At 35.0% G+C, this 72089-nt stretch overlaps 1 protein-coding gene across 1 annotated transcript; it reads right to left on the reverse strand.

Annotated features, from left to right (window-relative positions):
- Positions 1–25222: 25222 nt before the first annotated feature.
- On the reverse strand, positions 25223–44155 carry LOC145661835 (uncharacterized). Its single transcript, XM_081727173.1, has 2 exons — positions 43725–44155; positions 25223–25718 (listed from the first exon to the last, which is right to left on the reverse strand). Exons 1-2 carry the CDS (start codon positions 44153–44155, stop codon positions 25526–25528), a joined length of 624 nt encoding a protein of 207 aa, XP_081583299.1. The 3' UTR covers positions 25223–25525.
- Between the last annotated feature and the right edge of the window lie 27934 nt (positions 44156–72089).

Genomic DNA, 72089 nt, shown 5'->3' on the forward strand with positions numbered 1-72089 from the left:
ATATAAAGTAATCTTCATTTTTGCCAGGTGTCGTTTTTTCCTCTAGACGGTGTTCTAGAGACTTTTCGACTAATGACAGCTCAATGATTATAAAAACTCTATAACGTCTACTGAGCTAGGTTACAAGATCAACCGGTGGCACCACTGTAGAGATGTAACTACTGTCAGACAGTTCAGAGATTTACAAATTTATTTTCGTGACCGATTACAGCAGAATATGTTGCGCTATTTGTTACTTGACAAACATATCAAAGACACTACCTAAAGCCTTGCTCGTTGCAAGTAATAAACTCCAAAAGTAAAATTCTCACTGACAATTATGAGCTAAATGTGATATATTTTGAAGGTGATGTCTTCCGTGTTAGAGATGGTGTTACTGCATAGGCCACCAATTATATAAACTATTTTTGTTGCATCTCAAATTCGCTTTTGCGTCACTTCTACAGTATGAGGAAATCACCTGTGTCCTACATGTTAGTCATCTGAGTACTGCGTGTCAATCATCTCTTTCCTACATGTAAATCACCTGAGTATTGCGTGTAAATCACCTACGTGCTACGTGTAAATCCCTTTTTTCCTACATTTAAACCATTTGGGTATTGCGTGTAAATCACTTGTGTGTTACATGTAAATCTTCTCTGTCCTACATGTAAATCACCTGTGTGTTACGTGTAAGTCACACCTGTTGTACATGTAAATCATCTGGGAACTGCGTGTAAATCATCTATGTGCTACGTGTAAATCACCGCTATCCTACATGTAAATCACCTTTGCACTACATGTAAATCGAATACGTGCTACTTGTAAACCACCTGCGCGGTAGGTGTACATCACTTGTGCAGGACGCGTACAGGTGCATTGGACATGTCCTGTGCACGTGAAGATGTTGAATAGAACTTGTGACGTATATGTGCATCACATGTACGGGCGTGCATTTATACAGATAATGTACATGTTGCATCCGTGCTATTGTACATGTACTATACAGATACTGCACGTGGATTGTGCTGTCTGGGATCATTTTCAAATTATGTAAAAAAAAGTTATTTGGTTGAAAGTATTTTTCTTGTTATTTTCATTTGTTAAAATATGTTTTCCCTTTTCTTTAAAATCACTTAGTTTGTAATCTTGTATACAGACACAAATAGTTTGTAATCTCGTACGGAGACGTATTTAGTTTGTAATCTAGTACACAGACGAATTTAGTTTGTACTCTTTTACTCAGATACTTTATTTTGTAGCCTTGCACGAAAACGAGTTACAATCGTGTGTTTATAAATGTGTAAATGATGATTACGAAATTATTTTAGAAAATAAAATAAAATAATTTTAATACAATAAGAAAAGTATAATAAAATTAAATGACATAACAGGGAGAAAAGAAAATATTTCAGGAAGAATAAAATAAACATTTGAAATACATATACAGAAAAAAATATGAAAGGAAACTAATAGTGTAAAAATGACAAAACAATCATTGCTTAGTTTATTATTGTTAATTTTAAAATTACATTATACTTTATGCAGGAACTTTAATATGTCGACATAGTGTTTTGACTGCATGAATAGATTAAACAGAATTTTCACAGAGAACGAATTATTTATTGGTTCACACTGTTATTTAACAACGAGTTTGCACAGCAAATTTAATATGATCACACTCTATGAGTGTTCAGTTAAGAGAAATAAACAGTTTCCATAGGAAACAAATTATTCACAAGATTACACCAATTTTTATATTCCCACAAAGATTATTCAGAGATTCCGCAGGAAGCGAATTATTTATTGGCTCACACTGTTATTTAACAACGAGTTTCCATAGCAAATGAAATGAAATCTTAAATTTAACGTCCCACGGTTATGCCGGTTAGGCTAAAGGAGACGGTTTTAATGAGACATGAGTGAAATGGTGGAATGAAAGAAAATGGGAGGAAACTGGAGAACCCCGAGAAAACTTTCGAGTACGGTGTCTGTCCACCACAAAGTCCACACGGCGCGAGCTGGGATCGAACTAGGAACCCAAAGCGCCGGAGGGGAACGCCCTGCCACTGAGCCACCGCGCCCCCTTTTTGTACAGCAATTTTAATATGATCACACTCTATGAGTGTTTTTTTAATAGCAATAAGCAGTTTTCATAGAAATTTTTCACACGTTTACACGAAGTGTTCGAGTAATTAATTACGACATATTAAAAGATACGAAAGAAGTAAAATTGCATATGAAATTATTATTTAAAATTGCACAATTATGTTGCTCACGGAGTTTTTACAAAAATCCAATTATTATAAAATCACAGCATAGCTGATTTTACAAGTATGCTTAGCATACGAACTAATTATTAAAAAATAGGAAACAGAAAAATTTTACGAGAAACTGTAACATGTACTTTATCGGTTAATGCTAACGTTACTTCCGGCAGCATTTTATTTCAACATTACCCTAAACTAGTATAACAGTAGTAAATAAGATTTTTTCTTAGTGAAGATATACTATGAATACAGTAAGTTAAAAAGTTGAAAACGTATAATATGAATACTAAGAAAACATATTATATTAATATGAATACTAAGAAAAGTATATTCATGCCGATAAAAATAAAAATGTACGCATACATATACACAACAATGATATAAGTATATTGCAAAGGAATTTTAATATCATTACGCTCTACGAGTGTTGTATTTAAATAATACGAAAAAGTAAAACAGAAAAATCAAACACAAACAACTGCATATAACGATACTATACTGAAAAAAGAACGTAGTTAATTGAAAAAAGTAAAAAGTTTTAATATGATCACAATCTTCTATTGTTCATCGAGTTTCCAGAGGAAACGAACCAAATAAATAATAGGATAGTATAATAAAAATAAACATACTTACTCTTCAAAAAATAAAAGAGAAAAGTTGTATTATAAACAGAAATATATATACATTAGTCATACGATAGTATACTTAAAAAAGAACATAGCTGGTTGAGAAACTATATTACATATTAATATAGTAATATCAATACTGATAAAACACACTGAAAACTTAAATAAATTAAACGAGTACATATGCATGTACAGACTAGTAATACGGAAACTTAAAAGTAGAAAGTTTTTAATATGATCACAATCTTTGATTGTTCCAGGGGAAACGAACTAAATAAATAATACGAAAGTATACTGGAAAGTAACATAAGAAGTTTAAAAAGTACAAACAGAAAGAAATCATCTGTGGACATCTTTATGTGAATAAGAAGAATAAAAGTATAGAGAAAATCAACATAAATACTTTAAACAGTTGAAAAAGTATAATAAATAATATAGTAATATGCATAATAAGAAAGTTTACTGAAAACTATAACCAGAAAACACAATCATGTACGCACGTACATATTGAGTTAGTAATACACATACTAATGTATACTGAAAAGCAATATAAAAAGTGTATAATTGCAAACATTAACTGGTAACACATACATACACACTTTTGGTATAAGGAAAACAACATACTTACTTTTAAAAAAGTTAAAATAGAAAACAGAAAGTTCAAACACTTACACACATATACAAATGAGTAATAAAAATGCTGAAAAGTAACATAGCTACTTCAGAAAACTGAAAGAGATAACATTAGCTGTGGACATTTACTTTAGTATAGTGAAAAAGAGAGTAACTACTTTAAAAATTTAAAAAGATTTTTAATATGATCACACTCTACGAAGTTCTCTTTAGAAGAATACGAAACACATTATATTATTTGACGGATCACACTCTTCGAGTGTTCTCTTTAAAATAATACGAAAAAATAAGATTACAATATTATTTAAAAGATCACAGCAATTTTTATATTTTCACAATCAAAGATTGCTTATATTCCTATGGAATTTTAACACGTTCACACGAAGTGTTCCAGAAATTTATCACGAGATATTGAAAGATACGATCTAACTAAAATTGCACAGCAATTTTTATATTTTCACAATGAAAGATTATTCAGATCTTGCACATGAAGCGAAACGTAAAAATAATTTAATAATGAGTTTCTATAAGAAACGATCCAATAAATAATACAATTATATTAAAATGAAAAGAGAAAAATCGAGTGTAAACACTTTATGTATACGTTAGTAAAAAGTATACTAAATATTAAATTGGTATCATAACTGTTACACAGTAACTATTTACTTTACCTTGAATATATGTGTGCAGTGTATAATCGTATAGTATACTCTGTATAATATATAATCATTTCCGTTAATGTATATTAAATGTAAGATATAAACAGCTAAGTACCTTTATTACGTGTGTACGTATTCTTTTATACCTTATATAGAATATTGCCGTCTTTTTACTCGTGTTTATAACATATAAAAGTTCGCTAGCTTCATTGCAAGTATTTAATTTTGTGCATTACGGTTAATATAAAACAATATTATAATACGCCATATAGAAATATCATAAGCCTTACCATTCATAGTATATCATTGATACAAGGAAACCCGTTAAAATCTACCATAGTGGACGCCATGTTTGTTTTTTAATCAACGCCATCCGTTCACACATTAACACTAGTGTTTTCAAAATTTTGTGTGCGTGTACCATGGGAAGTAATCGAGTGTTATTTGTTTTACAACCGGTAATACCCCGCACGTTTTTCGGGCGCGAATATTTTAGACGTCCCTCGTTGCCAAACGCTTTGCGTAAAAACGCGCAAAGTGATTGTATTTTAGTAATACAACTTATTTTGGCTATTGATGTGAAAGTATATCCTTTAATAAAGATATTCCTAAAGTTTGAAAAAATCGGCGCCATATTGTTTATGGAATATATTTTTATTTTAAAGTTACAATGTTGTAAGTTGTATAATAGTTTTCGTTAGGTCCATGCTTCATGAAAATATTTCTCTTTTTATCTATACCCCCCATAGTTTGCGTAGAAAGCAAAAATGTATTGTGACCCATCCCGCTATAAAATTCTGGTGGCGCCCATAATACCCCCGAAAAAATTGTCCAATTTCACCGTGTGAGGTATCAATTTATATAATTTTTGGCCTAAAAATCGTTTTGTGTACTCTAGCGCCAGCACTAATACTATTTTTGCTAGCGCTAGACGGCTTTTTTCTGGAAATATTACCACATTACTACTTCTTGTGAAAGAATCGAGTTTTCAATATTTTTTTTATTTAATGAACGTTTTATATAAATTTACCTCAGGAATACGTATGTGATGTGTATTTTATCGCTTACGGGACTCTTTTAATAAATACGGCACTTAACTAGTTATATATATATATATATATATATATATATATATATATATGCTAACTTTTTCTAATTTTTTTCACTCCGTTCTATCATTGTATTTTATTTCCTTTGCTTAAATACTTTATGCGGAAAAATCTTTCTTTTATTTTCAATCAGCGCCATCTCTTTACGCAACCCATTGTCAGTAGTCTGACGGACTTTGTGCGTGTTGTTATTCTTGCAAATGGCAATGCCCCGTAGTAGAGTTATACCCATACGTCCTTTTTTGACCTTGAAAGTACTTATACTCTATGTACATACTATCATTGAAGTAATGAATATTGTAATTGCTCTAAGTACTCTCATTGAAGTAATAAATGTTTTAATTGAACTTGAATTATTACCGGTACTTTAGGAACAATTACTGACATGTAATTATGCTGTACCGGACTGTAGTCTCATTACTTCGCGTATGTAACATTGAAAATATTTAGTTTTTGTACTAAAAGTTTCATTACTGTCATTTTTTATGTATGTATGTAACCTTGAAGATATACACTCTCATTACTTGTATATAACCTAGCATTCCGCGTATGTAGTTTCATTGTCTGACTGTAATTGAAGTTCATAAGTACCCGTAATATACCCTTTCATTTGAATCAAAGTTGCGGTAGTATGCTAATAACTAACCTCTTGGCATTAATATTAATATACGGCTGAAGGACACTTACTCACCCTTCATACTCACCCTTTCCGGATGTGCCGCGCGGAACTTTCTTATTTGAGCACCATTTCCAAGGTCAAACCTGCTTAGTTTAATCGCTTTGTACTCTCTTATATTTATATATGAAATTGATTTGTAAGAAATATTAATTATTCTTCTTTGTAATTGTTTGGTAGAAATTATCGTATTTTGTATGATCTTTACGTAAATCCACAATTATTTTGTGCGATGTTGACCTCTTGCATAAATATATTTTTTTAAAAATGAAGAATCATTTCGATTTGTATATAGACTTAGAATAAATTGTTTGAAACATCATATAAATGATTGAGTATTGTGAGGTTGAAATAAATAAAACAATATTTTACAAGCTGCATTTTTTATTAAAATTATATTGTTAGAAAGTAAAAAAGGAATTGCGTATGTAGTTATTCAAACAATGAGTCTTATCTTGAATAATATACATTTATTACATACATATAAGTAATTAATATTATACAATATGTGTTTGTCATTTACCATTATGAGTACAATTTAAGGTACATACATTTGATATTCAAGATATTTATATACATATAATATTGTTGTACAGTTGGGGAATAATAACAAATAATACAATACACATTATTTTAATACATGAAAATGTCCATGTAATTTTATACTGTATTTTATACAAAATACTTTTAAGTTGAATCAACAGGTATCATTATCACAAACATTTTCATTTTTTCACATGTGTAAAATTATATTTTCATCGGTTTTACATCAAAATTCACATACATGCATGGATAATAACTGAGCAAAACTTTAACTTTGGTATCCATAGGGTAGTGTTCTATAGTCTGTTTTACTGTGGGGATTTAACCGTCGTCTCTTATTGTTTATTACTCTATGCGTCTTAGTTTCAGGTCTTGTAACTAAAGTAAATCCAGGTTTACGAGTAATCTTACGTGGATTCAACAATGTTTTATTTTCAATTTTTCCTTTTACTAAATTATAATAATGCTCAAAGGTAATTTCTTGACGTGTCCTAGAATCTAAAGTAATTCCTCTAATTTTATACACGTAATCGAATTCTCCCGTTTGAATATTTTTCATTCTGTAAGCATAATTTTTCGCTCCACACCCTATAAAGACGTCTATTTCCCACCCTTGTGGAACCTCGTTTGTTAATTCTCCTAAGTAAGATCCTACCGCAAGCTTGGATTTTTCATGTCGTGGTTGAACAAATATAATACTATCTGTGTCACAGTACAGTACGTTGTTAGCTCCAATGGTGGTCAGAAGGTCGTGAAGTTTAAGCCTTGCCCATGATGTTATGAATGCTGCAAGCACAACATTGAAAAATTTGTTCGGTTTGTTTTCATTTTCTCAGTCTTTATACGTTACAATTAAGTGCTTTTCTCCTATGGGAAATACGGACTGTACCTCATATTGTGGTGCATATAGATACGACATAAATTTTTCGGAAGTATCGACGATTATAGATTGTGAAAGATCTGTTCTTTGCCCCAATTTCCCGTACAGCGAATTCAAAAATATTTTCGAAATATATCTTAGTCCAGGATTGTATTCCATGTTCTCATAATTTAACTGTATCCCCTCATGTCTGAAATATTCTTGAATGTACTCTTCCTGTTTTTCTTTTGTAGTGCATTCTGCAGGGAAGCCTGAAGCTTCCTGCTTCATTTGAAGGAATGTGTTCACATAATTACGAAACAAACTATTTGAATGCCCATTTTCAGAACCCATAAGCTCAAATTCCCAAATTTCTTTTATTTTCAGTATTTTGTATCCGCATTTCATCGCTCTATGTAATTCAGGGGTACAAAAGGTACTTGGCGCGATCACTTTCACAATGTGTACATTCTCCAATATTACTTTCTTGCATGCATGATCGACATAGACCAAATAATAATTTTCCATTCCATGTGTAAGGGAAGATTGGAAAATATAAATCGGAGGGTGGAAGAACAGTACATTTAACTAAACCATGGATGTTTTCAACGTGTGGAAAAAACGGCCCTTTGTGAATTGTTGGCTTACCTATTGGGAGAGGTTTACGAGCCATTACCCAGAGGTAAAGACTAGTAACATCTAGGTAAGAGATAGTCTCATCATCATTACATTCATGCAGCGCCTTATAACATTCTACACGGCCACCCTGGAAACTTTCTTTAGGGACAAGATGATCAACCAGATCATCACATTGATCTTTAATAAAATCTTGTATTGTTTTGTCTGATTTTACTTTGGCGTCCCATTCACATTCCCATATTTCAATCACATTAAATTTTCGTTTTTTTCAAATACTCAATTTTTGTGATCGTTGATTCATATCGATCTTCCATGGTTGTACGATGATTTGAAGATGAATCAAGACTTGTATGACGAAGATTAGCATAACAAATTTTACAACCATGCCAAAAGCAACCATTATATTCAAATACTGTGTTTGTTTACTCTCGTACCCATCGACTTTGTATTTACCGAACCGTCTTTCCAATCCGTTTGCGGAATATTCGATTTTTGTACCTCTGGTACGTTCCATATATCGTAACCATTGTAACGCTTTTAGGCTTTGTCGGTCACGATGATCAAATCCAAGGGGGGGAATAATTGGAATAGTATTTTCAGGTAAATGCAATGATCGATAAGTTAACATTGAAGTACTTGCAATAGTGCTTGCTGAGACAAAGCATTGGAGACCACCGGTTCTTTCTTCAACTAAATCAGAGAACTTAATCACTGCCTCCGCCAATATACGAACATCGTTCCGGCAGTAATCGTACATTTCCTTTTGCAGATCGTACTGCATGTTGTTATCTACACACTCTTTGTGCCATTGCATTAATTGTAGTCGTTCTTCCGGACTACGTGAGTTCGGGTCAAAGTAATGTAACTCAGGAATGTTTCCTACATAATTTTGGTTTTCCTCTGTATTAAATAGGTATGGAAAATATCCCTTTTTCAATTTTTGATTTAAGCCTAATGTCTTTGGGAGTGCAGATAATTTGATACCCATATACAGGAAAGTATCTCTAAAAATAATTTTATTTCCTAATCTCATCTCAATGATTTTGTGCCCCTGTGCTATTATTGAAGATGAAAGATTTTGACTTTCGATTAACGTCTTAGAAGCGAAAATCATATCATACTTACTGCCATTATGAGATAATGCTATGATTGATTTAAAGGAGGACCGATCCATAAGAACGTGACGTTTGAAGTCTTCCATGTTTTTAAAAGAAAACTCGCGACTTCCATCTTTATTTCCGCAGTTTAGGCATGCATCATCTAAGGATTTATTCTTGCAATCTGAACAAAGATGCATTACGTGTACTAAAGTAACAATATGTTCTTGTTCATCTCGCTCATTATTATCGAGTAACATCGTCTCTACATCAAATATAATATACAAACAATGCGTTTACATGAGATGGTGTTACTTTTTGAACAAAACATACATGATCTCGTTCGACATGATTATAGCACGTTTTACAAAATCGTTCATCACATGTGTGTGCAGATTTTCGGCGGCGAAAATCATATAGAACACAACATTCCATACAAAGTTTGACATTATCACAAACACTCTTCCCATTCTCAATTACACTTGTATGATTTATATAGCATTCTTCAGTAGGAAACAATCTGTTACATTCTGTACATTCGCGTTTCATATTATCTGAGGAAGACACTTCATGGTATTTTTCACAATACGTACATTTGTACGCACATTTGTGATCTTGTGCATGATGATAGGATTCTAAACAATAATGACAGTATCCTCGTTTCCCCAAGAGTGATATGATATTTGTAATCAACTGATAATGTTGATCTTCGTATAAAATATAAATTTGCTTTCCAGCGTGGATTCCGGGATATAATACATTAAATTCACGCGTCATAGCATTTTTCTCATAGACTATGATTTGGTATTCAGGTAACAGATGATTTTGAATTTTCTTCACGTCATCCAAAGTACACTCATTCTTATTCACAATATCTATATCTACATTTGCAGATAAAATTTTGGCTTGTTTTAACAACCGTTTAAGGTTAGTCTTAAGATTATACAATTGTTTACGATTATGATCGGCTTTAGCCTTCCCAAGAATAATGCTCTTGGGAAGACAGTACACATCTTTTTACATAGGTATCACATTTTGTTCTAGGAAAGTAATTAAATCGGTATATTTCTTATTGTCACGTGTTCGTCCTCTTCCTTTACGAGGATCAACGATATGTACTTTGAAAGTAACTTCATTTGCAAAAAGAAACTCTTCGTTACTGTTTAACGTGTTCTCTACTATAGAGAAGAGTACATCAGGGTTCAGTTGCGCTTTTGGACGCCATGACATGAATATAGGTTTGTTCAGATTACAAGCAGAACTTTCAATAGTTATGCCTACATACGTGTCATTGTCAACGTCACTAAGGGTATTGTCTATAACGAAATCAAATAGGTTCCGAATGTGCGTTTCAGGGTCTTTGATTCCTTCATTATCACGCCGAATCGTCACTTCTTTTCCTTGTAAACCAAAGTAGGAGTAATGCTTAGATGTACTTTTGACAACATGAAATTCAGATTGTTTACCACCAGTACCGTACAATGAAGATGTTGATGGAATCGTACCAAAAAATACTATGTCTGATGTAGGACTAGGCGAATTTACAGTGTCCCTCATATATTCAACAAAGTCGGATAGAGTTAAACCAGAAATTTTATCATCCGATATCAATTGCATTACCTTTTCACGCGCCTGTTCCCTTATTTCTCCATGTTTAAAAAATCCTGCTTCGTGCAAATCAGTAATATCTTTTGCAGTCTTACAACTGTTCAGGACAACATCTTGAGCTTCATAATAGTGAATATATAACGCACGCCGCAATTTAAAATATTTAAGATTATCAACTCTAACACCGGTGGCATGGCATCGCGTCACAATTTCCCATGAGAAAAAGACCTCTTCAGCGTCAAAGTAGTCTCGATCCTCTATGAAATCCAATATGGTATTGATTGTACGAATGGCGTCCATCTGTAAGAATAAATTAATCACTTACTTAAGAACAATATTGCAAAGCAAATGATAAGCGAGTAATATATGCTATATTAATCAAAATATTTATCAAATTCGTAATGATAATTACAAAATTAGGAAAGTATTGGTAAATGAAATATTTAATACAAAATGGTAATATTTGTAATTTTAATCAAGTATAAAATTTGATGCAAAACACAAATGTATGTCTAAAACATCAAACAAATACTTACATTAGTACTTAATAGCCCTTTCTTGATTCGTAATGACAATGAATCTATAAGAAAAAGGAAAGAAATAATTTATTGTTGACTGCATCGAAATAGAATTGAATCCAACCATCAACACATACACTGATTTAAGTCAATTCTCTTAATTACTGATTATATTTTATCTTGTTATATTAGATTTCTGATTTACGTGTAGAATTTAAGCTAAACACTGTATCAGCTGAATTTAAGCGTACCAAGACTGTACATTGACAGAGTATCAGTGAAAGTTCTACGATAGAAAATGAGTTATTTACCGAGGATGACTGAAGTATCGGGAAATGCTCCTGAACTTTCCGATAAAGGGTAACTTTGACGTTCGGTGAATTACAAAATATGACGGAATATAGAGTAGATACTACTTTGAAGGGCAAACGTATACTGAAATTTCGACAGAAATGTGTCCCTTTTATACACTCACAAGATCCCGAAAATAACCGACCATTCCCGAAGTTAAAACCCGAACATACCCGAAGTAAAAACCCGAACATTGTCCAAGTAAAGACTCGAATAATCCCAAAGTGAAGATTCCGAAGTTGAAATAAGTTATTACCGAAGATAATGTTTTAAATATAACGTTTATAAGTCTAAGTAGTTGAAGTTTACCGAAGATAACAAAAGTATCGGGAAACGGACCCGTAGTTTCCGATAAAGTATAACGTATTGGTTCCCGTAAAATAAATGCTATATGCACAATAAATATGTGAAATAGGGAAACAACAGATGACACATTCCTAATTAGTATTTATCATTCTTTAATTTAATTATAATAATAGCATTTTCAAGTTAATAATAGTTCAAATTGATTAATACATTTTATTTTTTTAGTTTCATGTGGTTATATTCTGTTTCCTGTAAAAATGTTTCTGATTTTATAGAAAATGTTTTACTCTATCATAAACAAAAGACAACACGAATAAAAAATAAACGTACATTAAAAATTGTAAATTTTTACACCTTTATAAATATAAATTGAAAGATTACTGAATTTTAACCAAAATAAAACAAACAGTTTAATACTAACAAAATATAAGTTATGGATAACTATAGTGACACAAACGATGGTAGAAAATTGTTGTCAACGTTGTAACAATAAAAGTTACTGATTTTGTTCGCATTACACTTAGAGAAATTAACGTATATTGTAATACAAAAGATAAAACTCAAAAAGTTAATAGAAAAAATTGATATGAAATAGTTCAAACGAAAAGTGACTACTAAAAATGTTATAAAGTTTAAACAGAAAACTTAAAAACGTGAAAACAAAAGATGTAAAAACAAAAACAAAAGTTAAAACGTAAAATATTCAAACGAAAAATGAGTACTAAAATGTAAAGTTTAATAGGAAAAGGTACAAAGTTGAAATGGAAAATGTTCAAACAAGAAGTGACTACTAAAAATGTTATAAAGTTTAAACAGAAAACTTAAAAACGTGAAACCAAAAGATTTAAAAACAAAAACGTAAGTTAAAAGAAAAATATATCAAGAGTTCAAACGAAAGGTTAGTTACAAAATGTTATAGTTTAAACAGAAAATTTAAGAAGAAAAAACAAAAAAGTTAAAAGAAGAATGTTAAAACAGAGAAGTAAAAACAAAATATAAGAGAAAATGATAAGCATGTAAAAAGAAAAATGTTAAAAGTGAAAACAGAAAAGTTGAAAAGTGAAAATGGAAAGCAACAAAACGTTAGAAAAGTTTAAAAAGTTAAAATAGAAAATTATAACCTGTATTGCACACAAGAAATTAATACTAAGAACAAATAATAATAGTAATTAGTATAACAAGAAATTTACTGTAAACTAGCTGAATGAAAAGACAAATTGTTAAATTTCATTTTTAGAAATTAATTCTTGAAACTATTTTAACTAAAAAAGTTTAACTACATTACATGTTCTTACACAAATCATCGGCAAGTTAACACATTCATTTTTAAATATAAGTAATTTTGTATTGTCTTCAAAATCGAAAGATTTTTCATTTGTTTTGAAATTACGGAAAAAATAGGAATATAATTAAGTTTGCAACTACGTTCGGAATATTACTTCAATTGAAAGGATGTAATAGTTATTTCGGAAAGAAATTAACCAGTAAAGACTAGGAATTAAATAAAGACATTTAGTTAAATGTTAAGACTTAAGTTCATAGTGTTGCTACAGACGCTAAGAAAAACTAGTAAGTTGGAAGCAAAATATAATTTTTTTATCATTTATCTATGGATTTGCACTTTTGACACAATTTTCCGTTCATAAATTTCATTTGTAAATTATACAAAATAAAAGTATCAGTACTGTTACTTACCAATCAATTTAGTCAAATCATGATGACAGGAAAACTTGATTAGAATGCAACACTCTAATATCTGTTGTGCAACACTGTAATAGATTCAAAGATTATATTATGACTTCATGTTCTATTTAAATTACAATCATCTATATTTGTCTCCACTTAATTTTTAATTATCATCAAAAATAAATTTCTAAGTTCTCTTCCACAGTCTATCCCCCCTTCTCTTTCTTCTCAGTTAAGATTCGGGTGTTCATATTTAACTGTTTAGTAATTCTATGGACAATGGTAAAAAGATTCGGTTATAGGTAAGTCAGACAAACTATCAATACAGCTGAAATTAAGTCACTACTTCGTGTGGTTCTCAGTGTAATCATCAAAGTATATTTCTTTCAGTTTTACTCAAGGTTTAGAAAGGATCTTGCAACTGATTAAAGTAAAGAGCACTGAAGAAATGAATTCGAAAAGCAGAAACATTACTACTAGTTTCTGATACATAGTTTGTGCAATTACAAGGCAGTCTTTCGGAAGTTCCATGTAATTATCTAACAGATTCTTCCTTAGATCATAATGATGTTATCTTTTCTCCATATGAGAAATCGTTAATTTTCTCTTAGTCATTAGATTTTCTCACTATTATGCAAGTTAAAGATATATATAAGTACAACATTATCTTAATTTCTGAGCTTTATTTTATCGAATTATTGTTTACGCTTAAATAATATTTAAGTCATTTTCTTGGTCTTTGTAGTGTGTAGTAGACTAACAAACAAGTTTATCGCCTTATTTAGTTCATTGTTTAAATTATGACTTCTTTCAGCATGTTATATAGATTACTCCAAACATAATTACCTTTGTAGTAATGACTCAATCGCACGTTTCGGTAAAACATTTTTCATAATTCAGATAATAGTAGTAATAGTAGCAATCTTAATGTTAGGTGTAGAATAAATACAATTTTGAGGTATAACAGGAAAACATTTTAAGCATACACATACATTTCTATGAATAAATGTATCTCCTAAGAATATATTAATGTAATATTTTTTTCTAACAATATTGCACAAGAATATACTATTCTTATTTTTCAATACATATATTTTATAAGATTACCATAAAAATAGTGTTGAAAGAAAAGCATAGCAGTCAAATTTATACAAGATATAAGAAAATGTAATCATGAAGAGAATATATATAGTAGCAATAATATTCCTAATAAAAGGTATACAAGACAATTAAAATGCTATTCATATGCTCATGATATGCTAAAGAGCAAGGAAAAATAAAGTGAGGTAATCAATCATTGTAATAAAATTATCTAATAAGAAACGAAACTGTTCTGAAACAAGCTTTTAATCAGAAAACAAACGAATATGTAAGCATAAGAATTAAAGAATATGTGAAGAAAGAGGTACAATGCATAGAGCTGAAGGAATTAGCTTCCGAAGGAATTCCAGGACAGGACATTTGCAAGATATGCAATAAAACATCGAATATCAACGTAACTGGGAAAGATGGAGACAGAAAAGGGAACGTAATCTTCAGTATCAGATTCACACAGTGACACATAATTAGTAGATATTAAAGAAGACGAAAGGATAAAGAATGAGAAAGTAAAACGATCTTATATATTCTACGTATAATATCATGTCCATTTACATGAAGATGGTAAGAAGTAAGAAAGGATCTCGACATTAGCGAAACGTTCACCAATGCTTTCCATTTCTCTATGCAAATATATTATGGACCAATTGATAACATTGTGCGTCAATGATCTGATCATCTTGCGATAATATATAAATTATCTCACACTATAAAAGTTTTCATCTCACTACGTTCATCTTAAGATTTTCTTTCCCGTAACCTATCATATTGTTCTCGTCAACTTTCGCAACGATATAGCGTATGACATTCTGTTTTCCCTGGCATTATACAGTCTCTTATTATACAGTTTCTTTCAAACAGTTTCTTCTCTGAAACTGCCTGGTTCGCGACCTAATTCTCTTCATTCTTCTCCACACCCATAGTTTCAACCTTGTACTCTCTTTCACGTACTTGTTTTCATACCACACGAATCATTTCTCTTTATTCACGGAAACACAGAATAAACTTCCTCCTCAAGGGTTCTTTTGCCATTTTTATCCTTGCTTTTATTCCACGTTTGTAATGTTATTATTACCTATGTATGAAAATCTAGTCATTTGTAATTGCAATGGACAACGCTCATACAAGAATTATAGTAAAAAAGTGTGAAATATGCAACTGAAATAATAGAAAGTATAGTGAATTAAGTCAAATATCTGAAGCTTTTTAGTATAGTCATGTATTATATATGTGTTCAAAAATTATATCAAGCAATACCTCCTATCGGTATTTTTAATTTAGTGCCCTCCAAAATTGTGCAAGCAGAATTATTACTATGCCTCTTTCAAAAGAAAAATAACGTAAAAGAGGGGATCGATTTCTTCGATCAATTGAAGAGGCTGTGTTACCTTAAGAGTAGAGCACTCAATTCTAATACGTGGGACCCCCTGCTTAGATCCCATTATACATCAAATGGTTTTTGTGATGACGTGTGCTCCTCAACTGTTTGTTTTAATTCTCAGGTGTCCTACAGATCATAAACGTAAGAATAAAACTTGAAGATTTTATTGTACAGTCGCGCTTTAGAAAATGTATCCACAGAGGATAAATAGACACATATATGTATAAAACATCAATCTATCTTTTGCAAGCTAAATTCTGTATGCCACAGTTGTTGCGAACTTCAAGTGTGTTCTAATATTCAAGGATTTTAAGGTGCAACTCTCCACTTCCCTTACTGTTACATGCTATTTAACGTAGCTCCTCTCATTTGTAACTCCAACAATAAGTGATTTCAAAGCAATTTGTGTCTTATCACATACTTAAGTAATGTATATATTTATTTTTCACAATTAATTTCAATCATCATCTTATTAAACGCTTGCAGGGACATGGGTTTAGAAGTGAAAACAGAAAAAACTAAATACATCGAAGTGCGTCGGGACCGGAATACAGCAAATTATGGATGCGTTAAAATATTAAATAATACTTTTGATAAAGTGGATAGTTTCAAATATCTAGGATCAATATTAACAGAGGAAAATCATATTGACGAAGAAATTAAATGTCGACTAAAAGCAGGGAATTCGTGTTACTATTTGGTTCAAAATCTCTTGTCGTCGCAAATTCTGTCAAGGAATTTGAAGCTTAAAATATACAAAACGATAATTATGCCTGTTGATCTGTATGGCTGAAAAGCATGGCCACTTACTCTGAGGGAAGAACATAGACTGAAAGTATTTGAGAACAAGATCATCAGACGAATATTCGGACCCAAGAGGAACGGGAATGGGGAATGGCGGAAACTTCATAACGAGGAACTACATAATTTATATGGTCTACCCAACATTGTTAGGGTCGTTAAGTCTAGGATGCTTAGGTGGGCAGGTCATGTAGCTAGAATGGAAGAAAGTAGGAACGCTTTCAAAGTCTTGACTGGCAGACCAATCGGAAAACGACCATTAGGAAGACCTAGGCGAAGATGCAAGGACAATATTAAGATTGATCTCGCAGAGATTGCAATACCAAGTAGAAACTGAATGCATTTAGCTAAGAATAGAAGTCAATGGAGAGCTTTTGTGAACGCGGTATTGAACCTCCGGGTTTCATAGGGCATAGAGTTAGTTAGTTAGTTAGTTATTTCAATCATCAAAATAACTTTCTGTTTCAAAAAAAGATAAAACTTTATGCTAAGTTGGCAACTCTATTACCCTGATGATAATGCAAAATATGTCAAGTATGATGGACAAAATTCTAAACAGTTTTTCTATTTACCACGGTGCACCATGTTGTTATCCTAATAATAAACAACATGTCTCAGTCTGTATATCACATTAATAAACTTCACTATATGCCCTGCCTGTATAACTGGCAGCTTTTATACAATAGATATTGCTACCGATTTAAAACTACTATCCTTATTGTAACAGCAAGGCGTCTCAGTAACTCAGTCACGGTAATTTCTAATAGGAAGGTTAAGCCAATAGTTGTTATTATCTGCGCTGCCTCGTGTCTGACGGCAAACATTGCGCTAGTGTACAGGAAATTTGCGGACCTACAGAATTTCAAAGCTAGTAAATCTTGCCATAAACTTAAATACTATAATCAGTATATAAGGCTAATTCTAATAATAAGTACATTAATCACACTATTAAATGCCGTTACCTGCGCTGCCGAATAAACATTTATCTCTTATATTCCGTAACAAAAAGATGTCGCTACCTACCTTGTTTAGATGACTCCAAGTTGTCCCTGACGTACACTACGTGTCATTACATATATATCTCCTCTTACTAGTCACTTCTCATACCAAGTCGCTCGGCGAGAAACAAATATGTTTTCTATATTTAAAAAGTGCCTTTAAACCATGCAATCAACGTAATTAATATTAGACAACTTATTATTCTCGGTTCATTTTAGCCACTGCAGTACGCAGTATTAGTACTGTGTACTAATTTCATACACAGAATTTCAATGAAGAGAATTCTTCGTTAACTTATACCGTATCATGTTCGAATTACTTTTACATTATCCCCATCTAAAATTCTTGTTCCAAAAATCTATGATCTAATGCCTCGATAAAATAGTATGGTTATGTCTCATACGAAATGTCTTCCTTTCATCCGAAGAAACATTATGTCTGTTTCCCTCTACCACTATTATTTCTTCCCTTCATCAATTATTTATAAGTATTCGCTTTCACCCGTCTACTTTACCCTAAAATCTAGATATATAATACTAGCGAAACAAAATAATCTCACTGATAATGTTAGTATAAAAACGTCCCAGCCTGTATGCCACATACGCACGTAAAATTACATTCTTGGTACTAATTCTTGTTCTCCATACTGTCTAATATATTCCGATAATTTAATGGCTAGATGGGCGCTTTTCGTACACGTAGGTCCAAGTTTGATTCACGATGCTTCTTTCATATAAACCATAGTAATCGTTTTACTTTTTAAACTAGTTTCGCATCTTTCATAGCCAGGAAGTGTAAGCCTAAGGCGTTAAAGTGAAAAACCATATGCTCTATACATACAAAAGGCGCTTGTCCGGCATTCAATTAATGAAACTGAGACGTGACTTTGAGCAAAATAACATTTTCAAATACTCTCCTTCCATTTACAACACAAAATTCCTATCTATTAGTTTACGACCGCTGTAGATCACGAGGTGAATATACCGTATTTTAGTTCACGTAACGGTTTTAAACACGAATAAATCTTCTTTGCGGCTACGTGGTTAGCGTACGCGCCTTTGGCGTGGGGATTAAATTCCCTGCTGGAGCTCAAGGATTCTGATTCCACGTTAATCAGTAGGTCCATGTCTCACATAACTATGGTGCTAAAAAGGGACGCTAAACTCCAAATCAGGTACGATTATTTGTACCTTCAAGGAACGATAAGAAAAAATCTAAATTTTTTCATAAAATGATTACAAAAGTATCACATACCAAGCTTTTATTCAGCTCCTGCATTTCACAAAGTTAACATTTTTTTTCAAATGCGCCTCAAAATGAAAAAGGTTGGGAACCACTGACATATGCTATCAATTATAAAAATATTATTCAAAATTCAAACTTATGTTCAGTTCAATAGTACTAAAGATAAAATTCAAAGCAGGTGTAGGTTACCCAGTTCCTTTCCCCTACTGTAAATGTTAATACCACACACAAAAAATAATAAACAATTAATACTATATTACATAAATAATCAGTTTCACACATCATTTAATGGTCTTTTCATGTAACACTAACTTCTTATATTCTGAAGATATGCTAGGGTCCTATGAACAAGAAAATAATCGTATATTTATTATAAAATGTGTCCGTTTGTGTGTCTATACAACTATTCTTTTAATATGTAAAATAATAACTACGCCTCGTCCTAACGGAGAGGTCCAAGCAATCCAAAATTCCTTGCTATTTGTTTATTGTGTTTGGCTTTCGGCGCGGAAGATCATAATTCGATTCCCGGCAAGTCACAGGTTGTGTTCAATTTTAGTGCCATATAAGTAAAAACTCCATCGAACAAAAAAATTTAGCGTGCGGTTCTCCACGTGGGAGAGCCCTAGTTCGATTCCCGGGGGGCGCATTCTGCTAACTTTCTGTACAATATAATTTATATATACCTGTTGTATCTTACACAATTCATAGCTACATATAAGTAACAACATCTGCTAAGCAAAATGTTTGTCGTACGGCTTTTCACGTGGAAGAACTCTGGTTCGATTCCCGGGGGCGCATTCTGCTAACTTTCTGTACAATATAATTTATATATACCTGTTATGTCTTACACAATTCATAGCTATGTATAAGTAACAAGTTCGCACTGCAAGCAAAAATATTTAGCGTACGGTTCTCCACGTGGGAGAATATTAATTCGAGTCCCGGTGCAATCATTAATGATGATTCCCTACATATTACATTATACTATATCTTAGTCACATTATAATTCCATAAAAGTACACCGAGTCATATCATTTTTCAATGCCGGAAAATCCGCAATCAATTCCCGATAAAAAACAAACACTTCCGTCCCCCTTATACTCCCAACAATTACAAATGTTTACGTGTATTTCATTTCCAATGTCCCTTCTCATATGAAAAAAAAAACATAAACATAAAACAAGAAAAAAAAAACAAAGCCAGTACTTACAGATAAATTCTTCTTCTCTGTTAACTTCTATAGAATACAATTCACCAACTCAAACGCATCGTGCTTTTATTTCTTCAAATGTAACCACTTGATTTGCATCAAAGTTTGTATACCAACAAAAATAAATCCAGAAAGTTCTACCAAATTCTAGAACCTTCTCACTCTCCGTAACTCATATATTACATCCTCTGTGTCGCCCAACCTCCCCTGCGGGCACTTATGTTAAAACAGATGGCGGTTTCTTTTCTTAAAGAACCCTTGTCGTTCTGAATTAATTTTCCTGTCGCGTCCTAAACCTGCCGGGTTGCAGTTTTGTTTGCCTGTTGTTTCCCCAAACAATTAATCTTTAAAGGATTGCGTTTCCGTTTCAAAAAAGTCTTTCAAAATCAAACGGTCGACATTAATTATACACTTCAAGAACCATGCGTAAATTCTTTACATTATTAATTACTTCCTTTATATTAAAATGTCCACCCTACCCAAAACGAAATTAACATTATTTTCTCATTTAAACCCAAAACAATTTATTTTCAATAACTAATGTTGTTTTCTTTTAAATTTGTCGCTATAATTCAAAGCACTACAAAGTCTGCCGATTCATTCTTTCGCACACCCTCATTACAAATGCATTCAACTTATCACTTTATAAAGACCAAATGCAAAGATCATTATATATGTGCAAGCTCTGATTGGACATTCAAAAATGCTACAAAGTACACAAGAAATAATTAATCAACATGGAGTACAAGCACGCCCGACCGTTTCCTTTAATTTCATATTTAAACCTTTATCCAAAAAAAATAATTCATCCTGTCACTTTAACATGCTTTACAAAGGAACGCATATAAAAAAAAGTGGACAAAAAATATGTAAGTCGTTATTACGTACGCAAAATAATGAGACTACAGTCCGGTACAGCATAATTACATGTCAGTAATTGTACCTAAAGTACCGGTAATAATTCAAGTTCAATTAAAACATTTATTACTTCAATGAGAGTACTTAGAGTAATTACAATATTCATTACTTCAACGACAATATGTACCTAGAGTATAAGTACTTTCAAGGTCAAAAAAAAGGACGTATGGGTATAACTCTACTCCCCGTACGTTTACCGGTAGAAGTTTTTTCGCTTCCCGCATCGCCAAAACGTTCATTTTCCCGCCGTATTTCATTTTTTCGTAAACATAAAGTAATATTAAAATGTTTCCTACAAGTGTTTGTATAGTTCTCGTACGTGACATCAAACATAGAGTGGAGTGTCATAAATAGGAAATCTCATATTAGGTAAGTTAGATCTTTAATTTTCATAATCTATAATAAGATTTGTACTACTCAAAAACGCATTATTCATTCACTAACATCAACATAATACAGCTGACACATATTAAAACTGTGCTTTTCTCAAAATATATTGTTCGCTGTACGTTATGTGCATGTTATTATCTTCTATTACCAACAACAAAAGGTAGGTTCAGTATGCTTTATTTCAAACATAGATAATATGTATGTATAAGAGTAGAAAACCAATGTTTTCTGTTGTTTTTTTTTACGTATTTACCTTGCACAGTTACTTTGAAATGAAAATATATTTACTTGTTTCTTTCTCTTACTAGTAGTAATCTTATAATCTATTCTAATTTTTGTTTAATATAAAAATCTGAACGTTGCCAGCACACTCTTCTACCTGATATAACCTCGCACCTAAGACGCCCCTAAAATGTTATGGACCGCTTCTCATTCAACTAGAAATACATGGATTACCATCCTACAATTTTACACACCCACACACTTAACAGCTTACTACTGTTGATAAAAGCAGTCTCTGTTTATATTTAAAATATTCCCTATTTACATAAAAATGATTTTAAAAATTAAGTTTAAGGCTTACAGTAACTAAAGGCTCAATGTTGGACTTACAAAAGCTTTCCATATACTTTTGTGTTCACACAAATAAATTCAATTTCTACTTTGTATCTCTATTTATGTTAGATCCCATTTTCCTCTTGATCTTTCTGATGACCAAAAAACTTTGAAAGTGCTCATGCCTTCTTTCTTTTTGTAAATGTAAACTTCCTACAGTTGATGCCCCCTAACATTGGTTATTACATACGTTTTATGATTTACCTTACAGTAAGCAACCATTTCCAAAACATGTACAAGAACAGACCTAATTTTATTCTTGGAAGATAATTCACGATGACAACACATTTTCAATCGAATAATAATCAAAATTGTCTGCTTTTTAGTTAACGTTTAAGTTCTTCCTAAATTTGTTTTTTGCTCTGCTAATATATAGATCGTTCATTTGAAACCGTACACTTTAACAGCTTTATAATTTTTGTACAAATACTTATATTACTTCTTCTTTTGTTTGTTCGTTACTATCGAAACTCTAATTTGCGCATATTTTAATGCAGGAGTGCACTGAATGAGTGCTAGTGTGGTTATTTTTGCTATTTGGGGGTCCATAATTTAATTTCCAGCGCGGTGACTCAGTGATAAAGTAATTACTTTTGTTAATTGAGGTTACATCATTTAATCTGCAACAGTGTTACTCACGGATAGAGTGCTTCCTTGTGCTAGTTGAGGGTACCTCATTTAATATGCACGGCGATTACTTAGTGGTAGAGTGATTTTTCCGGTGTGAATTCAATTTTACAGATAATTTCAGCGATAATTATTATGTTCGTTGATTTTCCTCTTTGCTTATCTTTCATTACTAATAATTTGTCTTAAATAGTAAATTGTTAACCTAATTAAACTAAGTAAGTAATCATTTTGAATATGGAACCTGAGGTTCACAAAAGCTCTTTATTGACATCTATCCTTAGCCAAGTGCATCTACTTTGTACTGCAAGATCCATGTTAATATTGTCCTCCCATTTCCGCCTAAGTGTTGTCTTTTACTAGTTAAAATTTTGAAAGTATTTCCATCCTAGCTACATAACAACTCCATCAGAGCCTCCTATACTTGACGACCCTAATAATACTAACTACGTAATTTCACCATTTCCCGTTTTCGTTTCTCTTTTGGTCCAAATATATATATATATATATATATATATATATATATATATATATATATATATATATATATATATATATATGTATGTGTGTGTGTGTGTGTGTTTAACTAGTACTACACTAGCCCCGCCTAGTGTAGTTGCTAACGCTCTTAATATGCTGTAAGCGCTCATGGTTTTCATTTCCGGTGGACGATGATATCTTACTATTTTTGAGGAGGTTATTTCCTTTTAAAAAGTTAAATTTGAGCACTATAGTTTGTTTTCGCCATGACCAAAGATTATAATAACAAGAACAAAGAATGGGTTCCAGCTACAAAATACTTGCGATTTACTATAGCAATCAACATTTTTCTACACTTTTAAAAATACTTAAAATTGAAGTCCACTATCGAGATCACCAAATCATTCAAAATTTGTACACAGGACAACAAGTGAAGCTGCCATTAAATGAAGACAAAAGCAAAAACTTGTCAGTTACAAAACAACTCAAACAAGGATGTCGCCCTAGTTATTCAATATTCGCAGTAATTAAATAATGAAAATTGAAGATTGGAGAGCAAATCACGTATGCAAATGATACCTAAAACTGAAGAAGAACTACAGGAGATGATTCACAAAATATATAGTGAAAATAAACATTCAAAAGCTATGAAAAAATACTATGGAATCCAGGTCTTATCTAACAAAAGTTTACAGCCCACCACCCTTAAATTTTTACTAACCCCCTAAAATTTTCACGAAAAGTTTCTAAATAAACTATAATATGGTTACAGCGTTCTTTTCCCTTATTTTTATCACGACTCACTCCTCCACGACATGTTTTCAGCTGAATGCCAACTTAAGAGTAAAACTTCAAGAGGTCGACCATTTCAAGTACCTATAAAGTATTTTAACAAGATAGGTTACCTACAACAGGAAAAAATCAAATGAAGAATTCCTATAGCCATAGAAGTAATCAATCTTAACTAGCAGACTGTATATTCAGCTTAAAAACAAATTAGTCTTGTGCTATATATTAAGCATTAGACTATATGTTCAGAGACTTCAACAATACGCAAGTTACAAAGCTTCAAAAATTGTTTTCGAAGGAAAAAAATAAAATGCACATAAAGACCAATAAACAAAAATATTTTAAAACAGATAGGAGAGAAGAGGTGGGTTTTATACAACATTTTTGGGAATAATATTCTTTCGATTGCAGATATTTTACGAAAAAATTGTCTTTTTTCACATCGGTACAGAGGGAAAGGTGAAAGGATAGCAAGGGATAAGAAGAAGGAGATGAGCACAATAATTTTCAAAGAGGCAGCTTAAGATCATAAAACGCAGAAAAAAACATTTTCCAAGTCCAAGCCTTTTAAAAACCAGTAGCTGCCAAAAGGCCGAATACTTAAATAATAATAATAATAATAATAATAATAATAATAATAATAATAATAATAATAATAATAAGATTGGATATTCAGGTACACGAAGTGCTTAGTTCAATTCCAGTTCTCATTAACTAAAGTTTGTCTTTCTGCAATACGAAGCTATAACCTTATTTGTTTTCCGTTTTCTTTTATTCCTACATCGTCTAATCTCATCATCGTTTTTCCAAGTTCAAAAACATCTTTCACCGACAATTGCTAACTATATACAAGATTGTATTTTATAACTCTTCTTATAATGTTTCCATGCACTTTTTCCTTTAATTTCACCGAGCAAACATTCTTAAAAGCGTGTTAATCTAATAGCCTTCGCTGGTCTTTTACAAAGAATTACGTGGACAGTTTTCTAAAATCATTCAGTAAATATACAATACCTTAAGCAAGCCTTCCTTCCACTCTTGTAGTAAGAACAGGTAGACAGTGAAAAAAAAGAAAACAAAGGTATTGTATTAATATGTATTGTACAATAAAACAAAATATATTAGCTCTAAAGGTTTCCAACCCACCTCAAACCTTGATTTTTCAGTCACAAATTACCTAAAGTAACTCAGCAATTAAACGGAAAGAAACTGTATTTATATCTGATGATAATTTTTTTCTTTCTTTTATTTCCACATATATTTACAATAATTTGTTTTTCTCTTTTTCACATTTTACTTTTTTCAATCTCAGTCTTTCTAATGCTTCTACTCTTTTAAGTGTTATTATTAGGATTCTTTCTGTTTCAGCATCTAGGGGAAACAAAGCCCATATTATATCTTCTTCGTGCTTCATTTTCTTTCTTCTTTCGTCTTCTTCTGATGCCTTCCTTTTTTTTCTGTTTTAACACGCAATTCAAAAGCACAGTCAATATTCTTCTCATCAGCTTTATCATCAGAATTTTCAATGTTCAAGAAAATTTCATCTATTTTATTAAAACTGGTAATGATATCAAATGAAGTTGATGCCTGTGATCCCTCCATCCTGCAGCAAACAAAAATAGGAAATCATAAATAACGAATATTTTCAATATAAAGTAAATACTATAAAATTTTAAATGTTATATTTATGCAAATCGTACTGTTAAATTTATATCAAAATAACTAAAACCTTATTTTTCACGTCTCTCAAGAATTTAGGCAATCAATTATATAATTATCGATAGCAATTCACGGTTCTATTCTCATAAATCAATTCTACTATACAAACATTTCACCTATGATTCATCTCAGTCTCATTTTACAAATAGAACTCCTGTAGTTATTCGCTTAGCGCTTATAATCCAATAATAAGCAATCCGCCCTGCCATAGCTAATTCATTATTAAAAAAGAAACCAACCAAGCATATGTTACGCTGGCTATTCTGCCCCTTTTAAAAAAGAAAAAAATTACAATAGGTATTCTTCAAGTTAAAAAGAAAAAAGCATAAATCTTCTAACAAGGTGCTTTTCTACACAAAAACTAACAATAAAAACATTATTTCTTTCTGCTAGCAAAAAGAAAAAAGTAACACAACATAGGAAAGGGATGCTAAATGTCACATTTATCTCTCTAACAGGTGAAACATCTTTTCACATTTATTTCAAATGTTCTTAACAAGCGGTAAAAGCGTATCTTTTCTCACTTTTGTTTCTAAAAAGGGCGTATTTTTAAACTAAAGCATTTTTCTATTTATCTCTTCTGCCTTTTTTACATTAAACACAACACAATCTCAAAATCGTAACACGCAGGTGTTCACAAGAAAAACACTTTTCTTCTCAAACTATTCATCTGTACCACATAGGATGTTCCAAAAGTATGGCCATTATATTCAATTCCTCTCAAATTCTGTCTGCAACAAAAAATAAATGTCACATAACTTTCTCATCGTGTCGTATTCACCTGTGCGAGTTCTATATACTGTGCTCTACCAACACAGTGGGGTATGCTCCCAAGCATTGTTCAAATCAAATTTCCAAAAATAAATGTCGCAATAACTTTGTCAAACCGACATGTACCATTCTGTTCCATTTCCCTCTCAGGTGTTATCCAAAAATTTCACTTCATGACATTAGTGAGTAATATTTTTTCTCAAACTTGGCACTTTTCTTGTGTTCCTATGTATCAGATACGGTGCACTAGTACAATAAACTATTCTTTTACAAATGTTTTTCTTCTCTGCTTCCAAAAAGCTACAGCATTGTCCTAAATCACGACTATCAATTCAAATGTCCATAACTTCTATTCTTTTAAGCGTACAAGCACCAAATTTACGTGACACATACATAATAGTGTATTCTTCACATTTACCCATCTCCCGGTTTTTTCCTGGTCTCCTCGGGAAAATGTTGAGCACATATCGGTTCTTCAACTACTGTCTTCCATCTTTATAACGAACAATACATTATACATACTTACCAATAATGATAGAACAATGCTTTATTGGTCTAAACAGTTAAAAATGTTCCGCATAAATAAATATATTGCCCGTCAGTTTTTACATCGAGGCCATTTTGGCCGAGCGTGTACAATATATATACGTAACGATTAAATCAAAGACATCATTTTTCCAGCGCGGCTATACCGGACAAGAGATTTAAAAATAATAATTCCAGCCAAAATAAAACGCGATCACTACGATACAGAGAATACAATATGTATACGTACCAGTAAAAATAGAACGGAGCCAAATTTGCCGAGAGTACAAAAATGTCATCTATTCCAATTTAAATCTGCCATATTGATTAAAGGTATACAATATTTTTACGTACCAGTAATAATAGAATGCGACCATGTTTTTACAATGATGTTTTTCTGACGAAGAGTACACAAATGTCAATTACCCTTCCAAGACCTCACACAAAATTGAAACAGAGGAAACTGCCCCCAGGGCAAAAGGGAAAGTAGGAAATACTCTCAAAAAAATGCTTACGTGTTACCACTTTTACCCCCTACTCAAGTGCTGTTCTTTAGTTGCTATATTCGTGTCTGCTAGGTTTCATTTGGAACAAAACATTCCTGTCACCATCAACAGCAGCCGAGACGATATGAAGCTTGCTTGCAGTAAGGTAGTGATCGTTCTCAACTGAGAAAGTGCAGGTTTTATAATAATTTAAAAGTTACTTAGGAGGCACAAAAGGGGGTGAATGATCTGTTTCGTCTGTGTCATGGATAAACATATACAGTGTGAGGCATCTAAAAGTACCACCTGAAATGCCGAAGAAACTAGGAATGCTAGCGACATACGGTTTGCGGTAAACAGCAATATCAAATGGGGCTCGACAAATGGATGTGGTAGGAAAATATCAACAAATAGAGAATATAGTGATTTTTTATTGGAACTATAGAAAAGAAACAAATAATATTAATGAGTACACGCGGAGAAATATAACGCCGTTTCTCTTATGCTTCGCTTGTACATAGTAAAGGAGATATTAACAAGATGATGGTTGTAATCAGAAATACAGTGGCCCACTGGACCGCCAGTACTTTGGTATGTATGCCGTCTGAGGTGTATGACAGAGCAGCCTTTGACGCAGACCAAGTTGCTCTTGTCGAGCCACAAGATCATGTTTGTTCACAGCAGGCAGTCGTAATGGTAAAAGGGAAGACAATGGGGTTTACAATAGGGATGGCCACAAAGTTCCGGTTCCGGCGGAACCGGTTCCGCGAGGAAGCGGTTCTCGGAGATCCGGCTTTCAGAACCGGTTCCGGACCTGGATCCGAAAACCCGGTTTCAGAACCGGATCTTAGGAACCGGTTCTAAACCTGGATCCGAAAACCCGGTTCCAGAACCGGATCTTAAGAACCGGTTCCAGATCTGGATCTGAAAGCCCCCAAAGACCCGTAAAGGAAGCACAAAGTTCACCTTCAAAAATAATGCAAAGAGGACCATGCACTTGTGCCTTCCCCGCCCAGACCCGCTTGTGCCCCCAGAAAAAAATTTTGGTCCACCAGTGGGTGTTTAGCCAAATGAGTTGGCCAGTTTGCCTGTTTAGCCAATGAGTTTGCCAGTTACCCACTTTATTTAGCCAAATGAGGCAAGCTGCCGCCGCCTGGGCGCCTGCCTGTTGCTTCCACCATTTCATACTGTTCATAGCTTGCCAGCAGCTCGCGTTTAGCGTAGGGATGGTAACAAAGTTTCGGTTCCAGCGGAACCGGTTATGTTTTCAGAACCGGTTCCAGGCCTGGATCCGAAGAACCGGTTCCAGACCTGGACCTGAAGAACCGGTTCCAGACCTGGATCCGAAAAACCGGTTCCGGAACCGGATCTTGAAGAACCGGATCCGTTCAGACCCGAAAACCGGTTCCACCAGTAACCGGTTCTGGCCACCTCTAGTTTACAATGCAGAAAATCCGACACATCAAACTGATTTATGCAGGAAGAATGTCTTAGAAGCCTGCCGTGTGTACGCAGAGATTTGCGGACAGACAGCAGCCACCGTGACATCTCTCTGGTGAACTCTTTGTGAAATTAAGGAACACTGGAAGTGTAACAGCGACAACGTGTGCGCAACAAGCCAATTACAGGTGAAATGGGTGCATCAAATGCTCTAGCTGCTGTTGCTTTTGCTCTGCAGGGACAGTGGTATGAACCATCGAAGTGTATTATGCATCTTGCATACACATACGTTTCACCCATATTATATCTCCATCCATCAGGAACTATATGGGAATGATTTTGTGAACCGTGTTCGGCTTTGTACATGGGTGTTATATACGACACACTTCAGATTTCTCACTTATCCTATTCACTGACGAGGGAACCTTTACCAATTATCGAAACGTAACCTAAGGAATATGGACTATTTGTCTGTAACAAATCCACATTGGCTTCACTAGGTGAATCATCAGCGCCCAAGTGCAACACCATGTGCAGTGAACAATAGTCTGGTGTGTAATAGTGAGTAAATATCTCCTTAGGACCTTTTTCGTACATAAGACACTGAATATTGACCGATACATACACCTCCCAGAAAATTCACTGCCAACACTATTAGAGAGCAAGGAGGGAAATGTGGTATCAACACGACAGCAGGTGCTCAGCTCACAGTGTACGATACATTACAGGATGTTTCAACAAGGTTTCCCAATCGGTGGGTAAGAATGGGGGGACCTGTCACATAACCGGCTCTTTCTCTAGATTTGGCGCCGGTAGACTTTTTCTAGAGGTACCTGAAGGACATGTCTAGTGGGATGTGCCAACCAGAGATGGAGTGGGCCAGAGGATCATGAGTCAAAATTTGTAAGTGTGTTAGTGAGCCGTGGGTCAACAGAACATGACCCACTGCGATCCACCACCCACCGATTCACCATTTCCCACTCTGATGCACTACGACCCACCGACACACTGCTCAGTGCATTGTAGACAGCATTTTTTGAACACTGGTGAATCTGCCTTCGTTTCCTTCCCTTTGCATTTGTTTCTATTTACTTACCTGAGATGAGTATATCTAAGTAAAAAAAAAAAAAAAAATCTTCAGCCACTTTTGGATATTGATATTTGTAATTGTAATAATAGCAATAGGACTTACTACTTGGCTTTCAAGACACGGTCTATTTTACACTGTTTTTTTCTTTACGCTGGCCTACTTTACCTTGATTTTAGACTTTCAATTTTCATCCTACTGAGAAATATCTGTAATTTAACAACCCACTGGATTGTAACAGAACGGTGCTTGAAAAATTGCCCGCAGAAATCCAAACTCCGATTAGTGGTAATTTCATAAGCTAAGCTTAGAAGTGTAAACTCTTTAGCCAGTCGAGAGGAGGGTGAGAGTTGATGACAACGGGTTTTAGTGGCTCAGAGTGGGTCATGAAGGTCGTTGCACAGTGTGCGTCTCGGTGGATCGTGGATCAATGAGTCATGTGTCACGTTTTCCTTGACCCACGCTATATCCGGAGTCAACACCAGACGATATGCAATAACGCATTACTGCAGCCTGTAGGGTCATCCCACATGTGATGTTACATTCTGTGCAAGGATCATTACGTGTGCGCCCCGATGTGTGTATGGCAGCGGAAGGTCACCATTTTGTACATACACGTTGACAGACTAGGTTTACGCTCATTGGCACCCAATCTGTTCAATGTCAATCAGTTTCTATGGATCTTCGACATATTGGCATAGTCATTGTTATTACATTCTGTACAGTGTCAAATAGACGGTGCTGACGATGTCTGATGTTTTCTTCTTCCCTCTTGAACGCCATAATTCGTGTTTCTTCGTCTCTTCCATGACTTCTGACAGCTCATACTTACTGCAGTACTGGCGGTTAAGTGGGTCACTTGTCCTTCTGCTTATAACCATTCCTATGATCATATCTTCGTTACTATGTGCAGTAGGACAGTGGTGCCCACCCCCCTTACGTCCATGACGCACCCCCCAATTGTCTATCCGTAGGTGTTCTTCCATGAAAAAAATCTTCTTTTCGATTAATTTTACCCCCCCCCATCAAACATATTTATATAGATTTTAACCCCCCCAAATATTTCAATGACACAGTTTGCGTCATATCCCCCCCTTGTGGGCACCCCTGAGTAGAGCATGAGACAAACGGTGTTGTAATTTTCTGCGTGTGCCCTTTCATGTTATGTTTTCGTCTATCGTTTCATTAACAAAAATTCACTTCGTTCTGATGCTCCGTTTGTCGTCATTTACAGATTATTTTTCTGATACCATTTTTAATTCCTACAGATTAACCTTTTATTTAAGATAACAAAAGATAACCTTTTATTTAAAATAACAAAAGAGACAGGAGAGGCGGCTCTAGAAGGTAACAAGTGGGGGGTGGCAAACCAGAACCCAGACTATTATAGGTGTATCATGAGTTTACTATAACTTTCAAAAATATATAAATAATAGCTTCAATTATTTTTGGCACTCAAAAAACTGGGGGGGCTAGGCCCCCCGTCCCCGGGCTGGATCCGCCACTGAGAGACACAATAGGAGAATACAAGAAGGACTGACCATCGTAGAATTCCAACTCAACCTTTGGTCAGACTTTCCAGGAGTTCGCTGGAAAGAATGGTGAAATAGGTGGAGCAGAAGAAAATTGTCATTTTAACAACAGAACCTCCCCGTTTCCCTGCAAGCATGTCGCCACGTTTGGCCTAATCCTCGTTTCGCCTAACCAATTATCTGACACTTTTATGACAGATAAATGATAAGATTTGTGTCCGCCATTTTAGGCGAAATAAGGATCCTCGTTACGCCTAAAATGGCGGACAATAAGAAAAAACCGTGCAAATTCAACACAGGGAAATTATATAAGAGAAAATTCCCTAGTATATAAAGAACTAAGAAATGCAAAATATATAGATTATATAATATTAACTATTTTCGAGGAGTTAGGATTACCAAAACTTGTTTATGTATTTACTAGGACCATGGATATATACGAATATATATAAGTAAGCGAATAGCAAAACCCGTTAAATCACATTTTAAAATTTGTGACAAGTCGAGAAAAACTGTTTAAACACGTCATAATTGTAAAATAACATTAGAAACTAGAGAACATTAAACAATTAAGAATAATGTGAGTGTTGGTCTGTGGAAAGCTGTATAATCACATTAGTCTGTGAATTGCGTTATTGAAGAAAATAGTTTGGATTTAACAGGTTTTGCGTATGTAAATGGAAATAACAGCTTTTGCATCTGGACTAGCGGCCATTTTTGTTGAGGCTCAAGATAAAAAACTTATCAAAAAGAAAGGGAGCCAGAGTCAGAAATCAGTATTATGCCTACTAAAATATTGGGGAAGGGGGGAATGTATTATCAACTATACATTGCACAAGATTGGCACAAATGAATATGGATACATAAATGCTACATTAATTGTGTTCTAAATTGAAAACAATGGACTCAAATGTGCAAAAAATTGAGTTATGTAACTTCCTCTCCATCATCATCTACTAAATGGAAATCCATATCGTCGTCGTCCTCTGGTGCATCACCATTTTCTCGGTTTTCTATTCCTCAAAAACCTCTTTGTAAAACGTGAGCTTTGAGCTGCTTTCAATCGTCAAATCCTTCGTAACTACAAGCGGAGTTAATTATACCTATCTGTATACATTTCTAAACTGAATGACTATATTTTGGAAGAGTTTGTAACTTTTTATGGACTAACATAGGGTGAATATTAATTTGCCAATTATCCCAATATATGAATTTGAAATATAGCAAAACAAAATGTGCAAATGTTGAGTTTGAGCAAAACAGCGGCAGAAAGAGAATCAGAAATGGTAAATAAGTGGCAATTTTTTAAAAACATGTTGTACCATAAGCATGTTAAAATTTTGAATGATAATTGACACGAGACATTTTAAGAAAGAGGTTCTGCTGAAGCTGAAGAGACTGTTTAGAGAAGAACCTAATCCAACAATGTTCTGTTCAAAGTAAAGAGTTACCCTGAAATACAAAACAAACGACTTTTAAGCATAGAATAGTCCACTCACATTGTCTTTTAGGCTACATTTCATTTCCAGTTTTTCATGTGTCTTGTACGTTTTCTAGACAATTTTGGTGTTGTCTGATAACAAAATTATGATCATCGCTGCCTAGAGTATCGTTTTCTTTCGATTTTGCGTGCATTTGTCTAGTAATTATTAGAGAAAAGAATATAAGCACAGAAAAGTTTCACGAACAGTTAGGTTAAGACATATAGTGTCTTCATTTTCAGTCCAGGGTGTGCGGTGATTCAGTAGTAGAGCGTTCACCTCCGGTGCTTGGGGTTCCTGGTTCGATCCCAGCTCGCGCCGTGTGGACTTTGTGGTGGACAAACACCGTGCTCGTGGGTTTTCTCGGGGTTCTTCCGTTTCCTCCCACTTTCTTCATTCCACCATTTCATTCATTTCTCATCATCACCGTCTCCTTTAGCCTAACCGGCATAACCGTGAGACTTAAAACTAAATATTTCATTTTCATTTTTTTTCAATTTTCAGTCCAAGAAAAAAAAATGAAAGCACACACTTCAAATCCTGCCAAATAAAATTTCGAATGATTTACAAAGAGTTGCAATAAATATTCAGATTACTAAACTCATATAGTTTAATCTGAACTCATAAACTCATATACTAAACTAAATTCAGATAATCCTATACAGTACGAAACCTCAAATTGTTTGAAATATGGAATTAACCGGGTTTGATTCTGCTTTTCTCATGAGGTTATTTGCAGATTTGGGATTTAACAGTTTATGGAACTAAATATGGAAGAGGAATTTAACTGGTTTTGCATCTATTGTCATGATGGATTTAACAAGTTTTGGTAATTGGCACATATTTCAATCTCAATTTTCAACTAGTTAAAATGGCTTTTTTCTACTGAATACTGTTTGGAAATAATAGCTTTCCAACTAAGGTTTCCAGAGTAACCACTATCTCATTTTTTTAAAATGAATTTAACGGGTTTTGCCATTAGCCTACTCATATATCGCATATATATCAACACGTTCTCTAACGATCCAAACGATTTATGGTATGGATTTCAAATCTTAAGTATATATTTCATCTCAGCTTGAGTCTTCTATTAAAGTAAGAACTAAGGCATGATTCAGCATAAGTGTCGTGTGGTGTAACGTCATGCCAACACGGAACAAATTGCACGAGAAGCGCCATCTATAGGTCCTTGTAAAGTGTGTTTATCACAGTTTCTAGCCAGCTAGTTGTAGTGTAAGAGTGGGTGCAGAATGAAGCGTGAAGAGTCAAAATACCTTAGCAAGGCGATAGGCAAGTTTTTCCAGAGCCAAAACGGCAATCGAAAAGCAAGTTTAGAGCATTTCCGGAAGCAAGGTGTGTCTGACAGGACAACCCAGAGAGCCATAAAACGTTTCGTGGATACTGGAAGCACTGATCTAAAGCAGTCATACCGACCGAAACCGAACACCAAGCTAGATCCAAGGCTTAAGAGACTATTGGTCCAAAATCCATCATGCTCAGAACTTGAGTTGGCAAAGCGCGTGGGAACGTCGCAATCTACAGTGAATCGAGCAAAAAAGAGGCTTGGGATTGTCACTAGGGAGAAGCAGCATAGACCAAAGCACGTGAAAAATCAAGTGGAGCGAGTCAAAAGGGGCACAACAAAACTACAAGATGAGTGTTCCTAGTGGCGGAGAACATTTTTTTGTAATGGATGACGAAACATACCTGTTCGCGAATCCCAAAGAAACGGCTGGAACTGAGTACTATAGCTTAGTTCCAGGACATGCTATCCCACACGAAGCTCGAGTGCAACTAAAAACGAAATTTCCAGGTAAATACTTGGTTTGGCAAACCATTTCTGAAGACGGTGTTGTGTCCGAACCATTCATTACCACGGGTACCATGAACCAGGATATATAGAGAGAAGAGTGCATCCCAGAAACGGCTGTTGCCATTTTTGGGGGAAGAAGAGGACCATGGGTAATGTATTATTTTGGCCAGACCTGGCAACTTCACATTATGGGGGTACAGTGACCAAGCTTTTAGAGGACAACAACATCAACTTCGTTCCCAGAAACATTAACCCCGCAAATGTGCCCCAAAATCGACCTATCGAAAGATATTGGGCACTATACAAGGCTAAATACAAGAAAAGGAAGACGCCTCCAAAAAATTTGAATGGTTTCAAGCACGTGGGGACAACCATTTCCAAGCGAGTGGGAGAAAAGTCCGGAAAAAGGCTGTTTATGAGGTTCCGCAGCAAGCTGGTGGAGACCTACAGGCATGGACCCATGTCAACCAAGTTGTAACATTTTCTTGCAGCGTTTTGTACCTTCAGTTCGTGCAAGAAAGAATAAATAGTTTATCGTGAGTATGGCGCTTTCTATCTTGATTACAATTTCGCGACACTTATGCTGAATCACACCTTAGTACAACTTTCGGTTTCAATATTGATGCCTAAATATTTAAAATCGTAAGAGATAATGAGAAATCGTTTTTGATGAGAATTCAGCTTCCGATAAACAGGTTGCATGTCTCACACTATCACACTATTCCTGCCGTAAGTTATAGATATATTTCCGGTTTCAATATTGAATCTGCATAATTTGGAAATCTACAGTAATTTAACAATGTAAAAGAAACTCACATGTAAGAAAACAAGGTATAAATGTTTTCATAACTTTGCTCACTGCACCGAACACCAGTAAACCTTAGCCCAGACGGCCACCCAACTGAATAAGGGGTTCAGCCTGATAGTAGACAGCGTTCGCTTCATCGTATGGACTTCAGAAGCCGATAACCCACGAGGTTACTACTTGTCATTATATGTCACTACCGTTAATGTTTTACACTGGCAACAGAATGCTGTGACTGGACCATAGGAACGAGTAACATGGTGCGATGCAGGGTTGGCAAAAACCATGTTTAAAAAAACAAAACAATAAACCTGTTTTTTTTTGTTTGTTTGTTTAAGCCCGGTATTTTTTGGGTTTGAACCAGGTTTTTTGTTTAAATAATTTGATGTATGTATTTATATCACATATATAGAGAAATAAGTTTGTTTCATCTTGGGTTATTGTGCAACAACCGGGTTATGCTGGAAGAGGTCACATAAGCTTAAAGCGGAATCAAACCGCTTCTCGGCTTACATCCGAGAGAAATTGTCCTCCATTTGAACTCGAAACCGGGACTAATTGACTACAAATGCGATATGTCTGCCGACTCACTCATGAACGACTCCTGGTAAAAATACATTGTGCTGATCTTTAGGTACTTGTTAATGTAACTGTCAAGAGTCATTTCAGAAGGACAAAGAGATAACCAGTTGCAGAGGTGAAACCATTATACAGAATTACATATGGACAATTTCAAAACGCTGCAGAGTACAGAAGAACTGATTTAGTCCAAGTTAGTTCATTACGACTTTTATTAGTCCAAGTTAAAGAAATACAACGAGAAGAAGAAGAAATAGACTTAATTTGCATATCAGTAAGAAAAGCGAATAAAGATACGAATTATTTGAGTCCACTTTGGCTCTGACCTATTTATACATAAATAAATACCAAAGATACTTCTGATTTCAATAAATGGTTCTCGTGGGATTTGTATGAACCCTCCTCCCCCCAAAACTACAGCATTTCGATGTATTTTATCAATAGTAAACATTATTAGAACGAAACAATATTTAGAATTTTTCTTTGATTGAAATTGCATAACAATAATAACAAACTATTAAAAAATCACAAAAGAAGCATTCATAAACTTATAAAAAATATAAAAGTTGCTTTTGTAGTATAATCTTTTTGAGTAATGAATGGGAAATTTAGGTCTGAATATAATACGAATAATATACGGGAGTGAAACGTAATAACCCATAAGTGTATGTTCATCAAGATTTTACGAACACTTACACTTTTACGAACATTTTTCGTGTTTTGCTTTAAACCAGTTTTATTTATTTATTTTTAACAGCTGGTTTAAACCAGCAAACCCTGGTGCGATGAGTCTCGTTTTCAATCTCATCACGCCGATAGTGATCTATAATTTGGTGCCAGCCCAACGAAATCATGTCAGGTTGGAATTGTACAAAATAACGGACACCATGTTGATTTATAGAGTGTTTTTCTGTAAGCAATGTTTTGGACCTTTGGTACCTACTATTCACCCGTATTGTATCGAAGTACGAAGATCACCAGAGTCAACTATATCTTTATTTCTGTCATACGAGTGGAAATGGAGTGTACCAGCAGGACAACCACCCTCGTAACAGATCCCGGTTGGCCACCATCTGTTTGGAGGAGCATTCAACTTCTTCCTGCTGAAACAACCACCGAGAAGCCCGGATTTCAGTCTCATTGTAAATCTCAGACACTTATGCTATGGACATTCCCGGTAGTGTGTGAAACGAGTGGAAATTCAACTCAAAAGTTGTAATTTCAAAAGTAATAATAAGAAATGAAATATATTTTTCTTCTTTCTTTGTCAGTAACACATTGAGATGTTTGAATTGTGGAATTATCCAAAGAGCAATTTGTCACAAATCACTCATTTCGATCACAGTTGTCCATTGTTAAGTTATGAGCAAATTTACGGATCTTTTGTCAGATGTAGCTCGAAATAGCTACACATTTCATACGAATTGTAATTACAATAGAATCACAATAGGATCACTTGTAATGCATTAACAGTTACAAAAATGCGTTGAAACTGGAATGAAATCTAGTACAATTGTCGAAACAATTTTCCGAAAGCAAATAGTCCTATTACAAATTAGTTATGGGAAAACTAATTTGTATTTCTCAGTTCTTCACATAGTAGAGATTTTTTTTCCCGAAAAATTTCCCTCCAGTTTTATCTCCGCGATTTTTTCTATAGTCCACCATTTTAGGCAAAACGAGGATTAGGCCAAACGAGTATCCTTATTTCGCCTAAAATGGCAGGAATAAAGCTTATCTTTTATCTGTCATAAAAGTGTCAGATAATTGGTTAGGCAAAACGAGGATTAGGCCAAACGATGCAAGATCCCCTGCAAGAGGGCTTAGAAGGTGTCAAGGTGCAAGGTCACATATTCCAATAAGAAAGTCTTCCAAGGGCGGAGGGGTGGAAGAAAGAAAGTTCTTGCTAACTATTTCTTCGTTTTGTATAATGTGAACTGACCGTAGGATATATAACCATCCTTTGTGTCTATTCTTTTCTTTTCTCAAATTCCATTCCATTCTAGACCTGAAAAGAAAGAAAATAGGGACTGTCCTCGTCAGTCACAATGAATAGACGCAATGTGTTATCTTTCGTACAAAAGAACAGGTTTACAGCATTTTTTCGTTACTGTAAAGCACAAAGAGAAAGAATAAATCGATAGAATGTAAAATGGAAGGTGAAACCAGAGCAAGAAAAATCATTATAGTTGGCTTTTCATTGTTTACCTGTTTCCCTTTTTTTAAGTTTATTTATTTATGTGCTTTCGCTCGTGTCTTCACTCTTCGTCTTTTCCCGTTTTGCCTTATGATTCTTATCACAGGAAACGTCAATCAAAAATTAGTACTTAATGACTTGTTATTGTAAGGCAAAACGGGAATTCCCCTTTCGCCTTATAATAATTTTTATATAATGGTAGCTCTCTTTAGCAAATATAAATTTAATAAGAATGTTCAACAGAAGGACAATGAGAAACTGGAAAGAAACAAGTTTCGTTGAAAAATAAGCTAACAATGTAATGAATTGGAATTCAGAACTTAGAATTAATTATCACATAGCAGGGGTGGACTGACGAACTTCAAAATTTTGACCCATGAATCCGACCATCATGGCTCACGAATCCGGATTTTCGACGCCCTACTGCAATTCACGGGAACAGTTATACCGAATAACAAAAAAAGAAAAAGAAAGAAAGAAAGAAGAAACGAGAAACGGCATAAACATTCTCCTACAAGTTCTGGTGTGCTTAAGTGTCTGTTTTTGTACGTGAAAGAGTAGAATCACTTTTAACACTATCCACCTTACATGTATTCTATTTCTTTTACGTCAATGACAATCGTTTATTCTGTCTACAGAAATAGAATTATAATTCCTCGAAAACAACTTCAACTCGAATCAGGAGTGCAGAAAAGTTTTGAAGAGTGAAAAGAAATCTTCGCCGACGCTCAATACTTATGTGTAAAGAAAAAAAAATTAAAATGATAGTTCTCATAATCAATCCGATTCACAAAACTTCCCAGACATCAGTCTGAGCCTAACGTTCATTAGTGTGCAAAAAATTTCAAGCAAAAATTGTATGACTACACTCAGGTAAGAAAAAAAAAATATCTCTTTCACAACCCAAAGGGAGAATAGGTTCATTTGGTAAAGTTAACATTTTTTTTTTTTTTTTTTTAATGGAGCAACAAAGAACTTACAATAGCGCTATATACAGAGGTAACCAAAGAGAGGAATGGGGAGCTGGATTTCCAAACCATATCCTGCCAAATAGGGTTGGCTTCTTATATGTTAATTAAACTTGTTTAATACTTACAACCAGGTGCCTGAGCAGGAATTAATTTCGGATGAAGGTGTCCAAATTCACTGTGGAAACAAATTGTATTAAAATGTGTAATATCACCCGTAAAATTAGACAAAATTTACAGAAAAAGTCTTTATTTCGGGGAGAGAGGTTCGAACCGCCAGGACCCACCCCTGCCTACAACAAATGAAGAATGTAGTATAAAATGAAGTTTTTCTTTAAAGAACAATGCTAATACGTTAAATAGTTTTAAAAAATGATTGACGGTTAGCCAGGTAGGCAAGTCCGCTCTTGTCAGTTGGATAAATTATTGAAAAGCAGTAGGGGATCTAGAAAGTAAAAACTGGGGAGGGCTGCCAGAACCCAGAATAAGTATACCATAAGTAATTATCGAGAAATTCTTAATTAAAGCTATTATTAACGTGTTATTAAAATTACTTTGCTAGCCATCAATATTTTAAATTTTGTATCATATTCAATAACTCAGACAACAATAGTGTCCTGCCTTGCGCAGGACGTCTGGGTTTTCTATTTTCATATTATAAAGGTTGTTATGGCATCTTCGATTTGATGACGAAGATATAAGAGGGATAAAATGTGTGTAATTTTGTAACAAAATGACGCGTGTCTATTGACTTTATTTCATAGTTCTCTCATACTCACTTTCTAGTGACCGACGATAGTTGCCATCTAAATTCATGCAATTATCGCACTTATCTCAAGATTTTTCACTTCATGATGTTGAGGCAGAGGTTATTCTTGACCCCCGGAGCTCACTTTAGGAACAATTCTCCAGGAAAAAATAATATATAATAATAACCGCATGCACATGACTGGCGATAGTTCGTGTTGGTCCCTTCACGATTCTCCGCGAAGAATCTAAGAAGTGTGGACCAAAACAGTTTCCGCTGGTCGCTGCTACGCGGTGGTAACTTCAACACCCCGACACGAGATATATGTTTCGACTCGACGAAACCCTGCCGCCAGTGAGGGCCAATTATCGCAGACCTCCACAAAAAGCGACAGAACTTTCTTGGTTACTTTTATACATAAGACTAATTTTCTTTGAAATTGCACTTAATTCATTTAAGATTTTCTGAGAAAAATGTTTATTTATTATTCGTGACGAAAAAGACATAATTATTTTATTAACAGCTATGTCTCACTTACTGTTTTACACGAAATAGCATTTAAAAAAGCGAATGAATTCCAAACTGAAAAACTGAATAAAAACGTTGCTTTTCACCAAATTTTCCATCTGATAAAATGTTTTCTTAAAACACTAATTACAGCATATAAATAATATAATGTACTTACGATTTAGTACCATTGTTTTATGATAGAATTTATAATACCTTGTCAAAACGTTTGACTTCAAACTGTTAAATACAAATCGCCGTAAATTGTGTAATCTGCTGTCACAAAAAGTATACCATACTATTTTCGGATGGCTATAAGGAAGAAATACCATACTATTTTGTGATCGGTATGGTAAAATACTATTTTTCCATACTATTTTAGCGTAAATTATTAATTATATGTAAACTTTGTTATTTTTAAATGACTGAAGCGAAGTAATCTCACGATGATGTTTTAACATCTGGCCATTTGGGGGGGTTGGCCCCAATGGGCCCCCGTGGCTACATCCCTGCCTAAGACGTACCTGGAAGATCAAAAATAGTACCCATCAGTATCAACGACCTTCTACCAACGTTCGGGGTGGGCATGGATTCCTTCGCGGTAGAACTTGGTTTGCCGTGAAGCGAAGAAGGTATCATGTGTATTTTGCACTTTTACTACGGAGTTAAACTGGAGTTCTCTAAGGTGAGTGTCCAAGGAATGGAACAGGTGATATTCGGACGGTGCAATGTCCGGGGAGTATGGCGTTTGCAATAGTGTTTCCCATCCAAGGCGTAGGATGGTGTCCCGGGTCAATCTAGCCATGTGGGGCTTAGCGTTGTCCCATAACGGGAGAACCCCTTAGCGATTGAGAAGTGCTGGCTCCAGGGTTTTGAGTTTTTCTTGAACACGGCTCAACTGCTGATAGTAAACAGTTGCATTAATGTCCTGCTCTGACCAGCCGGTAACAGTTCCCGATGCACGATGTCGCGAGCAGTCCACCAAACACACAGCAGAACTTTCTGCTGCATTACTGGTTTCAGCTGTTTTGGAACCAGTTCATGGGATTTTAACCAATGATGACGACGCCATGGAGCTTCTCATCACATGTCAACATCCTGTCCAGAAATGGCTCCTTTCTCAGATGAGACAGCAAAGGAACACAGGTGTCTGCTCGCGTAGCCTTCTGGCCCGGAGTTAATTCATGTGGGACCAATAGACTCAAATTGTAGTGCTTCTCAAGTTGATTGAGGTGCTGCCGGATGGTTTCTCCACTCACATTGAATGTTAGCCGCAGTTCCTCACAGGTCCCTCCACTGTTCGCCTCAATTGCTACCTGAAGATTTTCATTTTGTATATGTGTTGATCTTCCGGCACGTGGTGCGTCTTTCGTGAGTGTTCTGTCACCGTCCTTAAACTTTCTAAATCACCCTTGCACTGTCTGCGTAATCACGACACCCTCACGAAAGGCCTGAGATATCTTCTGCCCCGCTGCAGTGGCGTTTGACCCAAGTTTGAACTCGTACAGTATACACGCCCTTATGACGCTCTGTGGAGGTTCCATATTCACTCTGTCTTTACACAAGTTCACGTTGTAACTGAACTACCACAAGCAGGTAGAATGTTGGATATACCCACACCAATATCTGACATTCGCCTTTTCTCCATTCGCATTCAACTCACGGTGTGAGGATCAATTGAACACAGACCTCCACAAAAAGCAACAGAACTTTCTTTTTTACCTTTATATATCTCACAGGACATAATATTTTTCGTATAGAGAATATATCTATATTAAACTTAAAGTTTTAATATCTCGAGTTCCGGAAGTCGGAATGTCAAAAATCCTTCAGATTCGTGTTCCTTGTGATCTAGTTTACGAAATATATAAAAATCAGAGGTGTAGCGGTTAAGATTGTCAGAGTTGTAGCGGTTTACGTTGAATATGCCAAGACTTTATGCATTAAGTCGTCTTGGATTTTTCTTCAATCCCAAAAAGCGGGTGGTTTTTCGTGATTAAGATACGTTTAAGCGAGGGACGAATATAGAACCTGAAAATCGGGTGGTACCCGCAAAAATCGGGTAATATGACAACACTAAGCTAAATAGAAAATAAGGTATATCCCTATATTTAAGATCACTACACCTGTAACTCATGAAATCCAACTTGAAATCTCATCCACTTAGACTGAGATCTTTTATATTATCATTACTCTTTCAGCTTGTTTTTAAATAGTACTGCCACTCTTTCTTTTGTTAACAAAAAACCACCACCTCCCTTTCTTAAAAAGAAAAGAAAAGAAAAACATTTAGATCGCAATACACAATTTTATTATTGATTTGTTGCCACTCCGATAAATGAGAATGTTGTGGTTTTGCATGTGTTGACTGGTTTCTTATCGCAAGTCCCAGACACCTGCAATAGTTCATAAGTGAAGGGAACACCTATCATATTTTATTCTATATCTTTTTACTTCCCAATAACGACAGCCGTGCCTCTTTGTGAGAAACTGCAACTTTTTTTTTTTTAAATTCTGCCATTTGTAAAAGTATACTAAACAAGAATTTCCCTACACATTAAGATATTTTAAGAAAAAATATCTTCTTTTTCCTCTGCAAATTTTGAGCATTTTTTCCCTCCATCTGGCAACTGAGAGTCGAAGATGGGAAAGATTCTTTGCTGTTTTCTCGTCGTTACTTGATATTAGTGCTGTCGAATTTTTGTGACTTTTGCATTTTCGGTTTTTGAGAAAACCGGTTTTCTGAAAACCGAAAACCGCAAATGCGGTTTTCAAAACCGAAACCGTAAAATGCGGTTTTTAAAACCGAAACCGCAAAACGGTTTTCAAAACCGAAACCGCAAATGCGGTTTTCAGAACCGACATTTCGGTTTTATGAAATTTCACTTTCTTCAAAAATCGGTTTTCGGTTTTTTTCAAAAACCGATTTCGACAGCACTAGCGTATACCCACCTAAAAATTAGCATTACATCACTGCTCCACTCATTTCCGCGACGTCCAATAACGCGGCCTGGAAAAGCATTGTCAAGCCATTCTCGCGAAATCGACGCAAAATAGGAAGGTGCCTCATCATGAATAAAGTACAAATTGTCCACTCCGTCCCAAGTTGAAACAATGGGATAAACAAACGTTTGTAGCATGTGCACATATCTTTCCGCATTCATTTTTTCACGAAGAATGTAAGGACTGAAAACAGTGTCATCACGAATACCACCCCACACAGTCAGTGAAGGACGTGACTGCAATTTTTCAATTGTAGCTCCAGGACTGTTGTTACTAGAGGTCCAGTAATGGCAGTTATGACGATTTATGAACTCACCTACGTGGAACACTGCTTCGCCTGACCACACAATATTACTCAGTATATCTGGTTCTTCTTCCATCCATTGTAATATGGATTAAGCAAGCTCCATCCTGACATCACAGTCTTCCGGTGACAATGGCTGAACGAACTGTGGTTTTCTAGTCGATCTCCTTCATTCCGATCTCAACTGTCACTTTTGATTGATTGACATGAAAGAAAGGCTGGAAGGGCGATGAGACCGTGTACAGTGTTGTTTGTCGGGAAGTAACAGATGGACAAGGTTAGAAAGGATGTAGAGAGTATGTGAGAAAAAAAGGACTTTTTTCCACTAAATGACTAGTCTGTGTGGTCCTAGTCCTGTGGAAAAGTGAACCTAACAATGAGAATCCAATTATTTCGACCACCCACGATGTTTTTTGTGTATGTGTGTGTGTGTGTGTCATCTTAATGTTATATGTAGGAGGAGCATTTGTCAGAAAGAAAAATGACTTACACTGACTTTTGTAAAAAAAAAAAAAAAAAAAAAAAAAAAAAAAAAAAAAAAAAGGCGGTGGCTCAGTGGTAGAGCGTTCACCTCTGGTGCTTGGGGTCCCGGGTTCGATCCCAGCCCCCGCCAAGTGAACTTTGTGGTGGACAAACACCGTGTGCGTTGGTTTTCTCGGGGTTCTTCCGTTTCCTCCCACTTTCTTCATTACACCATTTCATTCATCACTCATCATCACCGTCTCCTTTAGCCTAACCGGCATAAACGTGGGACGTAAAACTCAAAGATATGTAAAAAAAATTGGAGAATTCATTTTTGTTTAAGAAAGAGAGAATGGATGTGCATATATATATATATATATATATATATATATATATATATATATATATATATATATATATATATATATATATATATATATATATATTTATGTTTGTGTGTGTGTAGGAAAAGAAAGGTTTAAAAACAGGCCAGGTGGACGTTACTTTGAAAGCGAGCTACCCACGAAAAGTGTATAAGACTAACAGAATTTTTGTTTCTTTTGGGAAAATAGAAAATCCTTTTGCTTTAAGAGGTGGAAGAGCAGATGTTTTGTTATGCGAAATATATTTTAAAGAAAAAGATTACAACCTAGATAGGCCATATTGTTGCTTTTTCGTGAAAAGAAGTGATTTTTTAGTGCTGGAAGGACGGTAGATCGAAAAAAAAAAAAAAAAAAAAAAAACAGCGTGGGTAAGTTGAATGTAGAAAGAGGTCGGTCAAGATCGAGTTCCACATCGACATTTACAAAAATAATTTATAGCAGTGTTTTGTACTAGTTTTGCACTGTTTTGTACCAACAATAAAAAGTTTTGTACCAGTCCCAAAATGTCCCAAATTTTAGATTTTAGTGTGGAACTCCAACTTGACCTCTGAGTTCCACATACGCCGATTTGCATCAAAGTATCTTCATTATATAAACAAAGTTTTGTACTGTTTTGTACCAACAATAAAAAGTTTTGTACCAGTCCCAAAATGTCCCAAATTCAAACTTCGGATTTGGAACGCATAAACAAATCTCAGTCCCATAAACACATATATCAATGATAATGGTCTCATTAAATAAAAAAAATTGTACTGTTTAGTACCAACAATAAAAAGTTATGTACCTGTCACCAAATGTCCCAAATTCTAGATTTTAGTGTGGAACACTGAGGTCCAGTTGGAGTTCCACATAGTTCGATTTCTTTCAAAATCGTCTCATTAGATAAAGAGTGTTTTGTACTGTTTTGTACCAACAATAAAAAGTTTTGTACCTGTCCCAAAATGCCCCAAATTTCATCTTCTAGTGTGAAACGCCAACAGCCATCTCAATTTTCCAAATAAGAATTTACAAATAAAATTTTTACCAGAGTTTTGTACTAGTTTTGTACTGTTTCGTACCAACAATAAAAAGCTTTGTACCTGTCCCAAAATGTCCCAAATTGTTAGATTTTAGTGTGAAACTTCAACTTGACCTCTGAGTTCCACACGTGCCGATTTGTATCAAAGTGGTGTCATTAGATAGAGAAAGTTTCGTACTGTTTTGTGCTAGCAATAAAACATTTTGTACCTATCCCAAAATGTCCCAAATTTAAACTTCTACCAACTTCCGTACTTCTAACTTCCGTAAACTTCTAACTTTCGTACCAACAATAAAAAGTTTTTTACCAGTCCCAGAATTTGGAACGCATAAACAAATCTCAGTTCCACACACACCAATTTCACTGCAAACACTCATTATATCAGGAACGTTTTGTATTGTTATCTAGTATCTAAAATAGTTTTTTACCTGTCCCAAAATGTCCCAAATTTCATCTTCTAATGTGAAACACCAACAGCCATATCAGTTTTCCAGATAAGAATTTACAAATAAAAGTAGTACCAGAGTTTTGTACTAGTTTTGTACATACCGTTTTGTACCAAGAATAAAAAGTTTAGTACCTATCCCAAAATGTCTCAAATTACATCTTTTGATGTAGAACGCCAACAGGCATCTCAGCTTTCTATGCAACAATTTACAAAAAATATACTTGAGTGTTGTACTAGTTTTGTACTGTTTTGTACCAACAATAAAAAGTTTTTTACCAGTCCCAAAATGTCCTAAATTTTAGATTTTAGTGTGGAACTCCAACTTGACCTCTGAGTTCCACATGTGAAGACTTGGGTCAAAGTGGTGTCATTAGATAGAGAAAGTTTTGTACTGTTTTGTACCAAAAATAAAACATTTTGTAACTGTCTCAAAATGTCCAAATGCAAACTTCTAATTTGGAACGCATAAACAAATCTCAGTTTTACATACACCAATTCACTGAAAATACTCTCATTATATCAAGAATGTAGTATCCAAAAAAGTTTTGTACCTGTCCCAAAAGGTCCCAGGAAAACTGAGATGGCTGTTGGTGTTTCACATTAGTAGATGAAATTTGGGACATTTTGGGACAGGTACAAAACTTTTTTAGATACTAGATAAGAGTACGAAACGTTCCTGATATAATGAGAGTATTTTCAGTGAAATTTGTGTGTGTCGGACTGAGATTTGTTTATGCGTTCCAAATTAGAACTCTGAATTTGGGACATTTTGGGACAGGTACGAAAAGTTTTATTGTTAGTACAAAACAGTACAAAACTTTGTCTATCTAATGACACCACTTTGATGCAAATCGGCACGTGTGGAACTTAGAGATCAAGTTGGAGTTCCACAGTAAAATTTAATATTCGGGACATTTTGGGACAAGTACAAAACTTATTATTGTTGGTACAAAACGGAACAAAACTCTAGTATATTCTTTTTTAAATTGTTACGGGGAAAGCTGAGATGACTGTTAGCATTCTACATTATAAGATGAAATTTGAGAATAATTGGGACAGGTACAAAACTTTTTATTGTTTGTACAAAACAGTACAAATCTTTCTTTATCTAATGAGACTATTTTGAAAGAAATCTAGGGTATTTGGAACACCATCTTGACCTTAGCGTTTCGCATTATGTGATGCAGTTTGGGACATTTTGGGATAGGTAAAAAACTTTTTTGTTTACTAGATAAGAGTACAAAACGTTCTTGATATAATGATAGTATTTTCAATGAAATTGGTGTATGTGGAACTGAGATTTGTTTATGCGTTCCAAATTAGAAGTTTGAATTTAGGACATTTTGGGACAGGTACAAAATGTTTATTGTTGGTAAAAAAACAGTACAAAACTTTCTCTATCTAATGACTCCACTTTGATGCAAATCTTCACATGTGGAACTCAGAGGTCAAGTTGGAGTTCCACACTAAAATCTAAAATTTAGAACATTTTGGGACAGGTATCAAACTTTTTATTGTTGGTACGAAACAGTACAAAACTAGTACAAAATTCTTGTACAACTTTTATTTGTAAATTCTTATTTGGAAAACTGAAATGGCTGTTGGCGTTTCAAAAGAAGATTAAATTTGGGACATTTTGGGACAGGTCCAACACGTCTTATTGTTGGTACAAAACAGTACAAAACACTCTTTATCTAATGAGACGATTTTGAAAGAAATCGGGCTATGTGCAACTCCAACTTGACCTTAGTGTTCCACACTAAAATCGAAAATTTGGGACATTTGGGGACAGGTACATAACTTTTTTGTTGGTACTAAGCAGTACAAGTTTTTTTTTTATCTAATGAGACCATTATCATTGATATATGTGTTTATGGGACTGAGATTTGTTTATGCGTTCCAAATTCGAAGTTTGAATTTGGGACATTTTGGGACTGATACAAACCTTTTTATTGTTTGTACAAAACAGTACAAAACTTTGTTTATATTATGAGGATACTTTGATGCAAATCTGCGTATGTGGAATTCAGTGGTCAAGTTGGAGTTCCACACTAAAATCTAAAATTTGGGACATTTTGGGACTGGTACAAAACTTTTTATTGTTGGTACAAAACAGTACATAACTAGTAGAAAACTCTGCTATTAATATTTTTTGTAAATGTCGATGTGGAACTCCATGTTGACCGACCTTGTAGAAAGTGAAGTTGAGGAACTAGTTTTTGTTGAATTCTATATAGTTAAGCTTGGTTTGATTATATGAAAATGATAAAACTTAATAAATATTGAATATAAAGTCTTGTGTTTATACAACAAGTTATCTGTACTAAAAATATTGCATGTGAAAATGATGTTGTTGTAAATTGCATTGAGGGGTTTTGTTTATTTTTACTTAATTACTAAAGTTTTGTTCTATATGTATTTTCCATCGTTTTTAAGTATTAACATTCCGAATATATATTAGCAAGAATGGTATTTTGAAATGAAGTGAATTCTTTGAGTTTTAGGTTGTGTAAAAGCTCTTGAAAAAGAATATGAAGAAAGTAACAGGAATGTTGAAAAAATTCACACACACGCTGTCTGTGAAGTATAAAGTATAATCACGCGACCTATGATTGAACCAGGGATTTGAAGCAGTGGAGGTGAACGCTATGTCAGTGACTTACCGCAGCCCCTCACGAAGCTATTTTGTTTGTGTGAATGTTACTGAGAAGTAATATATATTTTTATAGCCTTTATTGTTTTAACATTGAGGGTAAATGTTGGGATACAAATCACATGAAGTTTTTTGGGAAACGAACATGGCTGCTTTACATTACAGTTACATATATGAATGAAAATGAATTCCATGTCTTTCATAACGACTTGCTTTTCTGAAATTTTGTTTAATTTACTAATGTGTATGTTATATGTATATTTGGTGCTTGTACGAGTATTTTTAACAAAGTATTTGTATAAGAAGCTTATGTGAGCCGGAATTAAACCCAGGTTTTGCATATGAAAGGGAAACATGATGTTGTACGGTACAAACTCGCATGGTTGATGATTAAATATAGAATCGTGAAACATGAGAGATGATCGATCACTGTTTTACTGACTTAGTATTTTTGCGGAAGATTGCCTTTCGTTAAAGTTGTACACATTTGATAAAAGAAATGAAATATATCACTTTGTTGTGCAACGTTTATGCAATAAGGCTAAAGAAAACGAAAATGATGGAGTGAATGTTGTTCGCTATAAGTTTACTGGACCTGGGTTCGAACTATTACTCTCATGAATCATAGATAACTGGTGTATCATTGATGGAACGCATAGAAATAATTTTATAGATCTAACTTATGAAAATGATAAAAAATATTTGCTTGGGGATCAAACTATTGCTCCCACGGAGCATAGGTAATTGTTGTACTTTTGAACGGTTGTAGTTGCTAGATACTCACAGAATGTGCAAAAATCTACTTGTGGACTCTTTTTCTTTTCCTTGAGAATAAATAAATAACTGTGAAGGAAAAGGAAGCGCTTTCTTTGCTCTTGGGAGTAAAGAAAGAGGAGAAAAATCTATTGTATTTAGAAAAAATTGTTCAACGCGTAAAGTCTCGCTGTCCATTTACAGAAAAGGGGACGTGTTGGATATTGTTTCTTTTTACTGCATACAATTGGATGGATTCACAAACACTGTCTTTTAAAAGAGGAAGGGCATTGGAACTAGCTAAAGCCAACATTATTGTAAATTGTACTTATTTAAATTGCAAAGGATTTTTTTTTCTATTTTGAGCACATTTTTGAAGAAAGGAGAAGAGAGTTTCAACTCGAAGATAGCGTGGTTTGTGACACATATAAAAACCAAGTTTTACAGAAGTCAACTATTGCGATTTTTGCAGCTTATGGAGAGGAATATAGGTGTCTGTCATTGTTAACGCGTTGCTGTATTTCCGATTATGTAGAGTTCTTATTTTTGAAAGGTAAGTTGATTTTTCCTAATATATATATATATATATATATATATATATATATATATATATATATATATATATATATATATATATATATATATATATATATATATATATATATATATATATATATATATATTACATCAGCTAATGCTTCTGGCAACAAATACTATTCGAAGCTTTCTTGCACCCACTGGAAAACGTGAAGTATATTAATATTTATTTGCATATATTGTTATTGTAGACTGTTCCCATAATGCCCACCGACTTCGATTTTACAAAATTTGAGAAATAAATTTCACTTTTTATTTAGTGGTCAATTTGAAGGCATTTTGTTATACTACCATTAAGAAACCCATATACATCATATTACGAATCAATCATTATGGAACAATCTCATGTGTGACACGCAGCAGTGGTACCAATCTTTGAAAGTTTCATTTACAACTTTTTTCTTTTTTCTTTTTTAACTGATTTTGTGAGTAATGGTGCATTCAGTATAAAGGTACAACAAGATATTCTCTTTCTCTCTCTCTGTCCCTGTGTGTGTGTGTGTGTGTGTGTGTGTGTGTGTGTGTGTGTGTGTGTGTGTGTGTGTGTGTGTGTGTGTGTGTGTGTGTTTGTTAGTTTCTAGTTTCCGGCGTAAGCGTGTGGATACTACCAGGTATACTTTCGTGTGTACAAATGCTAGTGTGTGTGTGTGTGGCGCGTATATATGAACTATTAATTGGGATCGCGTAGTGGAACTTATCAATATTAGTACGTACATACAAACGGCTGTTACTTCACACGATAACTTTGGACGAATGCGAATTTTTAAATTCTGCTTTTTGCAATAAATAAGTAGAGTGATTCCTCTCGAGGGAGTTCCCCTAAATGGTAGCCCCTACCATGTCCAATTAAATCACAAATTGCCGCAATCGTTTGTACATTGTTTGTACAGAAATGTACAGGCCAAACTTTCGTTTGTACACTATTAGGGGCGCCGCCAGAACGAAAACAAATTGGGGCTGTTTAACTGGTACCCCCCCCACCAACATGTTCTATTCAATCACTAATTATCGCAATCGTTTGTACTTCGTTTGTACAGAAATGTGCAGGCAAAATTTTCGTTTGTACACAATTAGGGGCGCCGCCAGAACAGAATAAATGGGGGCTGTCTAAGTGGTATCCCCCCACCATGTCCAATTGAATCACAAATTGCCGCAATTGTTTGTACTTCGTTTGTACAGAAATGTGCAGGCGAAATGTATGTTCGCACGCAATCAGGGGCGCCGCCAGAACGAAAAAAATTGGGGGCTGTCTAAGTGGTAGCCCCCGACCATGTCCTATTCAATCACAAATTGTCGCAATCGTTTGTACTTCGTTTGTACAGAAATGGGCACCCGAAATTTTCGTTTGTACATAATTAAGGGCGCCGCCAGAACAGAAAAAATGGGGGCTGTCTAAGTTGTAGCCCCCCCCCAAAAAAACCAATTCAATCACAAGTTGTCGCATTCGTTTGTGCATCGTTTGTACAGAAATGTGCAGGCGAAATGTTTGTTTGAACAAACTTAGGGGCGCCGCCAGAACGAAAACAAAGTGGGGAGCTGTCTGAGTGGTAGCTCCCCCCACGATGTCCAATTGAATCACAAAGTATCGCAATCGTTTGTACATTGTTTGTACAGAAATGTGCAGGCCAAATTTTCGTTTGTACACTATTAGGTTCGACGCCAGAACGAAAACAAATTGGGGGCTGTCTAGCTGGTAGCCCCCCACCAACATGTCCTATTCAATCACAAATTATAGCAATCGTTTGTACTTCGTTTGTACAGAAACGTGCAGGCGAAATTTTTGTTTGTACACAATTAGGGGCGCCGCCAGAACAGAAAAAAATGGAGGCTGTCTAAGTGGTACCCCCCCACCATGTCCAATTGAATCACAAATTGTCACAATCGTTTGTACTTCGTTTGTACAGAAATGTGCAGGCAAAATGTATGTTCGTACACAATTAGGGGCGCCGCTAGAACGAAAACAAAGTGGGGGACTGTCTAACTGGTAGCCCCGCACCAACATTTTCTATTCTATCACAAATTATCGCAATCGTTTCTACTTCGTGTGTACAGAAATGTGCAGGCAAAAGTTTCGTTTGTACACAATTAGGGGCGCCGCCAGAACAGAAGAAAGGGGGCTGTCTAAGTGGTAGCCACCCCACCATGTCCAATTCAATCACAAATTATCGCAATCGTTTGTACTTCGTTTGTACAGAAACGGGCAGGCGAAATGTTTGTTTGTTCACAATTAGGGGCGCCGCCAGAACGAAAACAAAGTGGTGGCTGTCTAAGTGGTAGCCCCCGACCATGTCCAGTTCAATCATAAATAGTCGCATTGGTTTGTACGTCGTTTGTACATAAATGTGCAGGCGAAATGTTTGTTTGTACACAATTAGGGACGCCGCCAGAACGAAAACAAAGTAGGGTGCTTTCTAAGTAATACCTCCCCACCATGTCCAATTGAATCACAATTTGTCGGAATCGCTTGTACTTCGTTTGTACAGAAACGAGCAGACGAAATATTTGTTTGTACACAATTAGGGGCGCCGCCAGAACGAAAACTAAGTGGGGCTGTCTATGTGGTAGCCCCCGACCATGTCCAATTCAATCACAAATTGTCGCAATCGTTTGTACGTCGTTTCTACAGAAATGTTCAGGCAAAATTTTCGTTTGTACACAATTAGGGGCGCCGCCAGAACGAAAACAAACTGGGGGCTCTCTAAGTGGTAGCTTCCCACCAACATGTCCAATTGAATCACAAATTTTCGTAATCGTTTGTACATCGTTTGTACAGAAATATACATGCGTAATTTTCGTTTGTACACAATTAATGGCGCCGCCAGAACGAAAACAAAGTGGGGCTGTCTAAATGGTAGCACCCACCATATCCAATTCAATCACAATTTATATCAATCGCTTGCACATCATTTGCACAGAAATGTGCAGGCGAAATTTTCGTTTGTACTCTATTAGGGGCGCCGCCAGAACGAAAACAATGTGAGGGTTTGTATAAATGGTAGAAGCATTAAAGAAAATGTGTCACATTTATGGAGTATTTTTCTAACAGGACTTTGTTCACACTATTGTGTGGTTTGGTTTGTTCACACTATCGTGTGATTCACTATATTGATCTTATCCTAACGATGATGGAATTAAATGATTTTTTTTTGTTTTTTTATATTTATATTTATACTTACAATCATTATTGCTGAGTTAGTTTTTCACTCCTTTGCTCTTACTATTAAACCTATTCATTATTTCTTACGTGAACTGAATCCTTATGAGAAAAATGTATTTTTTCTTTCTATCTTGCGCAGAAACCGTTATTCTCATCTCGTACAGGAAATTGATAAGTGGAAGATATAACAAATGCACAAAGTAGACTGTTAAAGGGAAAATTATAACACAGTATTTTGTTTTATTTGATCATCTTCATTAAACTCATTTTGCAGAAACTATATAATGCATGGTGAAGTATTTTGGTGCATTCAGCATTTTGATTTACGAGTAGAGTTGCTAACTGGCCGGTATTTGCTGTAATTTTGATTAAGGCCGGTGACCGGTACAAACTTCTTATTAGACCCCTTCTGACCGGTATTTTGGAATCTGCAATCCAGAATATAACATTGAACATCGAAATTTTTCAACAGTGCCTTTACAAAAACAAATTTCGGTTGTATTATACATTATCGATATTTTTTTAACGTATGGCAGTTTTTTTTTTATTTATTTAACATAACAAATTTGATAACACTTATATTTTATTGTAAAAGAATTTTATTCATTTATTGAGAGTAGAAAATGACTTTTTAAAGCAATTTCGTTTGTTTGAAGTGAAGTTTATAGAATAAATTTCATTTTATGAATCAACTATTGTTACATAAAGATTAATATCCAGTATTATTCATCTGTTTCGATAATTTAAAACAAGTGGCAATTGCTGGTAAATACAATAACGATCAATACAGTCTTCAGTTTCTCATTTGTACAGAGAATTTTGAGGGTGTGCCGGTAATTTTGTTTTCCTGAGTTGGCAACCTATTTACGAGGTTTTGTTTCAACTCTGCTACGTAGTGGCTCCGTACTGACACTCCGCATGCAAATAAGTATGTAAGGCTACCATACGCCCCGGTTTCTTAAAATTTGTCCCGGTGTGCAGAAATTTTCCTTCTTGTCCTGTTTTTTTCTTTATTATTATTATTAATTACATATCAAAATTTCTGAAAAGATAATAAAATCGACTTATTCCTTTTGCTTTCAATTCCGACAATACTATAGGAACAATTTCATTCTAATCTTTATTATTATTGCAATCGCTGCTTCCCCGGATATAACATGCAATGTTCAAATCCTCCTAAGTAGCACTCTTATCACTAAAAGTAAGAATGTATACCCCGAGGTGGCAACAAATTCTTGTGACGTTGCAGACCAGCCCCGAAAACACATTTTTTTTTCTGCTTCAGAAAAACAATTATGCAAATTGCTTTCTTTTAGTTCGCATTTTAGGTTAACAAAAATAAATCAGCCTATTGAAATTTTGAAACAACTTCATAAATCTGGATATTTTTCTTTATAGACATGTAGAGCATGTAAAGGTGGTATGCGTAATAATATTGAAAATATAATTTTTGCCTAAATATTGTATGTTCACTGATTGCGTTTATATTGTATAACAGCTTCTAGCTTCTATAATAATTTTTAGCACTGTTGATTAAGTATGGACAGTGGCGTATTTACGATTTTGTTTCGGGAGGGGCTTTGCTAACTTCCGGGGGTGCTTTGCCTGAAAATATGAAAATTCTGCAAGATATTTCATATACTTTACTATAGTAAGTAAGATTTCGGTGGGGGGCTTGAGCCCGGAAGCCCTCCCCCTAAATACGCCACTGAGTATGGACTATATTAATACATTATTTTAAGTTGTATAACTAGTGCGATACTGTAGTAAAATTCGAAAGATAAAATTAATACAAAATGCAATATTTACTACTAATTTGTAAGATGTCCCGTTTTTTCTGTTTTCAAAAAGTATGGTAGCCTTAAAGTATGCTAAACCATACAAAATAAATTGTACTGTAAATAGTACCCCTCTAATAGTGCTCTCAAACGGGTCGGGTTACGGGTCGGGTTGTCGGGTCGGGTCAGTCGGGTTAGCTCGTGTTGGGTCACTCGGGTCGGGAAGTCACATTCTTCACTTATTTTCTATACGGAATACTATAAAGAGCTTTGTTGTGGAATTCAATTCGAAGTTGGTGAATGAATGATAAATGTGACTAATTGAAGGTGAAATAGTAATAAAATTTTAATTTAACCCTATATTAACTAATTGGCATTGTAATTGTAATTCATGTACTACTGACTTTTTTCCTTTCTGCGTTTCTATGTCAAGTTAAATGCCACATTAAGTGAAATTGAAAGGAAATATCTAGTTAACGTCCCACGTTATGCACCAACGCTAAGAGAGACAATGATGACGAGAAATAATTGAAGTGGTTGAATGAAGAAAGTGGGAGGAAATGGGAGAACACCGAGAAAACCCATGCACATGGTGTTTGTCCACCAGAAAACTTACTTGGTACGAGCTGGAATCAATACCCATGGACCTTCGGGTCAAACATCTGCCTTTGGGCAGGACACATTATTATTATTATTATTATTATTATTATTATTATTATTATTATTATTATTATTATTATTATTATTATTATTATTATTATTATTATTATTATTATAACAACATTAAGAGTGCCCAAGAAAGTTCCGCCGCCTTTTCACCAACACCTTAGAACATTGGTGTGTAACATAAAACGTACCTGGAATATCAAAAATCGTCTCCATCAGCCTCGACGACCTTCTGCCGACGTTCTGGAAGGCTATGGATTCCATCGCAGTCGAACTTGGTGGGACGTGAAGTGAAGAAGGTATCAAGTGCATATTGAACCTCTACTAGCGATTTGAATTGGCGTTCTCTAAGGTGATTGTCCAAGGAATGGAACAGGTGATAATCGGACGGTACAATGTCCGTGGAGTATGGCGGATCCAATAGTGTTTTCCATCCAAGGCGTAGAATGATGTACTGGGTCATTTTAGCCACGTGGGGCTTAGCGTTGCCTTGTAATACGAGGACCCCTTTGCGATTCAGAACTGCTGGATCCAGAGAGTACACAGTGACAGTACACAGTTGCATTGATGATCTGACCAGCTGGTAGCAGTTCCCGATGGACGATGCCTCGAGCAGTCCACAAAATGCACAGGAGAACCTTATTCTGGCGTAGTGCTGGCTTGGGCTGTTTTTGAACCGGTTCATGGGATGCTAACCAACAATGACGGCGCCGTGGAGCTTCGTACAGGACCCACTTCCCATCACATGTCAACACCCTGTTCAGAAATTGCTCCTTCCTCAGACGAGACACCAAAGAAACACAGGTGTCTGCTCGCGTTGCTTTCTGGCTCCAAGTCAAATCATGTAGGACCTATCAACCCAACTTGCAGTGCTTCTCAAGTTGATGGTGGTGGTGCCGAATGGTTTCTCCACTTACACTGAAATGTAGTACCAGTTCCTCACATGTCTGTCTTCGCCTCAATTGCTGCCCGAAGATCTTTATTTTGAACATCTGTTTGTCTTCCGGCACGTGGTGCGTCTTCGAGTGTTTCGTCACTGTCCTTAAACCGTCATACCACTGCACTCTCCGCGTAGCCACGACACCCTCACCAAAAGCCTGTCATATCTTCCGCTCCGCGGAGCAGCAATTTGAACTCGTACAGCAAACAAGCCCTTATGACGCTCTGTGAAGGCCCCATGTTCACTCAGTCCTTACGCACGTTCACGGTGTATCTGAACAGCCACAACCAAGTAGTATGTTGGATATACTTACTAGTGTTGCTCACGAGACCTGGTTTGGGGCATTCTCGTTTCGAAAATGTGTCGTGAAGGTAGTCTCGTCTGGAAAAGTGCATATGTTTCTATTGAAAGAGCTCTGTCTCATCTCGTACCCTTTCATGAAAATTCTGTCTCGTCTCGCCTCGTCCAACAACTGACCTTCACCTTATATCCATTCGCATTCAACTCACGGTGTGAGGGCCAATTGAACACAGACCTCCACAAAGAGACAGAACTTTCTTGGTCACCTTCAGATTATTATTCTTATTCTTATTCTTATTCTTATTCTTATTATTATTATTATTATTATTATTATTATTATTATTATTATTATTATTATTATTATTATTATTGCTGGGGTAGTGATTTGACTTTCTCCGCAATAAAATATTTGCTAATTTTATATAACGTTGCAAATATCTTCTAGATAAATTAATCAAGAAAAAATAAAAGGTAATTCCCTACAGAATGATATTTCAGTGCAATTAGTTCCTTATGATTCTATCAGACAGCAACGCTGTTTTTAAATAGAAAAATCGGAATGTTAACCTGATGAAATTGTTTGTTACACAGCAAAAAATATTAAAAGAAGTTCTATATACATTCCTTACTAGAAAATAATGTTGTCTTCAGAACTTTTATTCTTTTAGCCTTCAGAACTTGTCTTCAGAACTCAGTCAAATTTTATTTTGACTTTTGAACTTGATTGCCTAAATTTTAACCTTGGAAATTTGGATGTGGAGTAAAATAAAGAAGGTTAGCAGGGTAGAGAGGAAAACGAATTAGGAAATGCTGAAAAAATGCAAGAGACGAGAGCAATATTAGACGATATAAGGAAGCGAAAAATGGACGGATCACAAGTTTTGATCTTGCTAAGGGATTGCATTCTGAGGGATGTAGTAAAGGGGGTGATATCAGGAGAGCGAGAGTGTGTAAGAAGGTTGGAATTGATAGATTGTAATAAGGAGGGTGGTACTTTATGTTGGGTTGCGAGGCAGATATTAGCGGGAAATCGCAAAAATTGAAGCTTCTTACCTAATTCACGGAAACTGGCCTGTTTATTAATGGGAGAACACTGAGGAGGAGGAGGAGGATAATTATACTACAAGTAAAAAAAGCCGAAACAATGGTTTATGCATAAGAATTGGTCAGCATTTTTTTTCTTGTGGCAGTTTTGTAAAGTTCTAGCTCTCTCAAACTGGTTAGATTGTAAGGTCAAGTCACTCGGGTCGGTTGTCGGGTTATGTCACCTCGGGTTGGTTCACTCGGGTCACTTTGGGTCGGGCCAATCGGGTCAGCTCGGGTCGGGTTGTCGGGTCGGGTCAGTCAATTTGGGTCACGGGTGGGGTCGGGTCGGTCTTCAACACATATAATTTCCACGAAAATTACAATATACCACGGTTTATACCTCATTGGACTTCCAATAAAACGTTTTCAATGATGTGTACACCATGTCACCATTTTTGTATGAGGGAATGTCTAGAGGGATTTTGTGGGAATTTGATGGAGTGTAGATTCCTGTGTGTGTGTGTGTGTGTGTGTGTGTGTGTGTGTGTGTGTGTGTGTGTGTGTGTGTGTGTGTGTATGTATGTATGTGTGTGATACCTTACAGGATACAAGATGTCGAGGAAGTGTGTAAATAAACCGGACAATTTCTGTTATGTATGTGGGGAGCTGATATTTAAATCACAACGTCGATGTTTTACTCCACTTGTGAGGAAGTGTTATCAGTTATATTTTGGTTGCTGTGTAGGAGACCAGGATAAGAACTGGGTTCCTCACTACATTTGTTGTACTTGCGTGAAACGTCTGACTGGGTGGGCAAATGGTGGACGAAACATGAACTTCGCAGTACCGATGATCTGGAGGGAACCAAAAGATCATTCTTCAGACTGCTACTTTTGTATGACACAGATAAAAGAAATAAGCAGTAAATCTAACCACACAGTACATTACCCTAATTTGCCATCAGCAATTAGGCCAGTTCCACACAGTGGAGAATTACCTGTATCGGTACCTCCTCCTCATCTTACGGTAAATGAGGATTACGTACTTGAGGCAACTATTGAAGTTCCAAATGAAGATGGTGATCCTACTTATGTAGGAAGCACATCTACATTGGATTCCCATCTGATAACTCCGGGTGAACTAAATGACCTCATACGGGATTTAAAACTCTCCAATACACAGACAGAACTTCTTGATTCTAAACTTAAGGCTGGAATCTGCTCCATCGTGACACTAAAGTGTGTATTTTTCGAAACCTTCATACAGAGTTTCAAAACTACTATTCTCAAGAAAATGATTTAGTGTATTGTAATAATGTCTGTGTTGTGATGGATAGACTTGGACATGCACATATAAGTACAGAGTAGAGATTGCTTATTGACTCTTTGAAAACTAGTTTTAAGGCTGTCCTTTTCCACAATAGCAACAAATTTCCTTCAGTGTCTTTGGCTTATGCAACTAATATGAAGGAAACCTATGAAAACATCGAAATAGTGTTAGAAAAAATTCAGTATGAGAAATACAAGTGGACCGTTTGCTGTGATTTACAAGTCATTTCTTTGTTAATGGGTTTGCAGCTTGGTTATACGAAATATTGTTGTTTCCTCTGCGAATGGGACAGCAGGAACAAAGCGGAACATTACATCAAGAAGGAATGGCCAACGCATGTATTAACTCCTGGACAGAAGAATCCTGTTTATTCCTCACTGGTGAGCCCTGATTAGATAATTCTACCTCCTCTTCACATAAAGTTGGGGCTCTTCAAAAACTTTGTTAGGACAATGGACAAAAGTAATGCAGGATCTTGTTACCTCAAGGAAAAAATTCCTCGGGTTAGTGACGCTAGGGATTTTTGTAGACCCCCAAATAAGATGTTTGATTCGTGACCAAAAATTTGAGGATCTCTTAACTCTGGTTGAGAAAGCAGCTTGGTGTCCATTTAAATGTTTAACAGAGATTTTTTTAGGAAACAAGAAAGCCCCAAATTACCGTGAAATTGTGAGTGATTTCCGGCAATCATTCAATGAAATGGGTTGCAACATGTCCCTTAAAGTTCACTTTCTAGACTCCCACCTGCATTTCTTTCCTGAAAAGCTTGGTGCTGTTAGTGATGAGTATGGGGAACATTTTCATCAGGACATTTCCTCCATGGAGACGAGGTACCAGTGACAGTGTAGTTCAAAAATGCTAGCTGATTACTGTTGGACACTTAAAAGAGATGTTCCAGAAACCAAACACAGAAGAAAGTCGACAACTAAAACATATTAGTTGAGGTAAGTAAGTGTCCATTTATTAAGAAGATACCACTCACTTCTTTTGTATTATTTATTAAGTAGATATAAAATGGTGACATGGTGTATACATCATTGAAAATATGTTTTATTTCAAATCCAATAAGATATAAACCGCGCTTATATTGTAATTTTCGTGGAAGTTATATGTGATTTTATCTGCACTAATGAATATTGTAAAATGAACAGTACACATAGCATATTTTTTATATAAATATGTTTATTTCTATAGATAGAATAATGCTATTCTTATGAAACTTAGAGGGCTTACTAAGTATAAATCAGGCTAACATACAATATAATTTGTGCGTTTATATACCTAAGGTACCCAAGCTACAAGTATGAAAATGGTTTTAAAAAAGAAAAAAAGAAAAAGAACAGAAATTTGAGGGGAAATTTTCCGAAAACACCTCTGTCACGGGAAAACTGAGGGTGATGGAGAAAAACTGATTGCAGATTCGAATTCTACGTGAAAAGTTCTATTAGAATCAGGCATTTTCTTCTGTGTGCCAGAGAAAAAGAATTTTTTTTCAACTAGTGCAATAGGAACCATTTTCAAACTCATCAACCGTTATTCAAACCGGTTAATGTTGATCGCAGATATTAAAAATACTCACATCCGTATATTCTTTAATACAAACGAAAATTTTACCTGCACATTTCTGCACAAACGATGTATAAACGATCGCGACAATTCGTGGTTCAATCGAACATGGTGGGGCTAGCACTTAGACAACTCCCCTTTTTTTTTCGTTCTGTCCACGCATCTGATAGCTTAGAAAAAAAAATCGCCTGCGCATTACTGCTCAAACGATGTGCAAACAATTGAGATGATTTTCTTTTGAATCGGACGTAGGGGGTGCTACCAATTAGGTAGCCTATACTTTGTTATCGTTTTGGCGCGCCCGCAATTGTGTACAAACGAAAATTTCGCCTGCAAATTTCTGTACAAAACCGTAACAAACAAGTGCGACAGTTTGTGGTTGAATTCGACATGGTGGGAGGCCTATCAATTAGAGAGCCCATAGTTTGTTATCGTTTTGGCGGGGTCACATTTATGTGCAAACGAAAATTTCAGCTGCACATTTATGTACAAAGGCGTACAAACAAGTGCGACAGTTTGTGGTTGAATTGAACATGGTGGGAGGGCTAACATTTAGACAGCCCCCCACTTTGTTTTCGTTCTGGCGGCGCCCCTAATTGTGTACGAACGAAAATCTCGCCTGCACATTTCTTTATAACTATATTCAAACGATTGCGACAATTTGTGATTCAATTGCACATGGTGGGAGGGCTACCATTTAGACAGCCCCCCCCCCTTTGTTTTCGTTCTGAGGTCGCCCCTAATTGTGTACAAACGAAAATTTTGCCTGCATATTTCTGTACAAACGATGTACAAACGATTGCGATAATTTGTGATAGAATTGAACATGGTGATTGGGCTATCACTTAGAAAGCCCCCCACTTTGTTTTCACCCTGGCGGCGCCCCTAATTATGTACAAACGAAAATTTTGCATGCACATTTCTGTACAAACGATGTAGAAACGATTGCGACAATTTGTGATTGAATTGGACATGGTGGGGGGCTATCACTTAAACAGTCCCCACTTTGTTTTCGTTCTGGCGGCGCCCTTAATTATGTACAAACAATAATTTAGCCTGCACATTTCTGTACAAACGATATAGAAACGATTGTGACAATTTGTGATTGAATTGGACATGGTGGGGGGCTACCACTTAGACAGCCCCCCCCCTTTGTTTTCGTTCTGAGCTCGCCCCTAATTGTGTACAAACGAAAATTTGGCCTGCACATTTCTGTACAAACAATGTACAAACGATTGCGATACTTTGTGATTCAATTGGACATCGTGGGGGGAGCTACCACTCAGACAGCTCCCCACTTTGTTTTCGTTCTGGCGGCGCCCCTAAGTTTGTTCAAACAAACATTTCGCGTGCACATTTCTGTACAAACGAAGTACAAACTATTGCGACAATTTGTGATTGAATAGGACATGGTCGGGGACTACCACTTAGACAGCCCCCAATTTTTTCGTTCTGGCGGCGCCCCTAATTGCGTGCGAACATACATTTCGCCTGCACATTTCTGTACAAACGAAGTACAAACAATTGCGACAATTTGTGATTCAATTGGACATGGTGGGGGACTACCACTTAGACAGCCCCCATTTTTTTCTGTTCTGGCGGCGCCCCTAATTGTGTACAAACGAAAATTTCGCCTGCACATTTCTGTACAAACGAAGTACACACGATTGCGACAATTTGTGATTGAAGTGGACATGATGGGGGGGGCTACCATTTGGACAGCCCCCACTTTGGTTTCGTTCTGACGGCGCCCCTAATTGTGTACAAACGAAAATTTCGCATTCACATTTCTGTAGAAACGATGTACAACTGATTGCGACAATTTGTGCTTGAATAGGACTTATTGGTGGGGGGCTACCATTTAGACAGCCCCCACTTTGTTTTCGTTCTGACGGCGCCCTTAATTGTGTACAAACGAAAATTTCGCCTGCACATTTGTGTACAAACGATTGAGACCATTTCCGATTGAGTCTGATAAGGGGGGGGAAGCTGTCTAAATGGACGTCTCCTTTTCACCTCTACTGTAATTAAATTCTTCCTCGAGAAAATCTGTAATCAACACTGTCAGTAGCTACGTCCTCGACTAATATACCTTAACAAGTACAGCTTTATTTTCGTATATTTTTCAACAGTTAACCAATTTAAAACTATCGCAAACAAGAATATGTAGTCAACTTCTTAAATACTTCGCTCGCCGAAACCCGTTCAGCGCGTGCAACAAGCAAAAACAACATGTTTGGCGTCTCACAAATGGAAAAGGGGGAAAAAAGAGAAGGAAAAGCAGCACGGCAGTGCCTTATCGCAGTCAGAGCTGACAACATAGTTTCGGTCGTCACTAACGCGAATAGACCTACTAGCGGTGTACAAGAGTTATACAGTTACAATATACGTCGTGCCACAGTAGCGCTACAGGCGGAATGTGCACGAACTACAAATGAATATGTTCCCTTACAAGCATCAGTCACTGTTGCACCCTCTTTACATTCTACACATCCTTTTTTCTCCCACTTTTTGACCTTGACAAGCAGAAGTACCAGGCTTTCCGAGTTCACAACCATAAACTGTTTGTGTACAGAGTACGTTTTCAGTTCTTCGAATGACTGTGCGCGCGAAGAACAAGGGTGATGATCGGGCTACCGTATACGGAAGTCAGTAACACCCGGTTGCAATAATAAATGTAAAATACAAATATAGAGCCTTGACAATGCCGTGAGGATGAATATATATATATATATATATATATATATATATATATATATATATATATATATATATATATATGCTGCGGAAAAAGTCCCGAAACGGTTCAATATCTCTCGAAATATACAAATCAGCAAAACAAAACAAACACGTTTTACATATCTTTAAAAAAGCTATCCAATGATATCAGAATAAACCTCTTTTCGACACCCCTTCGGGGATACGGGGGTAACTTTAAAATTTAAAATGGGAACCCCACATTTTATTGCATATTTTGATTTTTCAGACAAAGTGACGGTGATTTAACCCAGAATTGAAAACAGTGGCATCACCGATGGGGCTTGAATCGACACACAAGAAAGGAGGGGTACCAATACATCATGAAAACGCAATCTGTTATTCCCGTAGTTCGTGGCGATATGGTTAGCGTACTGGACTGCGGACGTAAAGGTTGTGAATTCAATTCCCGCGCAGAGTAAAATATTTATTGTATTTTTTCTACTGAAATAATGAATTCATACATTTGAACTTTGCTAAAAATAATGTATTTCTCCAGAACTTAACTTGTAAAAAATACAAATTGCTACAAAAATGGTGATCTTGTTGTAAATAACCCTATGAATCTAATCCTAATAACCCTACTATTAATAACCACTTCTTAAAGCTAGTTTGTAAAACAAATATCAAAATTTGTATTGAATGTATCGTATTGTATTAAATAAAGTACTAATTGAAGTTAAAACGTATGGAATTATTATTTGGGAAGTAACAAAAAGTGTTGCCTTGAGCAGGGATCGAACTCCGGACCTTAAAGGGAAGCACGCTGACCTTGTGGCCACAAGGAATAACACTGTTAATTTCAGTTCTCACGGAAAATGCTAACTTTAACGTCAGAGTATTGATATTAGTTGAGTTTTTAAGACAAATGAGGTAAAAGTACTGCAGACAAAATTTTGTTAGAGTAATTCTGATAATAATTCATGGAATAAATATAAATATTATTGAGATTGTAACACTTGGTAATAATTTATTTTTTCTTACCATTAAATATTTTTGTAGAATTTGATGATTTTTTTATTGTATTATATTTCCATTCAAGTATAATAAAATTATACTTTCTTTTTTTTTAGATTACATCAGCGGAAACGAACATTTGAAAGATTTCGGCAGGTTGAAAATCATCAGGTAAGGTAATAGGCTTTTTGTTTTTATCATTATTATTATTTAATATTTATTGCTGGAGGTACATGATTACTTATTTTTGATGGGAGACCATAGAATAAAATTATTTGAAAATAATCTGTAGATAGACAAGTCATTTAGTTAGAATGTTTGTATCAAACCGGAAGACTTGAGATAAATGTTGTATTAATGAACCATATTTTATATCCCAACTTTGGAAGGACTTACGAAATTTATTGAGTTAAGTTTAACATTACTTTGAGCAACGAGGTTACACGAGACGTGGACCTTAAGTGAAATTTAAGCTTTTGCCGAGGACTGAACTTGAGTTTTTTTTATGGTAAAGGAACGTATATTAGCCAGTTAGTATGGAGGAAATTGTATTATTTTTACTTTTGTATTGTTCTTTTGTATTGTGCAACAACTAGGCTATATGACACAGGACCTACCGATTAACATGGAATCCGAACCACATGAGCTTCCATCGGAATGGAACGTGGGCTTAAATGTAACACACCTGTAGGCCAACCGACAATTCACGACCTAAACTATACGAAATTTATTGTTTTACAGTGGATTAAGAGTGAGTAATGAATTATTATAGGGTAGAATTAGATTTTGTAGACTGTTGGTAATTACAGTTATTTAACTTGTAGCGTATGAGGGTTGACGGTTGCTGTTGTGGACTATAGCTAGGTAGTAACCGGGGGGAAATAATAGAAAAGATAGGAAGTGGAATATGTTTGTTGAACATTTACTTGGTGTGAACGAAGGAAAACTTCATTCAGGGTAGGAATAGGTTTAGGGAAGCAGCTAATTTAGTATTATCTCGTGGAAATGGTAGATGCTTTCACATTAGAACCGTGTATTTGGTCTGTATGTTGTACAGAAGAAAATAAATAAATAAATAAATAAGAACAATTCAGTGAATTTAAACAGAGTTAACTTAGAGTAAAGACATTCATAACAGAAAAAGTAAAGAAAAGAATCATTTATGATGGACTAAGAGATTGAATCTTGTTGAGATAGAACTTGCCAATATTTTTCTCCCCTATGGTCTTCCTGTGTGTGGATTTGGTTGTATTAACACAGTGATCGAATTAGATTGTTGAATAAGATGGTATTCATTAGTTTACGTAGCACGATCTATAAAAATTTTTAAGAAAGATATTTTTCACCTTTGTAAATAATTAGAAGTGTTCTATAATTTGATGTCATAACATTAATTTGGTTGCTTTGGGTATTTATGCTTTTAGTATTGATATAATATTATTTGAAAAATGAAATCTTTGAGTTTATTACCCATTTAACAGCGAGGGTATATGAGACGGAACTTAGTGGTTAACGTCGAATTTGAATCACATGAGCTTTCGCCGATAATGAAATCCGGGTGCCCCATTCTAAACGGGTAAGTAGTATAGACCGTACTTCTCCCCATAATTCGTTGCCAACCCCTAAAATTAAATTATCTGTTTTTGTACTATTTTATTCAATTTTTACGAATTTTTATCCTATTTTTTGGTACAATTTATGGTGATTTTATACAATTTATGATGATTTTATACAATTTATGGTGATTTTATGATAATTTAATACAATTTTTGGTGATTTTCCTTACATTTTGCCATTTTTATAGTGATTTTCAGTGTTGCCACCCAACAAAAAATTATTGTAAAATATTTTTGATAATATACTTTGATATCTAAAAGGTAACACTTGATGGAAACACACAAATGGTTAAGAATACAAAACTTACTTACCGTTCTTCCCAAGACTCTAAGAAACTTGTTCCTTCCCTTTCTTATTCCTCCCAAAAGTGAAGAATAGCTTAATGAACTTGAGGGGATGTCAAGAGAGGTTTCTGTTAATCTTAAAGAGAACTGGTGTTTTGTATTCAAGAAACTAATTGGAAATGGTTGAAGGAAGTAGACACATATGGTGAAAGAATGTTGGGTCCTAAGGTAAGGTAACCAGGGTAGAAGGGAGCAGGAAGGGGGGAGGGAGTAGCTATATACCAATATGTCCTCAAAATTCACGACGTGATACTTCCGGTAAACAATGGAGAAGGTTAGAATTCAAAAGAATACAGTATTATCTTCGTGCCACATAAATTTGATGTTTGTAGGTTTAAAAGAATAGAAGTTATAGACATTTGAAATTGAACATTGCTTTCTGACAATACTGTAGTTGTTGGAAGCAGAATACCCTATTATGTATTTGTCGCGTAAATCTGTTGCTTGTATTTTAAAAGAAGTGTAAATGTGAAGAATACAGTGTTGTGTAAATAACATAGGATGATAAGTAACGGGTGGGATGTAGAGAATCCTTTGACGGCATGTAAAGAAAGGAAGAGTGCCATGTGTTATGAACGTTGGTGGTCTAGATGGTTGGAGTGAAGTGTGAAATCCTTTCTAGAGTTAAGGAACCCTCTTTAATTGGCTTGTCACTTGTCAACCAGTTTGTTAATGACCCTGCTACCTGAGGTTAGAGAAGATTGACCCTTCTTTACCTGAGTTTGAATAGATTAAAGAAAGAATAAAATCTTTACCTAAGGTGAGTCTTTTTTTTCTGCTTTTGCAAGAAGGCTTCCAACAAAATTTCTTTAAGATATTTTTGCATAAATTAGTTTAATTTTTCTAAAAAGTAGATTAATGATTTAATTATTTATGAAAATTAATTGGTAATGAAAGAGTTAGAAAGAATGATTTTTTACGTTTAACTTTTATTTTAGAGGTATATTGTGATATGTATACTATAGAGTAGTACATATTGTACATAAATATATCAGATATTGTGGGAGGAAATGGACGCAACTCTACGAAAAGTATTTTATGTATTTATACGGTGTTTGCACTAGCTGATATGGGATTTTAGCATAGAGTATCATCTTTTGAATGATGTTTGGGTATATTCGAATACGAAACTCAGATGAATGACAAATTATATATATATATATATGAAGAGTTTGTGAATGGGTGTATGTATGCATATTGTTTTTGATATGCGGACAGGAATATATGTACCATATTGTAGGCATATTATTTTTCGCTTGCATGCAAGTGTTTTAAGCATGTCTTGATGGGTTGCATAGCCTCTTTGATCTAAGAAGGGTAGGATGGATAGCTTGTACCTTTTGGTTTGTATTGTAGTTTTATATTGTGACTTTTTATGCATGTAAGGATTTTAACCATGCTTTAAATATAATGTTTGGTTGCATAACCTCCAACTTTTCGATTGTATTGTAGGGTTATATATTGTGACTCCTTATGTGTGTAAGTGTTTTAACATCACCTTGAATGCAATGTTGGGATATATATTGTGATTTTACTATGTACGTGTTTGTTAGTCATGTCCTAGTTGTATTTTAAGCACAAATCATATCACTGTAGTATAATCCATTTACTTATTTACATCTTTTAACTAAAGTCTTCTAATGAAAATATTGGTACGTTTACCTACTTCAAAGATGCTTCATGTTGTAGAAGACATTATGACGTCATCATGGTTTCCAACTTAGGATGATTTATTGTAGGAACATAAAATATTATAAATACGTATAAATAACCTTATATGAAGCATACGTATTGTTTCTTTATCTTATATAGAATACATATACTTCGTAATATATCAATGTTTGTTTGTATATAAATATAGGAAAAAAACATAATATTGTAAATTATAACGATTTATTGTATTTATAGTCTACTATATTCTATTTCCAATATTGGCATATATATTTCTATATATTTAAATAAGATATTTACTATACTTACAATATTCTTTAATAACATATTTCTATATTTACATTATATATATACGTAGAAGTACCAACCGATGGGTGTTGTGAAAAACTTATGAACGTGTCTGAGGATATTATAACTACGTTACGACACCATGTTACCTTTACATAGTTTACTATTTACATATTTACTTATATACTTATATATACACAATACCTATCATTTAACACATTTAATACTTTAATAACCATATGGCAATGTCCTATGGTCAGTAATATTGTTATGATTTAATCATCGTCCTTTATTTTCAACTTCTTGATGTGTTTTAGTTTCAGACATGGATACGATAACAAACCCTGGTTTTCGTACAGTTCTACCTTAATTGTTTAACTGTTTTTTGTCAACTTATCCCGAACTAGTTGATAAAAATGTTCAAAGTTAATTTCTTGTCGAGTACGATGATTTAAAGTTATTCCTCTAATTTTAAATACATAATCTACTTTCCCCGTTTCAACTTCTTTCATTCAATAGGCATAATTTTTTGTTCCTAAGCCTATAAATGCATCAATTTCCCATCCCTCAGGAACTTCATTAGTTAGTTCACCCAGGTAGGAAGCCGAAGAAAGTGGAGGCTTTTCATTACGTCGCTGTGCAAACATAATACTATCAGTGTTACAGTACAATACAGGATCAAGATGTAGAGCTGTTAATAACTCGTAAAGTTTTAGACGTGCCCATCAGGTGATGAATGCTACAACGACAACATTTGAAAATTTCCCTGGTTTGTTTTTGTTTTCAAGGTTTTTATATGATACAATGGGATGTTGCTCTCCAATAGGTAATACAGTTTGTACCTCATATTGTGATGCCCATAGATAACTTAAAAATATTTCTGGAGTATCTACAATTACAGATTGAGATAAATCTGTTCGCTGTCCCCATTTTCCTTATAAGGAATTGAGGAATATTTTGGAAATATACCTCAGACCAAGATTTGATTCACTGCAACATATTTCTCTTTGTCTTCTTTAGTCTTGCACGAGCTGGGAAACTGAAGATTCCTGTTTCATTTTTAAGAAGGAATTGACATAATCTTTTAACAGATTATCTTCCGATCCGGATAATTTGAATTCCCAAATTTCGATAATTTGTAGAATTTTGTATCCAAGTTCTAAAGCTACATGAAGTTCAGGAGTACAGTATGTACCAGTGATGACACGCTCAGTATCATTATGCATGCAATTGTTATTTGGTCCATACACGTACGGCATTACCCAAACAAAAGGCGTCCATTACACGTATATGGTAAAATTGAAAAACATGTCTTTTGTAGGTAATATAGTGCATTTGACTAATCCATGAATACTTTTCACTTGTGGAAAGTCCGGCCCCTTGTATATTTTTGGTTTACCTATAGGCAGTGGCTTACGTGCCTTTACCCAAGGATATAACGATGTTACATCATAATATGCCACAAGCTCTTCGCTGGTACATTCGTACAATGCATTGAAACATTCGGTACGTACACCATGAAAACTATCTTCAGGTACCAGATGATCGACAAGATCATGACACTGTGTTTGAATAAACCATTGTAATTTTTTGTCATTTTTTACCATGTGGTCGCATTCGAATTCCCACATTTCAATGACATTAAGATTTAATTTTTTAAGAAATGCTATTTTTGTGGTTGTTTTTTCATACCAATCTTGTAGTGATGTACCTTGCTTAGAGGTGGAATTTAAGGATACGTGTCGTAGTGTAGGATAACATTATAAGCACCCGTGATAGCAACACCCATGAAATTCGTAAACTGTATTTGTTTTACTTTCAAATCCATCGACCTTATACCTCCCAAATAGTTTTTCCAAGCCATTTCCGGAATGACGGATTTCATTACCAGTAGTACGTTCTAAGTACCGTAACTAATACCTTGCCTTTAGGCTTTGACAATCACGATGGTAAAACCCATATGATGGAATTATTGGAATAATTTCTTTGGATGAATATAAGGTACGATATGTCAGTATTGCCAAACTAACAATAGTTGGCGCGACAATAAAACATTGGATACCATTTGTTTTGTCTTCAATTAAGTTTGAAAATGTAATGACAGCCTCTGCTAAAATTTTGACATTTGTACAATACTCCATCATTTCCTTTTGGAGATTATACTCCTCGCCACTTGCAGCACGTTCTTTGTGCCAGACGATAAGTTGGTTTCTTTCTTCAGTGCTCCTTGAATCAGGATCAAAATACTTTAGCTCAGGAATTTTGCCTACATAATTTTGGTTTTGTAATGTATTAAACAAATATGGGAAATCTCCCTTTCGTAAATTTGCAGAAAGACCTAACGTCTTAGGTAATTTAGATAATTTAACTCCCATATACAAATATATGTCACGGAAGTTAATCATTTGTCCTAAACGCATTTCAACAAATTTTGCCCTGACATTACTTCAGGTGTAAAATGATGGTTTGTTATCAAAGTTTTAGCACAGAATTGCATATCATAATTACTGCCATTATGGGAAAGTACAATGATTTTTTTAAACATTGGCCGAGTTATTAATACATGATTAACAAATCCATGAATGTTGTGGAAATCAAACGAACGGAATCCATTTTTATCTCCGCATACAAAGCATGTATCATCAAGTTTCATGTCCTTACACTTGTAGCAGGCATGAATACAATTTACAAAATTCATGTGATGTTCTTGTTCTCCCTGTTCATTTTTAGGAAGCAACATTGTTTCTACATCAAAGATGATGCACAAAAAGGTATCTACGTGTTGCATCGTAGCCGTTTGAACAAAACAAATATGGTCATCGCTTACATGTGTATAACATGTTTTACAATAACGTTTACCACATTCATGTTCAGACTTACGTGAACGCATGTCAACCATATCACCGCATTGGACACAGATTCTCTTTGTTTCGCATAAACTCTTTCCGCAAACAAATACTGTTTTATGATTGGCAAAGCATTCATCCCTAGAAAACAGTCTATGACAATCAATGCACTCGAGTTTAATATTATTATTATTACAAACATTGTGATACTTTTCACACATTGTGCATTTGAAGTTACACTTATGATTTTCTGTATGATGATGATAGCCTTCCAAACAATATTGACAATGACTTTCTTGTTTAATAGCGTTGCAATATTAGTACTTAATTCATAGTGTCCTTCAGTATACAAAATGAAACTTTTTGGCCTATGTATTCCAGGATAAATTACATTGTAGTTTCGAGTTAAACGATTTTTTCGAAAACAAAATTCATTATTTGAAATCTTAACCTC

The sequence above is a fragment of the Thermobia domestica genome, chromosome 10 (genome assembly GCF_964235325.1).
Source record: "Thermobia domestica chromosome 10, izTheDome1.hap1.1, whole genome shotgun sequence".
NCBI lineage: Eukaryota > Metazoa > Arthropoda > Insecta > Zygentoma > Lepismatidae > Thermobia > Thermobia domestica.

What these genes read in the sequence shown, in the direction of transcription:
- LOC145661835 (XM_081727173.1), bottom strand. Translation starts at nt 44,155, where the DNA reads ATGGAAGAAGAACCAGATATACTGAGTAATATTGTGTGGTCAGGCGAA. An exon ending in GATGTAATGCTAATTTTTAG is followed by an intron (nt 25,719 to 43,724) that starts GTGGGTATACGC and finishes TGTTTGCTGCAG; the next exon opens with GATGGAGGGATCACAGGCAT.